The sequence below is a fragment of the Miscanthus floridulus genome, chromosome 15 (assembly GCF_019320115.1).
Source record: "Miscanthus floridulus cultivar M001 chromosome 15, ASM1932011v1, whole genome shotgun sequence".
NCBI lineage: Eukaryota > Viridiplantae > Streptophyta > Magnoliopsida > Poales > Poaceae > Miscanthus > Miscanthus floridulus.
The window spans coordinates 33,028,653-33,099,616 of NC_089594.1; the positions used below are offsets into that span (position 1 = coordinate 33,028,653).

The following is a 70,964-nucleotide window of genomic DNA, read 5'->3' on the forward strand; positions in this document are numbered from 1 at the left end:
AATAAGAAAACAAAGTATGGCTGCATAGAGGAGATATGGGAACTAGACTATGGACCTTATTTTAAGGTCCATTTGTTTTGGTGCCAGTGGGTGAAGGTGACCAAAGGTGGGGTAACAGTGGACCATTGGTACAGAATGACAACAGTGGAGCTCAACAATCTTGGGTATAGAGACGAACCATTCATCTTAGCCAAGGATATGAATCAGGTGTTCTATGTGAAGGACATATCTACCAAACCAAAGAAAGGGAAAAACAACAACGACTCAGACAATGAGCCAAAGCGCCACATAGTTCTTTCAGGGAAAGAAACATCATGGAAATCGAGGATAAGTCTGACATGTCAGAAGATTATGAAAAGAATGATCGAATTCCGTCCTTCACATTGAACAGTGGCCCAAGCATCCTACAAAATAATATGGATACCCCATGGTTACAGCGCGATCATAACCAAGGGACATACATCAAGAAGAAGTTCATTGATGTTCCCACTTGATTTGGTGATGTATTAGACCTATTATATCATAATTGTAACTTCAGATTTTTCTGTCGTGTTTTCATATTTTCTATGGTTTAAATGAATTTTCTGCTTAACGGTGGATTTCCTATGGAGAATGTGTGTTGAAAAAACAAATGGTCAACATTAATAAGATGTGAAAACTAATTTTCCTATCGAAAAGCAATAGTTTTAATGATTTTAATTAAGTAGTATATTTTTGCATGGTCAAAACTATGATTATTATTTACACTATGTTAACTATTTATACAGTAAAACAAAAGAGTTTAGGTTACAGATTTTTCTTGAGTACAATAATGCAAAACCAGGTCTAGGATTTTTTTTTGTATTTTTTTGGCTAATATTTTATTTACTAGGTAATTAACAACTCTTTGCATATTTATATAAAAGAAATATATAAAAAAGGAAAAAATTTTGGAAACAGGCGGGAAGCCAAACTGCAGCCCATCTTTATTGCTGGGTGGATCAACCACCTGGGACTAAAGATGGGCTACGTTTTTGCGGCCCGCCAAAATCACCTTAACTCCTGGGCCGTGGCTACACACGGGACTAAAGGTTAAACCGTTAGTCTCGGTAGTAACCATCACCCGAGGCTAAAGGACCATTAGTCCTGGGCCATGGCTTCACCCGAGACTAAAGGTCCCCCCTATATACCGCCTCCTCTTCTTCTACCTCTCTAGCATCTCATTTTTTCCCGAGAGCCACCACGCCACCGTCACTCCTCATCGCCTCTAGCACTGCCTCCACACATGCGCACCTCTCTCACCGTCTCCGCTAGTGGCCCGGCTCGCACCTCTCTCGTCTATGCACGACACCCAGATTCGGATCCGCCACCGTCGTCCTCGCCCTCGCCAGAATTCGATCTGGATCTAGTGCCATCATCGATCCTCATCCTCATCATCGCTGGTTCCACGCGCACGCCTTGTCATCACATCTAGCACCGTCTTGTCACATGTGCCATCGTCGATCCTCATCCCTCATCCCTTGTCCTCTCCGAAGCACGTCGTCCTCGTCATCACCTCCATCATCGCCTCGTCACACGTGTGCTCTTTGTCCCCGGCTCCACATGCACCGGCGCACCTTGTCTCTCCAGCCAGCTGGCGGCCCTTGTGTGCGCCTCACCGCTCGTCCCTCGTCCTCACCGGCTGGAGCGCGTCATCCTCGTCATCGCCTCCATCACCGCCATCACGCGCGCACTCTTCATCCCCGGCTCCACATGCACGCGCGCCTCGCCACGCGCTTGTCCCCCTCGCTAGAGCGCGTCGTCCCCGTCATCATCTCTAGTGTCACCTCGTTATCATGTTGTCCTCGTCCTCGTCCTCACTAGAACCGCACCACCGTAATCCTCGACACGCGCCGTCTAGAGAACGATCGACTCTCGCCACCACTCTGTACATGTGTGCAAGCTAGTGTGTGCATTATGTGTGTGTTTGTGATGTATGTGTGCATATTATTTTTTTTGGCCTAGAAAAAATAGAAAAATTGCAGTAGTGTACCTATAATACATATATAGAAAAAATGTTGAGTGTATATATACAGTATTATAATATAGAAAATTAAACAATATTAGTTGTAAAAATAATATTGAAGAAATATATTTGAATCTTCATAATTGAAACAATTATATTTGAATGTTGATATATCAACATTATTAGTGTGACATGCATTTTGATATATTTATATACACGTACCAATGTTGATATATATCCGCAAATCCTCAGCTCCACTCCAACCCTAACCCGGCCAGCGAGCTCCGCTCCAAACCCTTATTATATCCTGATCGAGGTCCGCACATGCAAACCCTAACTAGATCAAGCTCAGCGTAAATAATAACCCCTAAAGTCTATAGTTATTTAAGTTTAAGCCACTGACTCGATCCATTTGCATATGCATGACTACTATGTGGTTTTCATTTATATATAGTTGTGGTAATTAAGAGATGGCCGAGCCGCAAGATGACTACAGGCCAGAATGAGGCCATGATAAACATTATCAATGCCGGCACACAATATGGCCCCAACCAGAATGAGGCCGACCTGACGGATTTCGATGATGGCTCTCAATACTTACTAAATTTTGAAGACGAGCAAGAACTTCTTGTGCAAGAAAATGCTAGCGAGGTATATTTGTTAATAATCTTGCATCTCTTATATATATGAAATTGAACATAATTCCATTAATTCATATATATATATATATATTAATTACTGAATCTTTGTATTTCTACATACGTAGCCCTCTGGATCGACGTCGATGAAAAGTAGTAAAAGTGTACGAGGCCCAACAAAACCATTGGAGGGCCGGTACATAATCATAGAAGTCGATCTCAATATCGGTGAACCGCTCCTGCCAGCAAAGAATGCAAAGAAATTCATAAACCACTATGGGGTTCTTGTTAGGGACAAGGCTCTCGATCAGTGCCCTGTGAATGGAAAAAGAAGAAGGATAATCGTAACATCATGTTTTGTCTCTAAGCGAGACAAGGACCTTCTTTGGCTTTCAGTCACCTGTACATTTCTAGCTACCTAGGAGGTGAAGGTTTAAAAGAACTAGTTAAAAGTTGGGCTCTTAAGAAGATGGCCACACAATTCTAGACCTGGAAGAAGAAGTTGTACAATGAATTTGTTAAGAAGAATCTCACTCCAGATTTCAATGCTAATAGCCCGTACAAAAAGTTGAGGGACTGACTGGCCTAAATTTATGAGATACAAGACCTCGGAAGAGGGTGAGGCATAGGTGAGAAGGAACCAACTAGAATGCGCGAAGGTATATCATCAACAGGATCAGGTGGCTATAGGAGTAGCCATTCCTAGGTGGTAAAGAATGGAAGGAGGCCTGCATTGCGAAAGGGATCCACCCATTTTCAATCAAATGGCCCAAACTGCTCCAAGAATTGGTTTTTTCGTGCATGGGGGATCATTGTACCCAAAGACTAGGGAGCCAGTTATTGGTGGGGAAATCAAAACAACAGCACAAAGACTTTTTGATATTGTAGATGCTTCTGCCAGTGGTTCCTTTATGCCCAACAGAGAGAAGGATGAGCTGACATACACCCTCTAGACTCCTGAACACCCTGGGTGAACGCGAGGCAAAGGGTTGATTTTGTGACGGCATGGCTTCCTTGAGGACGTCGCTACCTATAGAAGCCACCAGCAAAGGAAGGACGAGGAGGCAGAGCGGATCCGCAGGTTAGAGGAGGCGGTGCTTCGATCATAGGAGCGAGAACTAAACATGGATGTGAGAATGCAAGAGGAAATCAGACGGCAAGTGGCACTACAGTTGATTAGCCAAAGGTAGCCAACATCAGAGCATGGAGTCAATGTTAGCCCCCCTCAGGTAAGAAGCAGCTTTGCTTCCACTGAGCTCCCAAATCAAGATGACGCATTACAACACTTCCCCGTGGATGACATCACTGTGCCTTTGATGCCTTGTGAGCTGCATATTCCCATGGGGAATAGCACAGTCGTGGTGATGCAAGTTATTGTTTCTCCTGTGGTCCCTGACAAGACACCAAGAAGCCATGGGAATCCAATTCCACCTGGATATTATAGCGTCTTGGTGGATAGAGTTATCAAATACTATAGGGAAGTGGCTCTTGACTTTCTTGGAGGTGATGGGGAGAAGACCCTAGGACAAGCAGAGCATTTATTCGTTTTATGGCACAAGCCCTACATCATTATTCTCGGTGCGGAGGCTAGGGTACCGTCACCTCCTCCTCAACTACCTCATGATAGGTGTGGAAGAAAGTGAACAAAATAGTTTTTCAATAATCATTCTCAATTATTGGCTTCTCGTGTAATAACCATTTACTCCCAATCATTTTTGTACTCATAGGTCTCCCAACCTAAGTCCAGTTCTTCCATCCCATGATGATCATCAGAGTGCTCTGGACGATGATGATGCGTTCCTTGGCATGGATGCATCTCCATCTCCATCTCCTCCAAGGCAGGTCTCCCCATCCTTCGCCTCCCGCACCGTAGAGGCATAAAAGGCCCCTGCCCCCTGGTGAAGCCCCGTTGAAGAAGAAAGCCAGTCATCATAAAACAAAGTCCCCGGAGAAGCTGCCTTACGAGAAGTCTAAAAGGAATCAAAAGTGGAGGCATAAAAAGATTTGGATAACTGGCGGCAAAGTGTAGTAGAATCAATAGCAAAGAAGAAGGAACTTATGAAAAAACCCGCCAAAGCCACACTACATAGCTCGATAAGAACTAAGGAAAAAAGTCATTGAAGTGGACAAAAAGCAGCATGAGGCACATAAGCCCTTGCCATTATCAGACTATGAACGCTCTCTTGACAAGTCATATAAGGCGTCGCTGAAAGCGAAGAGAGCAGGGAAAGATGTTGCATAGCTCGGGCAGCAATCTAAGTAATCTATTGACTCGCTAGTTGTTGAGGATGATTGTGCAAACGTACAAAGCAGGTCCAATCGATAGGGAGGCACTCCAAGACTTCATGGACACAATAGGTCTCACACCTCAACAAATCATTGGGGGAGGATCGATACCAATAGCCAACTTTGATATTTACCGGACCTATGTGTATGGCAGGAAGTCTTGTCAACTCTAAGTCCTGGTCATCACTGGGTACACAAATGTTCTTGTTAAACAAGTGGTACTTAAATGAGTGTGTGAAGGAAGAGGCATGGCTTCTTGCTAGAGTTAGACTAGAGCATTACTTCAATGGTTGTGACATTGAACATATTGAGTTCAATGAATTACACCAACTATTAAACTGGGACGCTCTCGACAAATCTCTCCTCAGCTGCTGGTGTCTGTAAGTAATTCTTTCTACAATTGAAGTAACTTGCATGTTAGTTTGTTGTCTATATATAGTTATCCTCACACTATATATATTCTTTTATACTATATATATATATATATATATATATATATATATATATATATATATATATATGAGATGCTGAAACTAATGAAAAAAGGGATGACCGATGTTGGTTTCATGGATCTGAATCGCACATTCAAGGACACGGTTACTCCATATGATAGATGGCGACCTCAAGTGGAGAAGAATCTATTTAGGTTCTTAGATAAGCAACATGACAAGACACTGATACTCTTCCCTTACAACTTCAAGTGAGTGTTAATGTCTTGTGCACATTTTATTTTGCTTACTCCATGTTGACTCTAGTTAATGAGTTATGACTACGTATAAACATGTAGCTTTCACTGGATACTGTTGGTCATCGATATGCCCAGTAGTCTTGTAAAAATCTTTGACTCAGCGACCAAACCTCGAGAAGATTACCAAGAAATGATAGATATTCTCTAGTGGTAATTTTAGTCTCGTACACTGTATACTCTCTTATGCCATTTTATTGATATAACTCTATTTATTTATTTTGTTGGGCAGTGCTTGGTCTACACAATTGGAAAGTGCCTCTAGATATAGTCCAACATCCGGTAAGTACTAGCTAGGTCACCACATCTTTATTTAGTTCAATTCATTATTACCATGTTTCATTAGTTGATGATGATCAAATCTTTTTCTCGTAAAGTAGTGTCTACAGTAGGGATTGGGGAACAACTTATGTGGATGCTACATTTGTGAGTTCCTCATGCAGTACTCAATGAGAACAAGTGAAGAGATCCTCGAAGTACATAAAAAACATACACAATTTATTTATTATCATTGTGTTGATATATAATGATATATATATATATATATATATATATATATATATATATATATATATATATATATATATATATTCATACTTTTCCTTTCATTCGAATTGAAGCTTAAATGGAGGAAGGAAAAGGTCCTACGAGCTGACCAGATCAAAGAAATTCAATAGGCATTGTCAGGATTTCTTATGGATGAGGTCATAGATCCCAAAGGCGTGTACTACTATGACAGAAAAGAAATATTACCTAGTAGCCATACGACTGAAGATTAGGGTTTAATGAAATCCCAGGGACATGAGTACAAGCTTTTTGTGACTTTATTATGTACATATATATAGTTCCATACATTTTAGTGTGTTATTTATGTATAATGCTCCAAGGGAACCTTATATGTACGTATATATGGACATATATTAGCAGCTTAGAATTCGTATATGAAAAGCCAATTGAAACCAAAAAGAATTGAATTGAAAAGAAATCATAAAATGAAAAGAAAGAAATAGAAAAAAAGAATTGTTAGTACCGGTTGGAAACACCAACCGGGACTAAATGTGTCAGCCCCTGGGGCAAGGTCTGAGGGACCATTTAGTCCCGGTCGGTAATAGCAACCGGGACTAAAGGGGGTTTCCCAACCGGGACTGATGCTTTGTCCAGCACTAGTAGTTTGTGATCAACTGCAACTTTGGGAGGGCATGCTACAAATTAAAGGTGTTAGGCAGTAAAGTCTAGGAGCCGCCACCGTCACCGCCACCACCAGATTTCCAGTACCCATCCAAGTTGCCCACGGTGAGCATAGACTCCGGCAGCTTGCATGGCCAGCCACTCCAGGCACGCCTAGTCCTACCATAGCAGGCTACTGTCACCGGCAGGGCAGAACCCGTGGAGCTGGCCAATGTTGATAGCTTGCTAGATGCCCACTGACATAGAGGCACCAGCACCGAGCCGAGGCCCGCCAGATGCCCGCCAGCTCGCCGCCCTCTAGCGTGTCGAGCGTGTTGAGGATGAGACCCGATGAGGCTTCCACAACCACTATTGTGAGCGACAGCAGCTTGTGCATGATGAAGTCATGGCTGCCTTTGCATGGGGGTAGCCTCGATCACAGAGGGGCACTGGGTAGGCGGTGAGGTATGCTCGTTGTCCTACCTCTTTAATTCAGGGCTTGGAGAGCCTAGGCGAAAGCCGTGCACATAATTTGTATGTGCTATCGACGATGACACCTTTGAACGCCACTAACCTCCCTGGAGGCGTCGTTGTAGCCTCTCCATCCTGCAACCGTTGGGTCCCTCTAGGTGAAAACCTAGCTTTGGTTCTCCAGGGCGATGGTGGTAACATCATCGATGTTGCATCCTACCTATAGGCGTCGCCATGGAGGGTCATCAATCTTAGCCCTATCACAACTATTCTGTAGGGCCCTTTTTGTTGGCACTTCCTATACGGGAGCACAAGCTAGTTTGTTGGTTGATATCTGCTGCAAGTGTCTTTATTCTGACATTCTCCTAGGTTCCTTGATTGTATCCTCTCATCATATATATGATGGGTTAGTGGGACCCTGATCACCTCTCTTTGGAGCTCCTCAGTTCTCCAATCGTCGGTCCTCCAACCGTGGAGGCTTTGTCCCCTCTAGGGGCGTAGGTGCACTACTACTAGAATTGATAATCACCGCCGACCTCTTTCACCGCATGTTTGCTAAAAACCGGCAGTGATACTCATCACCGCCGGTTCGTATTATGAAATCATTAATGAAATGATTTTCACCGTCGATTTGTGTTACGAACCGTTGGTGAAAAGAGGGATGGCTATCACCGCCGGCTAGTAACATGAACTGGCGATGACAGCCTATCATTACCGATGGTTTGTGTCACCATCTGGCGGTGATGGCGACCCATTTTTCACCGTCGCTTTGTGTTAAGAACCGGCGGTAAACATAACTTTCACCAACGGTTGGACTTATGCTGCAGCACAATAAAATGCATAACTTTTTAAAACAAAGTCAGATGAAAGGAAACTTTACATCAAAGTTATACAACTCGACGAGATCTACAACTTTGTAGTTGATGACTTTTCATTTGAAATCATTTACGATCATAGAATTCCATTTGAAGCTCTCGTATTTTAAAATTCAATTTCTCGATTTGTACAAACTGCCTCAGATTAAAAAATGATCAGAAGAAAAATTGTAGATTTCGATGTGATCTATAGCTTTGTAGTTGACGACTTTTTCAATTAAAATCATTTAGGATCTCAAATTTGTATATGAAGTTCTAAAATTTTGAAATTTCAATTTTTCAAATGACCTCGGATGGAGAATCAACCAAAACCAAAGTTGTAGACTCGATGTGAACTACAACTTTGTAGTTGTTGACTTTTTCATTTGAGGTCCCAAAAGTATGGCTGAAGTTCCCACACTTTTAAATTCAAATTGTTCAAACGATCTCGGATGGCTAGACGACCAACATCAAAGTTGTAGATCTCGATTAGAACAACAACTTTGTAGATGATGACTTTGTCTGTTGAAGTCGTCTAGGGTCCTAAATATTCATTTCAAAATCCTGAGAAGTGAATAATAGAGAAATGAATATGCCATATAGATAGGAGCGACTTAGGGGTGGAGTGGTTAGAGCAGCTACGCACGAGGACAGAAGCCTTACGTTCGAATCTCACCACCGACCGTGTGGCTAGATGGTGGGGTCTTCCCGTTGATTAAATCAAAATTTTCAGCTATTTTTTGATCCCAATTTTGGAATTTCTAGAAATCCTAATCACTGCAGGCTAGTAACACAAACTGGTGGTGATAGATTATCATCATCGCCGGTTCACAACCAGCGGTAATGAACATTCTTCATCACCAACAACTTTCATTGCCGAGAGCCAAAACCAGCGGTGATGAGGGGTCTGGAGCCGGCGGTGATGGACATTCTGTAGCAGTGGTGGAAGACGATTGGATCCCGGATGGACTCCATAGAAGACATACATCACGGTTGTCGCCTGTCAATCTTGACTCAGTGCCTTACAAGTCGCCGGTGGAATGGAGCTCATCGGAGTTTTGTCCCTTGGTGGCGCAAAATTCTGCGCTCATCGACATGCCTCCCTAGTGGGAGTTGTAGCTTGTTAATTAGCTCTCTCTGTGGTTGTTGGTAATGGTTGTTTGTCTATGTATGTGATGTTGTTGGTGTTGATGTTGGTTGCCATCTCTTTTCGCTCTCTCTTTGTACTGTGTTGGATATTGTTCTACTGCTATCCCCATCAGTAGCATAAATAATATTCTCGCTGGTCATTTTATTCAAAATCCAAATGATGGTCGAAGTTGATAGCACTGCACGAGGTTAACGACTTCCACCACCATGTCGTCGTTTCATGCCAAAATATCGTCCAGAACAGTGAGTACATATATGCGCTATATGTCGGCCTTCGTGTAAGTAGTTAATTAATTAATTAACTGCAAAAGAGTAAAGGGAAAATTCTTTAATTAATTTACACCCTTTTCATCCTCTTTATTAACCGTACCTTTACACATGTAAAGAAAACTATCTACACTGGAATGATTAAAGTTACAAGACTGCAGTTAGTGGGCATAGAATAAGACTTCCAACAATTATCTCGTACCCAAGCATGATGTTGCACCTTGGCCCTCATGCTTGGCCTCTCGTGCTGCACACACGCACTTGCCTAGCGCACACACTTTCAGGTACGTCTATGGATTCAACCTAGCAGAATTCAAAGGGATCTCCAGAAATGCCATTTTGAGAATTCTTATCTTAAGCGACCACCTCTAGGAATAAAGCAATTTCTAGAGGTGATCCTCTAAATAGTTGTTGCGCAAAAAGTTTGTAAATATTTTATATTATAAGATGAAGATAAATTTTGTATTAAAAGTATAGGTCTCAATGAGATCTAAAACTCTTTATTACTGTTAGGTTTTAGTTTAAGGTCATTTAGGAGGGCCAAGCCACCACCTCATGCAATATTTTTTTTCTGTCCTCATGTACCGTCAGAGATAAACTGATCAGGAAAAGTCAATCTTTCCTTACGGAAAACCGTCACCTAATATTTCTTGACAATCATAATCGTCAAGAAAGATCTAACGTGTCAATTGGCAAACTTCCCGTCAGGGACGGTCCTGACGGCTACTGACCCATTAGAGATAATTTGAAACATTGCAGTCAGTCGCTCAACCGTCAGCAAAGTTTTAAACTTCCATTGCCAGGCACTGAACCCATCAGGGACAGTTTGAACCTTCCTATCGGTGGCAAATACTGTTAGATGATCTCTATCCAGGCCAATTGGGCCCTTGGATCTGCGTCCCGATCGGGGGCGTCCAACCCTACATGGTTGGTGGGGCCCTGTCACACTACGCTATAAAAGAAAGGTGGGGGCCGGCAGCTCAGATTACGAAGTTCACCTGAGCTACAGTCGCCCCACCGACACAACCCTAATCCGATCTAAGAGAGGGTGCGTAGCCAGTGACGGGAAGCACTGCCACCGGCCAACGCCGCCACTGCACCGCCGCCCTTCGACACAGCACCGCCACCGGGTCTTCACCAAGCACCGCGATGGTGTGCCCGTCTTCCTCGAAGGTGGCCGATGGTTTGCACCCCCTTCACCCCTCTCTCTCTCACTCTATCTATTAATCCTGTACTAGTAGATGTTCTAGGACTCACTGTTTATTCCAAAAGCATGTAGACACGCTAGATCTATGGCTAGTGATCCTATTTTAGGTCTATCAATGGTATCAGTCGCCTAACTAGACGTAGATCTAGCCTATCGGAACCATCTGTCAAGATGTAGATCATGTCAGGGGTAAGAAACATATTAGATCTGTTCGGATCTGAGAAGAGAAGAGGGTCACCGAACCCTAACCCTAATCGATGAAGGAAAGAAGTAAGAAACCACTCGGGGAAGATGAATAGTAAAGGAAACCCTAACCCTAATCTTGATACTAACCCCATCCCCAACTATAAATCGAATAGATTTGAGAAGAAAAGAAAGAAAAATCCAATCAGAGAAGAAAAGGGGAAGGGGAAGAGGCCTACTTCACCGTTGCACCACGCTGCCGCCTCGCCGGCGCGCGAGAAGAAGGGTCAAGCCGTCGCTGCACGTTGAGCGGGCATGTGCTCTGGCTAAGGGCGCCGCGGCCAGGCCGCTCGACGGTGCCGTCATCGCCTCGCCTCACTCGGTGTCATCGCTGCGCTGAGAGAGGAGATGGAGGGAGTCAAAATGAGATAGGGTTTTGGGGGAGCCTGCCGCGCCGGGGTTTTGTTCGACCGACGTGCACGCTTGACCGTCCGATGCAGACGAACTGCTGACAATGAACAGGCCAATATTCGGCCCAAGCGAGCGATCGGCACGCGGCTTTGCCGACCCAGGCCCAGGTCACGGCCTGGGAAGGCGCAGCGCACGCGAGAGCCGAACAGGCGCGGGCTGATTTTTGTAGCGGCGCCGCGACAGTGCACAGCGCGCCAAGAATTTCAGTCCAACCAGCGGAATAATTTTTTCAGAGAGTAGATTAGTACAGTAAATGCTTCTAAAAAGTAGATAAATAATTTTTCATGTTTGCGCTGCAGTGTAATAGTTTATTATCTTATAATTAAATTCAAACCAACGGAAGAATTTAATTTAAAGAGTAGTCATTTTTAGTCAATAAATTATAATATTATTATTTTTCTGACCAACGTTGATAATAACAATATTATAATATTTATTCATAAGTTTTCCATGCATTAATTCTATTTCTGCCCAACGGTGATGTAGAATTAGTGTATAAGAATGTTGTATGTTTTAATTTTGACCAATGTTAAATTAAAGCATGCAATTATGATGTCATAATTTTCTCACTATCTCTGATCGTGTTTTTCAGGACTCAACCCAATGGCATTTATCTCACACATACCACCTCTTGAAGGGGGCAACTATAGGGTATGGCGAGAGAAGTATGAGTTAGCACTTGCACTGTCTAAAAATGACCTAGCACTTACCTCCTTGTGTCCTACTGAGTCAGTAGACCCGGTGAGGGAAGAAAATGAGTTTGATGCTGATTTCACTACTCGGCAGCGAGATCATGCAGAAGTGCGGATGAAATATGATCTCGAACGTAAGAAATGGGACATTTCAAACCGCAAGTGCTTGATGGTGGCTAAGTCCATAATTTTAGATGCTATAAGGGGGTCTATCCCAGACTGTGATACCACCATAGAGTATCTTAAGAAGGTGGAGAGTCACTTCATTGGCTCTTCAAAGGCTTATGCTAGTACATTGATCAAGAAATTGTTCAATCAAAAATATACTGGTGGCGGTATCAGAGAGCACATATTGAAGATGAGCAAAACGGCTTTGAAGCTGAAGCCAATGGATTTGGGGCTCAAGGATGAGTTCATGATTCATTTATTTTTTGCTTCCTTGCCAAAGGAATATGAAACCTTTGTTGTTAACTACAACATGCAGCCCGACAAGTGAGACATAGAGAAGCTCATCATAATGTGTGTTCAGGAAGGGGAAAGGCTGAAGTCCTTATATGGTGACTCTGCTAACCTTGTGAAGGACAAGAAAAAGAACTTCAATAAAAATGCCAAACCTCAAGGGAAAGCCCCTCACAATGACCACCATCCGAAGAACAACAATACTCAAGTTGAAAAGGATCAGTGCAAATGGTGCAAGAAGCATGGACACTACCAGAGGACTGTCCAGACTTCCTAAAGGACCTGTTGAAGAGAGGTGAGGGTTTCATTACATTCATAGATGAATCCTTGTATTTAAGTTATGCAAAATCTACTTGGTGGATTGATTTAGGGGTAACTATTCATGTTGTAAATTTATTACAAGGATTCTGTATGAGGAGAACCCTACAAAGAGGAGAAAGAAGCATTAATATAGCAAATGGAGTTGAAGCTCAAGTTGAAGCCATTGGAGATCTTCCTCTAGAATTAGTTGATGGTTGTCTACTTAAGCTTTCAGATGTTCTATTTGTACCCTCTTTGCAAAGAAACTTAATAAGTGTTTCACGTTTAGATGACGATGTATATGATTGCCATTTTGGTAATGGCAAATGCCAGATTGTTTATAATAATAAATATGTTTGTCTTGCCTTCTGACAAGACAAGCTTTATTTATTATCACTTTTTGAGAATGTGAATGATGTAAGTATTGAGAATGTGAATGCTTCCTCATCTATGAATGCAATAAATAAGCAGAAGAGAATGCATAATGTATCTTCAAAATTATGGCACTATCGTTTAGGCCATATTTCGAGGGAGAGAATAGAGCGATTGATTAAGAAATCAATTCTTCCGCCCTTAGAATTTTTAGATTTAGAACAATGCATAGATTGCATAAAAGGATAGTGTCGGGGACCTAATACCGGGGTACCCCAGAAGGTGGAACCAATAACCACCGAACGTGAAAAACTTTTGGATGCATAAGGGCGCCGTTTCATCCCTTGTTCGAGTGACAGGAGTTTGGTTCCGCCTCGCCTGATGCCTTTGTGAGATAACTCTGCCTCACTCGAGGGCTCAGGGTTAATCTCCGTCTCGCCCGACACCTTTGGGACAGGCTCGGTCTCGCCCGAGGGCCGAGGGATAAACTCCGTCTCGCCCGACGCCTTTAGGGCGGGCTCGGTCTTGCCCGAGGGCTGAGGGATAGATTCTGCCTCGCCCGACCCCGGAGGGGCGAGGTCGGTCTCACCCAAGAGATATGAATTAGTCTCCATTTCGCCCAACGGCAAGGAATGAGTCTCACCCTGCTACATATCTAAAGATTGGATTCATCTTACCTAACAACTTCTCTCCATTCCCTCAAGATGATAAGTACGGGGCAAGACAAGACATTTGAGTCAACCATGGCTCCAAGGACCATACCCTGCGCCCTGGCAGGAAAAGTACTGCCAGGGGATGATAGGATAGGTGCTTTAGACCCTTCCGGACACCGCAGAGCTCGAAAGGTTGTACAGGTGCGTGCTCCTCGCCCTGTAGAGTTGTAGGCACCGCCTTCAGCCCTGGGACACGGAACCCGACAAAGATATACAACAAGCGCTACGCTCCAGAAAAGGACTTAATATCTCCACGCACGACGGACATTCCGTCACCACGCTATGGACCCGAGGGAGCGGCACCCGCTTCCCGACCCCTTAGGTCTGCCAAGTCAGAAGGCCTTGACCACGTCGTCGCTTCGGACCCCGACCCCTCGTCCCTCCGACGAAGACTCATAGGAACCAGAAGGCGTGCGGAGCAAGGCTGGGAGAGGCCAACAAGTCAAAACCACTGTACTACAGCCCACACCCTGCGCAGGGCAGCATTCTGTAATCAACCTAACATTCTACAGAGACGTCAACAATATTGTAGGCGCTTATCTTCCTTCGTACTCATCAAAATGAAGAACAAAGCTAGGTAGATGTGAGCCACAAGACTAAGTGGAGTATACATCCTAAACCCTCGCCCTTGTAAAAGCCACTCCCTTCCTCTATAAAAGGGGATGCGCTTCCTCCATCAAACGAATGGACTCTTGAGACCGAACAATATGACACACAAATACACATAGTCAAGTTGTTTCGAACCTCTTGACCTCCCTTCTTCCCTTCCATCAGAGACTTGGGACCAGTCCCTCTCTCGATCGTTTGTACCCCTTACTACAAACCGTTCACGGTGCTAATAACACGAGCAGCAACAAACTGGACGTAGGGACTTTTGGCCCGAACCAGTATAAATCTTGTGTCCTTTAGCGCACCATCCGAGCCTAACACGCATTACTATAAATTTACTTGCCGGTGCTTGTACGAAACACCGACAGTTGGCGCACCAGGTAGGGGGGCTTGTGCGTTCCAAATCAGGCCTCAGATGGCCACCCATGCAATCACCTGGGCCCCGGGTGCACATGTGCATTTCGGCGACCTAGATTTCATCATCACACTAGGAGGAGAGTTGGCGCTGATTCACTCAGCCGCCCCATCTCTCCCTTCCATCAACCTCAGCCGTCTTAGGCTTGAGGGCCCGCCGAGCAACTCCCTGGGAGTCCAGTCACCAAGGGAGGCCTCTCACAACGCCACCCTATGTCCGGAAGGGTCCGTACAGAGTGCCCCAATGGCATTTCCGTTCGGTCTCTGCAATGCTGCGGCGACCGCTGGTCGCCTTCGGGCGCTACGTATGGTTCAGTCACCCATGGACATCGAGTTCGCGGGGGCAATTGAGCATGATACGGAGACCCTCTACGAGCTCCTAAACGAGGAGCCAGGATCGTTCTCTAGCTTGGATTCTAGTAGGGGGAGCCACCACCCTTCCCGGGAATGCTTCATGACACAGACCCCCGAAGGTCACGTCGAAAGCGCCTCCAGGGAAGAGGTCACCCCTACAAACAACCCTGACAGCAGATCCAGGGAAGAGATGATAGCCCCATCTCGCCTAAGGATGGAGCAGCTGAGGGCTTGTCAGCAAGAGATCGATGAGGCCGGGCAAGGGCTCGTCCAGGAGTATGCGGACATCAATCGCGAGATTGAATGCCGTAAAGACGGGGGGCGCACGCGCGCCACGGCCCGCGTCGTACACCAAAGGATCCTCACCGACGATGGGGCCCTTCCTCACTTTGCCCGAGCCAGCCAGAACATCGCCGCAGCAACCGCCTTGCTGCATGGCCTTCCGGAGGCCACGACGTCCGAGGATCGCCATGCTCGCCGAGAAATTCGCACGTTGCTCGAGCGTGAAGCGGCGCAGCAGGCAGAAAGTTCGTTGTCTCGACGACGTGAACCTGACACCAGCCAGCGCACGCCCTCAGTGCATCCCACCAAGGACGTGTTCGTTCACCAAACACCACCAGCCGATGGGCAGCCCTCCGTCATCCCAGTACATCAACGCCTCGGCCATGGCCGCGATGTACGCAGCATCATCGACGCTCGAAGACGTGCCCACGGCGACGATGGAGAAGCAGCACGCCACGGCTATCATCCCCGATGTGGCGGACGCTACGACAGCAACGAGGACCGAAGCCCGAGCCCCGGCCTGCTAGGCCCTCAGGCCTTTGGCCGACACATCCTCAACGCTACGTTCCCCCTAAGGTATCGACCGCCTACCAATATCCCTAAATATTTTGGCGAAACAAATCCCGGGCTTTGGCTCGAAGACTATCAGCTTGCATGTCAGGCCGATGGTGCGAGTGATGACAATTTCATTATTCGCAATCTCCCGCTATTCTTGGCCGATTCGGCGCGAGCATGGCTGGAGCACCTACCGTCCAATGCTATTCAGAGTTGGGCGGATCTAACAGAGATCCTCGTGGGCAACTTCCAGGGCACGTACAAACGCCCTGGAAACCCATGGGACCTCAAAAACTACCGTCAGAAGGCCGATGAAACCCTTCGTGGGTACATTTGGCGCTTCTCTCGATAGTGCAATGAGCTCTCTAACGTCGCCAACGCCGACGTGATAGGAGCCTTTCTGTCCGGAACAACCTGCGAATCCCTGGTCCACAAGTTAGGACATAGGGGCCCGCAAACTACCAAGGAACTCCTGGACATCGCCACCAGTCGCGCCTCTAGAGAGGAGGCGGTCGGAGCCATCTTTGATCGCTCCGACGAAAAGATGAGGCGGGACAAGGACGTCGGCGAAGGCGCCTCCAACCGTCCCGCCAAAAAAAAAAGAAGCAACAGCGCGACAACTCGCTCGTGGCCGCTGCCGACCGCAAAGGTGGTCGGAAGCCCGTGGAAGGCACTCCGAACCACTTCGAGAAAATGCTCGAGGGGCCATGCCCAAACCATGCCTTCCCGGCCAAGCATCTATACAAGGATTGCGGCCTCATGTGCAAATACTTGGCCGGGGGCCTCAACAAAGGGGAGCAGGGGAAGGAACCTGTTCCCGTCACAGACGACGTAGAGAAGGACGATGCCTTCCCAACACCGACCGGCACCCTCATGATCTTCGGAGGATCAATGGCCTATGACTCCAGATGCCGCCAGAAGGTCGTGCGTCGTGAGGTCTATACCGCCGGACCAGCCACGCCAGCCTTCCTCCGGTGGTCGGAATCCGCCATAACCTTCGATCGGACCGACCATCTGGATGCCGTCCCACACCCGGGAAGGTACCCACTTGTCGTTGATCCGATCGTTGGTCCAAAGTGGCTCACCAAAGTACTGATGGATGGGGGCAGCGTCCTCAACATCATGTACGCCAAAACGCTCAATGAGATGGGCATCGACCGAACGAACCTCCGTCCCATCCGAGCACCTTTCCTTGGCATCGTGCCTAGTAGGCAAGCTGTACCACTAGGGTAGATCGACCTGCCCGTCACTTTTGGGGATTAGTCCAATTACCGGACTGAGACCCTCACCTTCGATGTAGTGGGGTTCCTAGGGACTTTCCACGCCATCCTGGGGCGACCATGCTATGCGAAGTTCATGGCCGTTCCCAATTATACGTACCTGAAGCTGAAGATGTCGGGCCCCCGCGGGGTCATCACCATTGGCACCTCCTTCCAGCGTGCTTACGAGTGCGAGGTCGAATGATGTGGACATGCATCCCCAGTCATCGCCTCTGAAGAGCTCGCCACCCTTAGGGAGAAGGTCATCGAAGAAGCACCCGACGCAAAGAAATCAACCGGGTTGTTCGAATCGGCAGAAGGCTCTAGGGAGGTCCTCTTGGATCCCAGCAGCTCCGAGGGCAAAAAAGTCCGTATCGGGACCACGCTCTCCTCCGAATATGAAAGCACGCTCGTCGACTTCCTCCACGCCAACAAAGACATCTTTGTGTGGAAACCCTCGGATATGCTGGGCATCCCGAGGGAGGTCGCCGAGCATACTCTCCAGATCCTCCCGGGCTCCAAGCCGGTGAAACAACGTCTGTGCCGCTTCGACAAGGAGAAACGCAGGGCCATCAGCGAGGAGATTGCCAAACTACTAGCCACAGGATTCAATAAGGAAGTATACCACCCAGAGTGGTTAGCAAATCCTATTCTTGTCCGAAAAAAGAGCAGGAAATGGAGAATGTGTGTCGATTATACTGGCCTCAACAAAGCGTGTCCAATGGATCCATTTCCTTTGCCACGAATAGACCAAATAGTCGATTCCACCTGGGGGTGCGAAACCCTCTGCTTCCTTGACGCATACTCTGGCTACCATCAAATCATGATGAAAGAGTCTGACCAGCTCGTGACATCTTTTATCACCCCCTTCGGATCATTTTGCTACGTTTCAATGCCATTCGGTCTGAAGAACGCTGGGGCAACGTACCAGCGCTGTATGCTCAATTACTTTGGAGACCTCATCGGGTGAACCATTGAGGCCTATGTCGATGACATTGTAGTCAAAACCAAACGAGCTAACCACCTGGTCACCGACCTTGAGCAAACCTTTGTGAAACTCTGGGCAAACAGCATCAAACTCAATCCCGAAAAATGTGTTTTCGAGGTCCCGAGAGGCATGCTGCTCGGCTTCATCATCTCTGAGCGTGGCATCAAAGCCAACCCGGAGAAGATATCAGACATCACAAGGATGGGCCTGATCCAAAACATAAAGGGGGTTCAGCGGATCATAGGGTGCCTCGCCGCCCTCAGCTAATTCATTTCACGCCTCGGCGAATGAGGACTCCCCCTTTATCGACTCCTAAAGAAAGCTGACCGCTTCGAGTGGACGGCCGAGGCTCAGGAGGCGCTTGACATGGTTAAGCGATTTCTAACTAAACCACCGGTCTTAGTTCCTCCATGCAACGGAGAATCCCTCCTACTCTATATATCGGCCACCACCAAAGTGGTTAGCTCCGCCTTAGTAGTAGAGCGAGAGGAAGAGGGGCATGCCTTCAAGGTGCAGCGCCCTGTGTATTTCATCAGCGAGGTGTTATCCGACTCCAAGACCCGCTACTCCCAAATCCATAAACTTCTCTACGCCATCCTCATCACCAAAAGGAAGCTACGCCACTACTTTGAGTCACACCCTGTGACAGTAGTGACGTCGTTCCCCCTCGGCGAGGTCGTCCATAGCCATGACGTTACGGGAAGAACCATAAAGTGGGCACTCGAGCTGATGGATCAGGGCATTTCCTATGCTCCCCGAACAGCGATCAAATCTCAGGTACTAGCTGACTTCATCGCGGAGTGGACCGAGGTCTAGATGCCACCAGCAGCCGTCGATCAAGAAAACTGGATAATGTACTTCGATGGATCGCTGATGAAGAAGGGCGCCAGAGTAGGACTAGTCTTTGTATCTCCCCTCGGGGTCCACATGAGGTACATGGTTCGGCTCCATTTCCCCTCATCAAACAATACTGCAGAATACAAAGCGCTCATCAACGGCCTACGAATCGCCATCGAGCTAGGCATCCGATGCCTCGACGTTAGGGGCGACTCTTAGCTGGTCATGAACCAGGTCATGAAAGAGTCATGCTGCCATGACACCAAGATGGAGGCATACTGCCAAGAAGTTCGATGGCTAGAGGACAAATTCGACGGCCTCGAACTCAATCACATCCAAGGCGCCTCAATGAAGCTGCCGACACACTTGCGAAAGCAGCATCCGGCCGAGAGCCAATCCCAACTGGCGTCTTTGCTAGTGATCAACACACACCCTCGGTGCGCTACGTGGGGTCGGAATGAGCAGATGATGGCCCATCTAGTCTGACTCCAGGGGCCGATCCTCCAACTGCTCCTCCCGACCCTGAGGTCATGGAGCTTGAAGAGGACCCAGCAGTGGACTCCGACCCTCCCGATGATTGGAGAACGCTTTACCTCGACTACCTCCTCCATGACATACTACCGGCAGACAAGACAGAAGCCCGACGGCTTGCACGACGCGCCAAATCCTTCATTCTTGTAGAGGGCAAACTCTACAAATGAAGTCACATCGGAATTTTGCAACTCTGTATCCCTGGCAAACAGGGAAAACTCCTGCTGGGCAACATCCATGGTGGAGTATGTGGTCATCATGCCACACCAAGAACCTTGGTTGGGAATGCATTTCGACAAGGTTTCTACTGGCCCACCGCAGTAGCCGATGCCGAGCAAATTGTACGCACCTATGAAGGGTGCTAGTACTACGCTCGGCAAACACACCTCCTGGCCTAGACTCTCCAGATGATCCCCATCACGTGGCCCTTCGTGGTCTGGGGGCTCGACCTGGTTGGGCCACTCAAAAAGGCGCCTGGGGGCTTGCTCGGCTATGTACCAGCAGGCGTTGCGATGGTACCACAGCCGACGGGTGCGGGGTTGAGCCTTCAACGTCGGAGACCTCGTCCTCCATCTTGTGCAGAGCAACAAGGACTGCCACAAACTCTCCCCGCCCTGGGAAGGGCCCTACGTCGTCGCGGAAGTACTTCGCCCAGGCGCCTACCGGTTGAAAACCATCAACGGCGAGGTCTTCACCAACGCCTAGAACATCGAGCAGCTACATCATTTCTATCCTTAAAATAAGCTTACACTTCTTCCTTATCAGATTTTGTCATAACAAAACCCCGATCCTTAGTGACTTCTGACCCCTGCAAATCACGAGGGGTTAGACCTCACTCGGGGGCTGGCGTGTGATCGTAACATATGACATATGTAATACAAGTATTACGCTTGCAAAAAACCTCCTGTGTTATATTTACAAACATTCTCTAAGTTTTCCATTCGCCTCATAAACGAGTCCCAAGGGCTAAGATTTTGGGAACCAATTTTGAATACAACTGGTAGGACTACGAGACACCCACGCCCCAGCGGCTGCAACCTCTTTGCTCACTAGTTCAATCAAAATTAGTTCACCCACGTTCCTAGCTTCTTATGACTTAGACCATGAGAAGGGTTGGAAAGCACTAAAATCATTCCTACAGAAAGGAGAAAGATAAAAAATTACTTGCCATAAGCAAAGGATGTAATTTTGTTCATTTTTTGCACAAATTCATCACTTACAAAGCAATTTCATTACAAAAAGGAACAATATACTTATAAATTTAGAGGACTATTTACTCGGGGGCTTCCCCACAAAGTTATTTCATTACAGTCTTTGCTTAGCTCTACTACAAGTACTACTACGGTCGCCGTGCCACGCTCTCCATCGGCGACCCTTGGGGCGTGTACACAGGCTAGCTCGTCTACTACGGTTGCCGTGCCATGCTCTCCATCGGCGACATCCCGATATCCCACCGCTTCGCTAGATCCTCGAAGGCGCCACCATCTACAACGCCTCCACCGGAGCGTCCGGGGACTACACCATCATCGTTAGCCGCAACCCCGACAGCGACGCCTCTGCCGGAGCATCTGGGGACTACGTCATTGTCGTCAGCCGCAACCTCGACAGCGACGCCATCGCCAGGGCATCCAGGGACTATGCCATCATCCCCAGCCATAACCCTAACAACGGCGTATGGGTAGGAAACACCTCCCACCAAAGCAGGAGCACAGTGGACGACGGCGCAGTCGACGATGTACGACGCCCACCGGTGCCTCTTCTCCTTCGGCAGCAGCGACTCCTCAGCAAGGGCAGCATGCACCATCTCATCTACGTTGGATAACCTCTGGCTTGACATCACGCACCAAACTCCTGAGCAAATTTGTGAGTTTTCTCTCTCTCTCTCTGGCATTACTCTTCCTCACTCAGGAACTGCCGCAACGCACGGATGCATTCGGCGGAAAGGAAGAAGAAGGAGAGATAGCGGCTCAGAGCTAGAAGAGGAGGTGGGATGAGAACTCCTCTCCCCCTCCCTATTTAAAGAGGAGGCGCTGTAGCTAAGGAAAGGCGAAAGGTTGGACGAAAAAGCCTCTCCCTTTCCCTCTTTAAATACGGAATCAATGCTGATTGATATCTGAGGGGACGCGCCGGAACTGACGGGACGCACCCCGATTGACGAGGCGTCCCTCTTTGGTCAAACTGAGCACTGCCTAGGTATGGCCCGCCACTGACCCACTCCGGACGTGTCAATTAAGGTGCCCACATAGGCAGACAGCCCTTCACCTCCCCATGCAGGACCACGGACGATCCGACGACGGGACCTTTCGGATCTCCTAGGCCGGCCATTCGGCCCAGAAGACACGATGAATGAACGTCCAAAGAAAGATAAGCATCTCCGCCTTCTTACTTTACGCGTTAAAATTCATTCTTGAGCTTTCGACCCCATCAAAAAGCAGGAACACAAACATCACTCGGGGGCTGCCGAGGATGTCTACCAATCTAGACATCCTCCTCACCCGACCCCCTCCATACGCTTGAAACTAAGGATGCGAAACACGGGCATAGAACTTTGAGTAAAACTGGACGAACTAGCAGACCCTATGCCTCGGTAGCTACGGTGTTTCTATTCACTAGAAAAATCATGCTCAACGCCCCTCACGTCTCTAGCTTCGATGTCTGCCTTCTCAGGAAGGGTTTAGAGGGGTTCGCATATAGAATCTCCCCCAAAGGAGAAGCTGTCAGGTTGCCCAAGCTAATTAAACAGCTCGGACCGCCACCGAGATACAAAAAACAAAGAATAGCGATTCTTATGTAGGTTACTCCAACCTCATCACGAACATCAGGGTCCGAACCCCGCACGGACACATTTGGTAGGAGCCTTTCGTCACTCATACCGCCAAGGTAACATTACCGACCCCGCCTTCATTTCGATTATATTATACGTAGGCAAAACATCCCAACGCTTTGTGTTGCATCACGAAACGTCCGTCGCCTCATTCGATATAGGCGACCACAGGCCGAGGTTCGAAGGTCGGCCCGCGAAGGGCTCAAGGCCGCCTCATGTCGAACAGAGCCAGGGAGAGATAACCAAGACAAGCCCCAGCGGCCCTGCCCAACCCCGCTCAGAAGCGGACAGGGACATCTTGACCTTTTCTCGTTCGATTCTAACCCCGAGCCAAACCCATAGAATCTCCATCGAGGAGAGGCCATCGGGCCGCTGGAGCCTATCGAACGGCTCGGGCATCTGCCGGGAGATGGGCTAAGAAGTTGTGGAGTGCCACCAGAGGGCTCTGCCGACCCCATCAGCAAATGATGGACCTGGATTCCACACGAACGTACCCGTTAGTGAGCTCATTGAGCGCGATACTCGAGCCGTCGAGGCAAGTGTCGTTCACTTAGCCCCTCCGATTGCGAAAACCAAGGACGGGGTAACACGCAAATAACGACCGACCCCTATCAGACCCTAACAAGGCTCGGGGGCTCGAGCCAATCAATACAGGGACATAGGTTCAAAGGCCCCACCTTGCCGAGCCCATAGAATCCCCAATTGGGGATTTTTGTTGGAAGACAGGGCGGGGAATATTGCGATGTCATTCATGGACTTCATCGACCCTGTCACCAAAACCACAGTTCCAACCTCCAGTAACCCCCGACCCCAGCAAATGCAGGGGGTCGGACCTTACTCGGGGGCTGGTTAAGGTACGGCTACCTCCTTTCTTTCTTTCGAAACAATCTCCTCGCATCATGACCAGCGGCATAATTCAGGGGAACAGATTGGTAAGATCATAAAAAATCAAACAAAACAAAATTACGACGCAAAATCATGAAACCGCGTCTAGACTCAAAAAATACCGACACTTGTCCACATATTACATATAAGTTGTTCTCAAAATTGTTCAACTAATTACTCCCACGGAGGGAGAACCATCTCTTTTAGATTGTCTGCTAGGTTTTTCACAAGGGAAGCAACCATTCCCTCCAGCTCTTCATCCTCGTAGGTGGACGGGAAGCCTTCGCTCATCACCTTCAGGTTGATTTCCTACTCGTAATGAGCGTGGGCGACGGTGAAGGCCTGGGTAATCCCGGTGTGAAAGGCACTCTCCTCAAGCTGGCCCACCCGAGCCATGATACCTACGACATGAGCCGCGAGTGAGCTGGTCTCCACCGGCTTTGTCACATTCAGGGCATTAAGGACCACCCCGACCGCAGCTTGCAGAAGATCGTGCTCATCGCTCTCAACCTGAAGGGCCCTTCGTGCATAGGCAGCCTCTTTTTCCAGCTTGACGGAGACGTTTTCAGCGATCAACCTTTGGTTCACCGCGTCACCGAGCTCTGCCCGGAGAGAGCGGACCACCCCGATGTCCTCGTCCACCTTCTGCTGGAGGGGCCGTGGCCCTACTCTCAGCCTTCTGCCAGAGGTCCCGCTCCATCTCTAGCTCCTTCAGGACTTCGCTGGCCTTCTCATTGGCCGCGGCATTCCTCTGCAGCAGCTCGTCTCGCTCTTTTTGGAGCCTGGCAATCTCCTCCCCATCCAGCTTAGACCTTGCCGACAGATCCTCAAACATCCCGTGGGCCTCCTCCATGTCTTGACGCACCTGGGCCTCCCGCTCCTGGGTGGTAGCAAGCTGGGTGGACATGTCTGCTCGCAACCGGGCCTCCTCGGAGAGGCGATCCCACTCCGCCTTCTGCTCGCGGAGGAATTGGGATTTATTCCGGCTACGAGCAACAAGAATCTAAAGAGGAAGAGGACTGGTATCAGAAATGCGAAAACACAAAAACATGTGAAGAAAGAAGAAAGCCCAGAAAATACCTAAGTAGTAGGGATAACGATCTCACGGAGGGCTCCTCTGGCCTGGTCCAGGGTGTTCAGCATGGTCGAGATCCTGATGTCAAGACCCTCCCGCTCCATGCTCTCGAAATGATCATCGAGCAAGAAAAGAGCCGACATCGGGTCCTGAGCAGCCATCCACTGGAGCGACGGCTCCCCCCGCGTAGGGGAGCGGCTTCCTCCCGACAAAGGGGCCGAGGGCGGCTCCCTCCTGACCCTGTGCGGCACAACCGCCGCACTCGAGGACCCTCCGGCTGGACCCTCCTCCATCTGGGCCGCTTCGAGCGCCACGGGCAGATCCACCTGGGCCCCTGGTGGCGCGGATTGCACTACGCCCTCGGGCGTCACCACGATCGCACCCGGCTGATCCTGGCTTGGCGCGGTCACGACCACCTCCACCGGTGGTATGCGGCCCTCGGCCGGCTGTTCCATGTCTGCCATGGAGGAGGCCACTCCCTCAGTAACCTCTGCGGGTGTGGGAGCCACCACGAGCGCCGTCGGGTCGGCCAACGTGGCCCCGACGTCGACACCACTCCTGCCCGAAACGGGGGTGACTCCAGGCGATGCCGTCTGTCCCGCTTGAATGGCGAGACTCTTCTTGGGTGCCAGCCCCAGGGGGTGACCCGTCCGCAAGAACCTGCACAAAGGTAATAACCATTAAGTCAAAATAGAAATGGAAAAAGGATAAAAATAGGGGAATCAGCAGCTTATGTTGACGTCCTCGGCCGGCGGAAGCGTTTTGGGGACGGATCCCCAGATCCCTGCCCTGACTCATCTAGGCGGGACCATTTTGAGCCTGCCCCCTGCTCTGGGGCAGGGGGTTCATCTCGTCGGGCGCGGCACCGGAGCCGCTCCCCTCCATCGTCTCACGGGGCGCGGCACCGGAGCCGCTCCCCTCCATCGTCTTGTCGGGCGCGGCACCGGAGCCGCCTCCCTCCATCGTCTCATCGAGCACGACACCAGAGCCACTCCCCTCCATTGTCGCCTTGGGGTTGGCGGCAGTAAGCCCGCCCTCCCCCATCCACCGGTCCTTGGCCGGCATGCCGTGCGAAGCGGTAGACTCGCCGGCCTCCATCGACCTCATCGATTCACTTCCCTCCGCATGGAAAGGGAAGGGCCCCTGCACGGATGGGTGGCCACTTGTCAGCGTGTCCTCGTCCTCTAGGATGCCCCAATCCATGCCGATGGCTACCTCGTCGTCGTCGTCATCATCATCGTCATCGTCGTCATCCTCACTGCTCACGTCCTCTCCCTGATCCCGTGCCTCCTACTTCAGTCGTTTCGCCTTCTTCATCTCCTCCCTTGCTTTCTTGTCCCGCTCGGCCACGAGTCGATTTGCCGCCGCCATGACCTTGTCCTTTGGCAGCGGAACCGGACTGTCCTTGAAGACTAGCCCCCTCGGCTGGTCCCAATGCCACAAAGCAAGTGTTAAAAAAATGGAGATCCAGGAAAAAGAAAAGAGCACGGGAGAAGAGGGCTTACAAATTCAAAGAATCCAGGCTTCGGCCGCATTGGGGGGTGTCCGGGCACCGGATACACAATGTTGAGGACCCTGCCCGTGGAATCCTTCGTCGGCTCCGTCACCTCCTTAATGCGCTCCGCCACTTCCGAGAAAGGGAGCGCCTCGTCAACAAGCACCGTCCCCTCGAACAATATCCCGGGCATCATCCAATGTAGGGGAAGCACACGCGCCATCAGTGGCGCCACCCTCCTCATGTGGTAGGCACTGATAATCCCCATCCCCTTTACACCCTGATCCTTCAGGGCTTGGAGGGCGGAAAGAAGGTCGGAGATGTGTTTCTTATCTTTGGACTGGACGCCCCAGCCCCACGACTCCAGAACGTCCACAATAAGACATCTAGTGTACTTCAGTAGGGTGGCACTCACATCATCCCTAACATAAAACCACTGCGAGTGCCATCCCTTGTTGGATGTCGCCAGATGCATGTATGGGTAACCCCTCGACCGGGTATGGCACAGATGAATGCTGGCACATCCCATCGGCGCATTCACACCTTTCCCCCTAATCTTCCTCTTCGACAAACTAATGTTAAAGAAATACCACCACAGATCAAAATGGGGATCGATCCCCAGGAAACCCTCACATAGGGCAACAAATGCTGCCATGTGTTGAATCCCATTGGGAGTTAGATGCTGTAGCTCTACCTCATAGTAATCCAGCAGCCCCCAAAGGAATCTATGCGTGGGTACCCCGAATCCCCGCTCATGGAAGATGGCAAAAGAGATGACATACCCTTCAGGCGGCACCGGCTCACCCTCGTCGCCAGGTAGCAGCCACTCCTAGATGGCGAACAGTGGGCGAAGAAGGCTACGGTGGATGAGGCCCTCTAGACACCGGGAGGTGATGCTAGATCTGCCCCACAACTCCATTAAAGCAATAGGGGAGGAGGGCAGGCGCGAGCTTGACGGCGGCTGCAACACGAATGCAAGCCGGTCGACGGTGGCGATGTGGGCGCAGGAGGCTGGGATGATTGGCGGCGGATGTTTCAGAACGCAAAGGTAGGGGAGCAAAATACGGAACCTTGGGGGCGAACCCCGTGGTTTTATAGGGGGCGACGGACGCAAGAAGGGCAACCGTCTGCCTTGATCTCCAGGCCTGCCACGCGTGCCACCGCGTCACGTCACGGGACATGCGCCCGCAGTCCCTATCCTCTCACCCCAAAAATCTCGGCGGACGGTTCGCCTTCCCCAGGCGAATCCGGACTCTCTACCCACCTGGGAAACACAAGCCATGAAGGCCTTTTCTTTTCTCTTTGGCCCACCTAGGGCCCAGAAGCTCAGCGGCTGGCCCAACTATGGAAGGATCCGCAAACAATTCAAAATCAAGGGTAGAAGCACCAGTTAGGTCAGCCCTGAATCAGTTCCCAGCGAACGGGATGCCACGACCCACTCGGAAAAACATCTAGTTGACAAAAAACTAAGTCCTTTAGCCTTACCCGCGAAGGGACCGATACAACCCCCTAGGTGACTCTACTTGAATCACCCGAGGGCTCAGGGGCTACACCCATCGGGTGCGCTCGCGCGCACCCTCTGGCAAAGTAACTTCGACGAAGTCAAAAAACACCCTCCAGGCGGTTCTCCTTGAATCACCTAGAGGCTTGGGGGCTACTATCGGGGACCTAATACCGGGGTACCCCAGAAGGTGGAACCAATAACCACCAAACATGAAAAACTTCTGAATGCATAAGGGCACCATTTCATCCCTTGTTCGAGTGATAGGAGTTTGGTTCTGCCTCGCCCGACGCCTTTGTGAGATAACTCTGCCTCGCCCGAGGGCTTAGGGTTAATCTCCGTCGCGCCCGACGCCTTTGGGACAGGCTCGGTCTCGCCCGAGGGCCAAGGGATAAACTCCGTCTCGCCCGACGCCTTTAGGGCGGGCTCGGTCTCGCCCGAGGGCTAAGGGATAGATTCTGCCTCGCCCGACCCTAGAGGGGCGAGGTCGGTCTTGCCCAAGAGATAGGAATTGGTCTCCGTTTCGCCCGACGGCAAGGAACGAGTCTAACCCTGCTACATATCTAAAGATTGGATTCATCTTACCTAACAACTTCTCTCCATTCCCTCAAGATGATAAGTACGGGGCAAGACAAGACGTTTGAGTCAACCATGGCTCCAAGGACCATACCCTGTGCCCTGGTAGGAAAAGTACTGCCAGGGGATGACAGGACAGGTGCTTTAGACCCTTTTGGGCACCGCAGAGCTCGAAAGGTTGTACAGGTGCGTGCTCCTCGCCCTGTAGAGTTGTAGGCGCCACCTTCAGCCCTGGGACACGGAACCCGACAAAGATATACGACAACCGCTACGCTCCAGAAAAGGACTTAATATCTCCACGCACGACGGACATTCCGTCACCACGCTATGGACCCAAGGGAGCGGCACCCGCTTCTCGACCCCTTAGGTCCACCAAGTCAAAAGGCCTTGACCACGTCGTCGCTCCGGACCCCGACCCCTTGTCCCTCCGATGAAGACTCAAAGGAACCAGAAGGCATGCAGAGCAAGGCTGGGAGAGGCCAATAAGTCAAAACCACTGTACTACAGCCCACACCCTGCGTAGGGCAGCATTCTGTAATCAACCTGACATTCTACAGAGACGTCAACAGTATTGTAGGCGCTTATCTTCCTTCGTACTCATCAAAATGAAGAACAAAGCCAGGTAGACGTGAGCCACAAGACTAAGTGGAGTATACATCCTAAACCCTCGCCCTTGTAAAAGCCACCCCTTCCTCTATAAAAGGGGATACGCTTCCTTCATCAAACGGACGGACTCTTGAGACCAAACAATACGACACACAGATACACACAGTCAAGTTGTTTCAAACCTCTTGACCTCCCTTCTTCCCTTCCATCAGAGACTTGGGACCAGTCCCTCTCTCGATCATTTGTATCCCTTACTACAAATCGTTCATGGTGCTAATAACACGAGCAGCAACAAACTGGACGTAGGGACTTTCGGCCCGAACCAGTATAAATCTTGTGTCCTTTAGCGCACCATCCGAGCCTAACGTGTATTACTATAAATTTACTTGCCGGTGCTTGTACGAAACATCGACAGACAGTATGTTAAGAAAATAAAGAAAGATGTCAAACGAAGCGCATGAATTTTAGAAATAGTTTACACAGACATATGTGGTCCTTTTCCTATGAAGAGTGTGGATGGTTATGATTCATTTATAACATTCACAGATGACTACTCACGTTTTGGCTATATTTATCCAATTAAGAAAAGATCGAAAGCATTGGATAAATTTAAAATATTCAATGCTGAAGTAGAAAATCAGCACAACTTAAATATTAAGGTAGTAAGGTCCAACGGTGGGGTAGAGTACTACAGTCGACACACCCCATATGGCCAAGTTCCTAGACCATTTGCAAGGTACTTACAGGAAAATGGCATAGTAGCCTAGTATTCTACACTGGGCAAGACTCAGTAGAATGGAGTAGCTGAAAGATGCAACCATACCTTAATGGATATGGTGAGAAGCATGATAAGTTACTCTACCCTACCGATAAGTTTATGGATGGAGGCGTTAAAAACCACCATTCATATACTTAATCGAGTGACAAGTAAGTCGGTGCCCAAAACACCGTATGAGTTGTGGATAGGAAAGGAACCCTCACTAAACTATTTACGTATGTGGGGTTGTCCAGCTGAGGCAAAAGTATTTAACCCAAACATAGGGAAGCTGGACTCCAAGACAGTCAGCTGCCATTTCATTGGCTATCCAGAAAAGTCAAAAGGTTATCACTTCTATTGTCGTGACAGACAAACAAAGTTTGTAGAAATAAGACATGTTGTCTTCTTAGAGGATGATATGATCAGGGGGAGCATGGTAGCGTGAGAAATTAGTTTTGAAGAGAAGTGGGTATACGTGCCCACTCCTATGGTTCAGAAGCCATTCTTCACGCTACCTGTTGTAGCTGTACCAATAGTGCAAGACATTGCAGTAACAACACCTGTTGTTAGTTCTCCTGTGGCAACAATGAATGAACATGAGGAACCTGTCCTTTAGGATCCCCTAGAACCCATTGTCACACATGACGAAGGGCAACAATAGCCTCATGTAGAACAAGCGTCATCTAACGAGGCCCTTAGAAGGTCACAAAGAGTTAGGAGATCAGCCATTCCTGATGATTATGAAGTTTATGAATGTGAGGAATTTCAAATAGAGGGTGATCCCACCTCATTTGAAGAAGCCATGAGAAGCGTTCACTCATCCAAGTGGCTTGAAGCCATGGAAGATGAAATGAAATCAATGAAAACCAACGGAGTTTGGAACTTAGAAACAATTACTAAAGGAGCCAAGATAGTAGGTTGTAAATGGGTCTACAAAACTAAACATGACTCCAAAGAGAATATAGAAAGGTTTAAAGCGTGACTTGTGGCGAAAGGTTTCACGCAAAAAGAAGGCATAGATTACAATGAGACATTTTCTCAGTGTCATGTAAGGATTTCTTTAGAATCATAATGGCGCTTGTAGCACATTATGACTTAGAATTACATCAGATGGATGTAAAGACGGCGTTCCTAAACGGGGATTTGGAGAAAAACATTTACATAGCACAACTGAAAGGTTTTGTTGTGGAAGGAAAAGAACGTATGGGATGCCACCTAAATAAATCCATTTACGGATTAAAACCAGCTTCAAGACAGTGGTATTTGAAGTTTGATAGTACAATAAGAAAGTTTGGGTTTCAAGAAAATGTAGAGGACAATTACGTTTATGCAAAGTTCAAGAATGAAAAATACATTTTCCTAGTCTTGTATGTGGATGACATCTTGCTCGCTAGCGGTGATGTTAATCTACTACTAGAAACAAAGAAGTTATTGTCCTCAAAGTTTGATATGAAGGATCTCGGTGAAGCTTCGTTCATCCTTGAAATAGAGATCCACCGAGATAGAGAAAAGGGGGTTTTAGGATTATCACAAAAGGCATACTTAGAAAAAGTTCTAAAGAAATACAGTATGCAAAATTGTAAGTCATCACCTGCTCCCATAGTCAAGGGCGACAGATATGGGGAATTTCAATGTCCCAGAAACAAATATGAGATCGATCAAATAAAAACGGTTCCATATAGTTCAGCTGTCGGAAGTTTATAGTATGCTCAAGTGTGTACTCACCCTGACTTAGCATTTGTTACCGGATTGCTTCACAGATATCAGAGTAATCCAGGAACAGAACACTAGAAATTAGTAAAGAAAGTTTTGCGTTACCTGCAAGGTATGAAGGGTTTCATGTTAATGTATAGAAGATCTGATTCCCTACATATAGAGGGGTATACAGATTCTGATTATGTGGGAGATGAAAGAAAGTCCACATCAGGATACATATTCACTCTCGTAGAAGGAGCTATATCATGGAAAAGCTCAAAGCAAACTGTCACTACATCGTCCACAATGTATGCCGAGTTTGTAGCATGTTATGAGGCCACAGGGCAGGTAAATTGGCTAAAGAAATTCATGTTCGGGTTGAAAGTGATAGACGACATACATAAACCACTTAAGTTATATTGAGATAATAATCCAGCAGTATGTTATGCTCACAATAATAAGTCAAGTGGTGCTGCCAAACACATTGACATAAAGTATTATGTTGTGAAAGATAAAGTCCGGGATCATATAATTAGTCTTGAGCATATAAGAACAGAGAAAATGCTCGTGGATCCGTTTACAAAAGGCTTACCACCCAGCGTGTTCAAAGAATACTTAACCGACATAGGTTTAAGGGAAAGCCTATGATTCCTGGACAATAAGGGCCTAGTTAAGAATCTGTTTCAAAACAGAGATGTGCATTATAGGTGTTTAATCTAATGGCAACTGACCGTGACGATGAGACACGCTCTATGCACTGATCTGTAATGGAATGGGAACAAGATAAAGTAAGTAAGTTGAGTTTAAGTAATAAGGTGAGATCAAAGGGGAGAATGTTAGATGATCTCTATACAATTAGCCCAACGGCCAATTAGGCCCTTGGATCCGCGCCCTGATCGGGGGCGCCCAACCCTACATAGTTGGTGGGCCCCCATCACACTGCGCTATAAAAGAAAGGTGGGAGCCGACGGCTCATATTACGAAGTTTACCTGAGCTATAGTCTCCCCACCGACACAACCCTAATCCGATCTAAGAGAGGGTGCGCAGCCAGTGACGGGAAGCACCGCCACCGGCCAACGCCGCCACTGCACCGCCGCCCTTCGACACAGCACCGCCACCGGGTCTTCACCAAGCACCGTGATGGCGAGCCCGTCTTCCTCGAAGGCGGCCGATGGTTTGCACCCCCTTCACCTCTCTCTCTCACACTCTATCTAATAATCTTGTACTAGTAGATATTCTAGGACTCACTGTTTATTCCAAAAACAAGTAGACACGCTAGATCTATGGCTAGTGGTCCTGTTTTAGGTCTATCAAATCCATCAGGGAAAAACAGGTTTTTCCGCCTACCATTAGGGTTGTGCAATTTCTGACGGTATGACCCCTTCAGGGAACATCTTTCATGACAATTTGCATTTCTAGAAACACGGGTTATTTAGCCATTGAAACTGTTGTTCGTAGCAACTAATCAACCATTAAAAGCAATATTAACCGTTCATACAAACTAAAGTAATAAATATTATATTCAACAATCTTGGAACATCATTCAAGTTGTTGACAAATACAAAGCTATATAGAAGTTACTGCCTCCTAGTTAGCCTTCTAATTACGTACCTAGCAGCCAGCACAATTTTAAGTGCTGATTATTAAGAGGCATTTTTTATGTCATTATGTACCTCCCAACACAATTACATGCAGCTAGCTGATATTCGACAACCAAAAAATCATCATTCCTTGATCCTAGAGTTGGTAATTTGTAGGTAGCTAGCTGCTATTTGATGGCAGTATGCAGCCAACACGCGTGCAGTGAATAGGCTCATTTCATTATCTATAGTCCCCTACTACCAAAACAACATAAATAAGACCATTCATGAGCATGTATAGACCAAATAAATTTTGGAAATAATTCACTATATAAGAAAGGAACATACATATCACAATAAACATATATTCAAAGTATTAAAGTGTGTCAGGAAGATATATATATATATATATATATATATATATATATATATATATATATATATATATATATATATATATATATATATATATATATATATATATATATATATATGACAACTTAATTTCAGAATTTTAAAAAAGTTGCACACAACATTGGTACACGTGGACTTGCTAGTTGTGGAGTATAAACCCTTTTTAGTATTTAGTTGCTTGCAGTTCACGTAGATAGCGTGAAAAGGGTTTAAGATGTTAATCTTATCATGTCATTTTCTTTTTCCTGATGTAAGTGTGATGGTATCTCTATTTGTACTTTGTTAACAATAAGTTGCAACACCAAAATAGAATTGCCTCTCCTCTATATATAGGCTCGTCCCTCCCCTCCTTCTCCCACACAGCCTCTCCTCGCATCTCCTCGATCACCTAGCATAGCAGGCTAGCACTGGCAGCCTCCCTCAACACTCGCAAGCGCTTGCCTGCTAGCTGCGTTGTTAAATTCACAACGATGAGGAGGCAGAGCTCGCTCGCTCGCTCATACTCCTCAGGGGCACCGGTACCGGCATCGCCACCGCACAACGGAGGAGCTAATGGCAAGCACTTGGCTCCGCCCATGGAGGTGTCGGCGGAGGCCGCCGGGAACGCCTGTGCTGCCGAGTGGCTGGACGACGACGGCCGTCCTCGCCGCAAGGGCACGTTCTGGACGGCCAGCGCGCACATCATCACCGCCGTCATCGGCTCCGGCGTGCTCTCCCTGGCCTGGGCCATCGCGCAGCTCGGCTGGGTGGCCGGCCCCGCCGCCATGCTCCTCTTCGCCTTCGTCACCTACTACACCGCCACGCTGCTCGCCGAGTGCTACCGGACCGGCGACCCCGACACGGGCAAGCGCAACTACACGTACATGGACGCCGTGCGCTCCAACCTCGGCGGCAAGAAGGTCGTGTTCTGCGGCGTCATCCAGTACGCGAACCTCGTCGGCGTCGCCATTGGCTACACCATCGCGTCGTCCATCAGCATGAAGGCCATCAGGAGAGCTGGCTGCTTCCACAACCATGGTCATGGTGATCCCTGCAAGAGCTCCAGCACCCCGTACATGATCCTCTTCGGCGTCGTGCAGATTCTCTTCTCCCAGATACCGGACTTCGATGAGATTTGGTGGCTCTCCATTGTCGCCGCCGTCATGTCCTTCACTTATTCTTCCATTGGACTGTCCCTCGGAATCGCACAGACCATCTGTAAGTTATTGATTCTTCAATCGGATATTCGGATTGGTTAGATACTTATATTGGGGTTTAGTCCCGTTCTTATTGGGGTTTAGTCCCACATCGTGTAGCGATGGTGAGGGAGCACAACATATAAGGTGGAAGAAGCCCCCACCTATCAGGCTAGTCTTTTGGGTTGAGAAGGCCCAAGGCTTTATATGTTGTAGCTCCGGTGGACATGGGACCTGTGGGAGCGCAGGCTCGTGGTAACGAGCCGGGCCGGCTGTAAGCCAGCTCCAAAATCGTGAACTCGGTGGTCACCACCGGTTCCAACAATTGGTATCAGAGACGTCCATGGTGAAAAAAGCTAAACCCAATAAAAAAAATCTCGAGCAGCACACATATAGCGGGGGCACCCCGATGTGTGACTAAGGGGGAGATTATTGGGGTTTAGTCCCACATCGTGTAGCGATGGTGAGGGAGCACAACATATAAGGTGGAAGAAGCCCCCACCTATCAGGCTAGTCTTTTGGGTTGAGAAGGCCCAAGGCTTTATATGTTGTAGCTCCGGTGGACATGGGACCTGTGGGAGCGCAGGCTCGTGGTAACGAGCCGGGCCGGCTGTAAGCCAGCTCCAAGATCGAGAACTCGGTGGTCACCATCGGTTCCAACAATTGGTACCAGAGCCCATGGTCAGAAAAAAGCTAAACCCAATAAAAAAAATCTCGAGCAGCACACATATAGCGGGGGCACCCCGATGTGTGACTAAGGGGGAGATTATTGGGGTTTAGTCCCACATCGTGTAGCGATGGTGAGGGAGCACAACATATAAGGTGGAAGAAGCCCCCACCTATCAGGCTAGTCTTTTGGGTTGAGAATGCCCAAAAGCCTTATATGTTGTCAGCTTCGGTGGACCTGGGACCTGTGGGAGCGCAGGCTCGTAACGAGCTGGGCCGGCTGCAAGCCAGCTCCAAGATCGTGAACTCGGTGGTCACCACCGGTTCCAACAACTTATGCATGCAGTGACTACGATTGATGGATTCTTATTTAGCTACTGCTCGTTCTGAATCGATGGAATGAATTATTGCAGCCAATGGTGGGTTCAAGGGCAGTCTCACCAGCATCACCTTCGGCGCTGGCGTGACCTCCACGCAGAAGATCTGGCACACCCTGCAGGCCTTCGGCGACATCGCCTTCGCCTACTCCTTCTCCAACATCCTCATCGAAATCCAAGTATCAAGCCTCGATCCTATGATGTGCTCTGTTTTCTTCATCCAGAGATATTGTTCTGTTTCTAACCAAGATCGCTTATTTCTTCCAGGACACGATCAAGGCACCACCGCCGTCGGAGTCGAAGGTGATGCAGAAAGCGACGCGTCTCAGCGTGGCGACGACAACCATATTCTACATGCTGTGCGGGTGCATGGGGTACGCGGCGTTCGGCGACGGCGCCCCGGATAACCTCCTCACCGGCTTCGGTTTCTACGAGCCCTTTTGGCTGCTCGACGTGGCCAACATCGCCATCGTCGTGCACCTCGTGGGAGCCTACCAGGTGTTCTGCCAGCCCATCTTCGCCTTCGTCGAGCGCCGCGCCGCCGCGGCCTGGCCAGACAGCGCCTTCATCTCACGGGAGCTCCGCGTGGGCCCCTTCGCGCTCAGCGTGTTCCGGCTCACGTGGCGGTCGTCGTTCGTGTGCGTCACCACCGTCGTGGCCATGCTGCTGCCGTTCTTCGGTGACGTGGCGGGGCTTCTCGGCGCCGTCTCGTTCTGGCCACTCACCGTCTACTTCCCCGTCGAGATGTACATCAAGCAACGCCGCGTGCCTCGTGGCAGCCCCAGGTGGATCAGCCTCCAGACGCTTAGCTTCACCTGCCTCCTCGTCTCAGTTGCCGCCGCCGCCGGTTCCATCGCCGACGTCGTGGATGCGCTCAAGGTGTACCGGCCATTCAGCGGCTAACTTGCAAGAACGTGGAGGGATCTGTGTAAAACGCAGGACCGTGAACAACTCTTGAAACAATCGATCACTAGGCAAGCAAAGCAAGGCGACCTAGTGTTGAGCATCTCCGAGGGAAAACTAATAACACCTTAAAACTGATATATTTGCGTGGTTACCAGTAAAACATCGGTCCAACAGCTCCCCAAGCCTGCCCCCAAGATTGACTCGCACAGCCGCACTGAAAAAAACAAGCCAGCGCCTGCATCTCTGCAAAAGGAAGACGCGCCCCCACCACGCTCGTCCGCGCCATTTTGCCGAGCTTTTGGCGTGCTCTGTAGGTATACCCGACGTCAAAGTTGCCTCCTATCTTCTTCCACCCAGTCGTCAAACGATTGGAAATCAGGTCGGCAGGAGCTGCTGATTCTCTTCATGGGCATGAGCATGTCCATCAACACGCAGATGTGGCAGCCCTTGTCCGTCGGCGTGCAGACGCGGCTTCCCCTGTCCGTTGACGCTTCGGTGAGGCCACTGCCACCAGTGCAGACGCCTCTGGCTCAGTCCGCCGGCAAGCATACCGTCCAGGGCTCTAGGCGATGAGCGGACGGAAAAATTCTTGATCCAACTAACTAATGACGTGGTGAGCTTAAATTATTTTTGGGTGCAAAGATTAGGGAGTGTTGGAGTTGTTCCAAATTCACTCCAGGATATAGGCCAGGCTTCTGACGGAGCGAAGCGTATGCAGGTGGAGCATGTTGATGATGATACAGGTGTGCATGTTCATGGGCCTCAGATCATGTTCCAGAAAAAGAGCTGCAACGTATGCGCATGCAGGTGGAGCATGTTGATGATGATACAGGTGTGCAGGTGGAGCCTGTTGATGAGCATGGTGACCATGATAATGATGTTGCTGAGGATGATGCTCATGATGATGTTCAGCAAACTCCTCCTATTTTGCAGTTAGAGGAGGATTTACCTATTGCTCAACGCAAGTCAAAAAGGACAATTGCACCTCCTAAGCGTCTTATTGAAGAGTGTAATTTGTCTTATTATGCTTTGAGTTGTGCTGAACAGGTAGAGAATGTTCATGAGCCAGCAACCTATAAAGAAGCTATTCGTTGTGGTGATACTGAGAATTGGATTTCTGCTATGCATGAGGAGATGCAGTCTCTTGAGAAGAACAGTACATGGGAGATTGTACCTTTGCCTAAGAATAAGAAGACCATCAGCTGCAAATGGATCTTTAAGAGAAAGGAGGGTTTATCTCCAAGCGAGCCTTCAAAGTATAAGGCAAGGTTAGTTGCTAAAGGCTACAGTCAAATTCCAGGTGTTGACTACAATGATGTGTTCTCTCCAGTGGTAAAACACAGTTCAATTCGTACTTTCCTTAGTATTGTTGCTTCACATGATCTTGAGCTTGAGCAGTTAGATGTGAAGACTGCGTTTTTGCATGGAGAGCTTGAGGAGGACATATACATGGACCAACCAGAAGGGTTCATAGTGCTTGGCAAGGAAAAATATGTGTGCAAGTTGAAGAGATCCTTGTATGGTTTGAAACAGTCCCCTCGTCAGTGGAACAAGAGGTTTGATTCATTTATGTTAGCACACAGTTTTAAAAGATCTAAGTATGATAGCTGTGTTTACATCAAGCATGTTAATGGATCACCTATATATTTGCTGTTATATGTTGATGATATGCTGATTGCTGCCAAGAGCAAGATTGAAATCACTAAGTTAAAGAAGCTATTGAGTAGTGGTTTTGATATGAAAGATCTTGGTAGTGCTAAGAAAATTCTTGGTATGGAAATTAGTAGAGACAGAAAATCTGGTTTGCTATTTCTTAGTCAACAAAATTATATCAAGAAAGTTCTTCAGCGTTTCAACATGCAAAATGCTAAGGTTGTTAGTACCCCTATTGCACCTCACTTTAAGTTGTCAGCTACTCAGTGTCCTAGTACAGATGCAGAGATTGAATACATGTCAAGGGTTCCTTATTCTAGTGCTGTTGGGTCTTTGATGTATGCCATGGTTTGCTCTCGTCCAGATTTGTCATATGCTATGAGTCTTGTTAGTAGATATATGTCTAATCCTGGCAAAGAACATTGGAGGACAGTTCAGTGGATTTTCAGGTACCTCAGAGGCACAGCAGATTCCTGTTTAAAGTTTGGAAGAACTGATAAGGGTCTTATTGGCTATGTGGATTCTGATTATGCTGCTGATCTAGACAGGCGAAGATCACTTACAGGTTATGTGTTTACTGTTGGCAGTTGTGCTGTGAGTTGGAGGGCTACTTTACAGTCAGTTGTTGCTTTGTCTACTACTGAAGCAGAATATATGGCTATTTGTGAAGCGTGCAAAGAATTAATTTGGCTGAAAGGTTTGTACGCTGAGCTTTGTGGAGTTGAATCTTGCATAAGTTTGCACTGTGACAGTCAAAGTGCAATTTACCTCACTAAAGATCAGATGTTCCATGAGAGAACTAAGCACATAGATATCAAGTATCATTTTGTGCGTGATGTGATTGAAGAAGGTAAGCTGAAGGTATGCAAAATTAGTACTCATGATAATCCTGCTGATATGATGACAAAGCCTGTTCCTGTTGCTAAGTTTGAGCTGTGCTCAAGCTTAGTTGGTTTAATTGGATAGTCCAAGAGACTATTGTTGGCACCAGTGGTTTTCTATCTTTGTTATGTTCAGGATGAAGGGTTGATTTATGATACAAGATGAATTTGTCTCAAGGTGGAGTTTGTTGGAGTTGTTCCAAATTCACTCCAGGATATAGGCCAGGCTTCTGACGGAGCGAAGCGGAGGCCCGTCGCCGGAGGCTTGGGCCGGAGCGTAGCAGAGTCTGAAGCCGGCCCATCGGGTCTCGCCCCTGTGTTCGGGGGGGTGCGGGGGGCGGAGCCCCCCGCGGTACGGTACGGTATATATACCCTTGCTAGGGTTTCGTGGAGACTTGATTCTCTTGTAAGCCGCCATAGGCGTATAACCCAAAACTCTTGAGATAGTGAGATTGTTGCTGGCTGGTGCCCGTGGTTTTTCCCCTTCACATCGGAGGGGTTTTCCACGTTAAATCGTGTGTCTCCTCTGTGGTTTGATTCTTTACTTCATATTCCTATACGTCGTTCATAACAGGGAGTTGTTGTGGAGGAAACTAATTTTAGAGGCTGAAGAGAGGCCCCAATAAAGAGTTTTCAGGGTTAATTTTTTAGGAAGCTCTTGGATTGGTTCAATTAGGCTGGAACCAGCTCTAAACAATTTGGTCTATCTCTACAACTATAACAAATGGATTGTCAACGTCTGTCTATCTGGCAGGACCAAAACCCCTCAACACAAGTCCACCCGGCAGCACAAAAAACTTCCTATATAATCGCTTCCCTACCAGCGCAATTAAAGGAAAGAAACCCAGAATGAAAGGCAATGCCGTGCTTGAGGAGGAAAAAAAAGAATTAATATGATTGACTGATTGAGTACGGAAAAAAAAAATTAGACCATAATTGGGAAGGCAATGTCGTGATTTTTCCGTTGCAACGCACGGGCACAGTCCTAGTTCCTAATAAAATAAGAAAAACAAAAGATAAAATCGGCAAATAACTTTCCCCAACCATAACTGCACAAGTTGTGAAAATCAACCCCAAATAAGCAACTCCCACATCAAGAAATCAAGCAAATCAAGCACACGTGACGCGTCAGAAAGGGAGTCATTTACCGGTTCAAACGGAGGAAGAATGCAGTGCAGTCATGTCGGGGTCAGGGATGGGTGGACGATGGCTTTTGCCCAAAAAAGAACCATTGGGCAGCGTTGGATTGATAATAAGCAACTGGATGTGAAAACATCTGACTGCTTGTGTCCTAAATTGCAGTGTGCAGTGTCCTTTGCAATTCAAAAAAAGTTATAGCTAGTGCATCAGAGGTCTGTCATGTGCCTCGATCAGGGGCAAGTACTGACCTATAGCAGCCACTAATACTGCCCAAGGAAGCCTCCCAAGTGTGTAGCAGCAAGGATAAATGGAGAGGCATCCCAGAACATGGGCAGCTGCTGCAACACTAGAAAGGGATATTCCCAAACCTCACATTTAAGGCCTGTTCGGTTAAGCTGAAACCTGGCCAGAAATAATTTCAGTTGACAACGTCTATTCAAATGAGAATACGAATCCAACCAGAAATATTTCCAGAGACCCGTTCCCCTTCAACCGAACGGCCCCTTACTGGATTCTTGCCGGCTCCAACCAGGCACGGTTCATCAGCTAGCCCTAACAGCTAACTCGTCAAACGAAGGTATGATTAGCACTAGTTCATTTATGTTCTCGTGTCCTAGTTTTAGACCTTAAGATCCTATGAATCTACCAATGGCACAAGAGCCTTTGTGTAAGCTCAAGTTTTTTCTTTAAACTCTGTGTAAGCTCAAGTTAGGACTAGCAGTTCTCTTGTTTATACCTAGGCCCAGTTTAGATGCGAAATTTTTTGCAAAATGCAACTGTAGCGCTTTTCGTTGTTATTTGGCAATTAGTGTCCAATCATAGTCTAATTAGACTTAAAAGATTCGTCTTGTGGATTTCGTCTAAACTGTGTAATTAGTTTTATTTTTTATTTATATTTAATGCTTCATGCATGTGTCCAAAGATTCGATGTGACGGGGAATCTTGAAAAATTTGGCAAAATGAAGTGGAACTAAACAGGGCCCTAATTCATGTTATGAAGCACAATAGTGCCTATCTTGGGTTTTCAGTGGTGTGTCACATCATCACGCATGAGGGGATTTAAAAGAAGTACTTCAAATTCCCAAGATCCAAAACCCTAGATCCCCAAATCCACAAAATTTCCCCAGTTTTATCCAAACCCGAGCCCAAAAGGATGGCAGCAGACTACCATAGCCTTTCTTGATTTCCAGTCATCACGGCCCAGCTCGGCCTGAAATCTTCAATGGCCCGATTTTCTATTCATTTTTCCTATGCCGGCCGGCTTTTCCGTCTCTTTGCTTTTTTCGTCCACTCTTGCTTACCCGCTTGCACGGCCGAGTGGCCGAGCTTAGCCTGCCTGGAGCATTCGATCCAAGGCCCACCGGAGAAAAAAATAACACAAACAAGCACTGTGGGCAGAAGCGTTCGAACCTTGGGCCTCAACAACAAGGGCAATTTGCCTTACCACTGAGGTACAAACAGTATTTATTTATATTTTTTAGATAATAAATTCATTAATCTGGCCTCTCAATATTTATTTATATAGTCCACAAAATGACCTGCCTAAGGAAATTTAAAATTAATGCTGTGGTTTGAATGATACTTTTCCTCTTCGTCTCTCATGATCAACATAATAGATAAAAGTAAAACATATAGACACAAGATAGGAAGACTATTTTTTATTTCTCTGAATATCGATGATTATAACATAGAACTCCCACGTATATATACTCCTGCTAAGATATAAGAGTTTGGTAAGAGCCCACATAACAAACGTACTAGGATTATGATTTCTCCTTCTTCTTTCCTTCTATAATAGAGTCTATATATTTTACAACACTCCCCCTACTCCCCTAGGCCATTACCCTGATATGCACATACATGCAGCCTATTCGTTTGGCTGTGGCTTGTCGTAAACGATCGTAAATTTCTAGCCGGAACAGTATTTTTCTCTCACACAAACCAGCCAGCAGTACTTCTTCACGAACCAGCAACGATACGAACCAGCCAACCGAACAGGCTGATGATATGTGGGGCCATGACTTCCCAAGGTGGACACCTCATTTCTGTGCATGAAGTGTTTTGCCTGTTAGGAAGAACCACCGGACTCTATGCCAAAACATGTGTTCGTGCAGATTGATAAGGGCCTGTTTGGATCCACCAGCTAAATTTTAAATTTATCTGCTAGGGATCTAAACGGCCAAGCTAAAAGACCAGCTAAAGTTTAGCTGAGTCTATAAGCCGGAGGATCCCAACACACTCACTAAAGTTTAGTTATGAGAACTTTTAGTTGGTTAAAGTTTAGCTTTGAATCCAAACAAAACCTAAGTCTAAAGCTATGTATTTCATAATGGTCCGGGTGATCCGCTGTCTGAGAGTGCACTACAGAGTCTAGAAAATACATAATTTTATAATATATGATCTTTTCAAAATAGAGATTAAAATGTTAATGATGCTCATGATGTCAATGCTTATGCTTATGCATTAGTCACGACCGGATCATGACACTATGTTAGCCCATTAGTCATATTGTAGTCTATATAGGGACGGAGGCTATATAAACTAGCCACCCTCATCCATAGGAGGCTAGGCATGAGATTTGTTAAAATTCAGCTGTCTGAATTTTAGTTTTATTTCTTGGGATGGTTATTGTATGTGTTTTATATTAAAATTATAGATTTCGTTTACTGTAATTTTTATAGGCGCAATTTGTAATTTTTGGTACCAAGAATAAAAAATATATTAGACAAAATCATAAATCCGGCAAAATCTAATTTGCATTGTATTGACACAAAGACAATTAACAATTATTTTAATAGGAAGACAAGGACAAAAAATTAATGTGTTATGATACAAAGACAATAACAAATCACAAAAATAATAATTTATTTGTACTAGTCGGTGGCACAAGAGTATTGTCTGAAATTATCTTAGAATTCAGGCACCTAAAAAGTACCTTAAAATTAATGTTACTTTATTTCTTATATTATATTATAGGTAGTCCATATGTGTACGGATACATTTAGCTATGGACTGCATCTCTATTTACTATTTCTGTACCAAAAGTGGGCTAACGAATAGTGTCATGTCGCCCGTAAACCCACTAGCCAGCCGTCGGATCAAGCCAAGGCACAATATGAAGCATCCGATCTGAGGCGTAGCGGGTCTGTCACCCGTTAATCTGTCAACCCGGACGGTCGCGAACCCGCTCGGGAGCGACTCGGCCTCTCCGCGGCGCGTTTCTCTGCTCCGCCGCCCTCGCACCTCCCTCCTCCTTACGGCGCGGGCGCCGCATGCGCGGCGTTCCCCGCCATCCCTGCGCGCGTGGGGGCCCCGGCGGGCCCGGCCGCTCCGGTCCCGGCCATCCCGGCGCGGGCGGGGGCCCCAGTTGCCCCTACGACCCCGGAGCGGCGGGCGGTACGGGTGTGGCGGCTACGGCCACCCCGGAGTGGGCGGCGGGCGCAGACACGGCGCGGCTGCGGCCACCCCGGTGCGGTCGTGCCTTCGCAGAGGCTCGCTTACGAGGCGTCCCTTGCGCCGCGGTGGTGACACGGGCTCGCACCACCTGCTGCGCGTGGCTCCGCTGCTCGACCGGCCGCCGCCATTTGCCCTGCCGAGGATGCTCGCCAGCCGTCTACAATCCAGCCTCAAGAAAATCTGAGGTCAGGACCGGTGACGGCGTTCAACCAAATTTTGGCTTCAAGCTCGATATGGACAACGCCCACAATGTGTTCGATAAAATGCCAGAAGGAGGAGAGAGCCCGCGGCGCGAGTGCGATGAACCAGCGAAGCGGCGCGCCGCGGGTCTGTTCCACTGGCGCGTGCCAGCGCAAGGCCTCTCGCCCGCCATTCTGCGTCATCCGTGGCTCTCACCTGTCTCCCGCTTCCGCCTACACCGCCCGGCGGCCACTGGCCTTGAGGAGAGGTCGTGCTTCTCCCCAGCTCCCCTTGCAGTGTAGCGCTGCTCCTAGCCCCTCTGCAGCGACGGCGAGCTGCTAGCAGCAATGCGCCTCTTCTTCCACCAGCATTCCGTCGCGCTTCCACAATCCAACAAATTCTTGCTGGGGCTTGCACTTCCCCTGCTGCTGGCCATCAGAATCACAACCAGGTACTCCTAATACTATCTCCAGGTGCCCTCTCCTATGATCCCGCCACCAACTCCTTGGCTTCCCTCTCAACTTGCAGTATCTGCAATACACCATAGCCATACTATAAATCAGAATTCTCTGAATTTCTGAACTTATCTCAAATCTCAACCATTCCAGAAAAGTTTAATACAGAGGAAGCCTAATCCAGTCACCATCTCAAATGACATGTTGCAGATAGCATTAGTCCACTATATCCTATGTACTTACAATTTCTTTAAAGTTTAAACCGAAGTCTCAGGAACCATGGCAAATTTTATCCTACCACGGAAATTTGTCCGGACACCAAAAATTTATCATCAGTCAGCTTTAGTCACCAGCCAAAATTGCTCTGCCCCACGGACCAACAGTTGACGGTCATTTAGGCTATCTCCAGCAAGAAAGACCCAAATCAAAGACCCATACCAGGATTTAGGTGACGCACAGTGAAAGGGTACTGCAACCACAGCCTCCCCTCTCCAACAGCAAACGCAAAAAATCTCCCTCTCCTCCGGTGCCGCAGTCCGACCGAGCTGTTTGGGATGGGGGATAGAAGATTCTATACCACTCCTTTGTTTCGATGGACTAGTTTGCCATCTCCTTGCTTTCCCAAGCTGTTGGTGGCTTGGTGCTTTGGTGGTGGAGCATGCGGATGGAGGCCAGGATGCAACCAGCAGCAAGCCTGATTGCCGCAGTCTGTCCTGGAGCTCCCTTGACTCCACGGCGCCCACAGGACGGGAGGGAGAAGCAGCTGCCGTGACGAACTGGATCTCAGTTCGCCGCACCGCAAAGCAGCCACGGAAGGACGCGAGGTGCAGCTAATCCGTCGGATCTCCTGCGATGCTAGGCCGGCCCAGACGCACCTCGCTGCAGGAGTGGGCGGCGTGGCGGAGGAGACGGAGAAGCGGAGGTGGCGACTCCGCGGCGCCGCGCGATTCGACACCCGCACGCCTTCGGCTAGGGGGAGTGCCTAGCCGGGATGCAGGTCGCCGTCGCCGGCTGCTGGGACCGGTGGAGCCGGCCGGGCGGCGTTCCTTGCGGGGGAGCAGGACGGGATCCTGGCTGACGCGAGCGAGCGCGGACGAGCGGGGCCGGCGGCGTGGCCTGTGCGGGAGCGGGCCACCTCGGACGCGAGCGGTGCCGACGCGAGCGAGCGCGGACGATTTGCGTAGCGAGGAGAGAGGCGATGCTTTTTTGCGTATCGATCGGTGCGGCAGGCAAAATGGGTCACGGGTTTGGGTGAGCCGTTGGAGGATGTTTTCAGCTACGCAAAACACTGTTGGGGACGTATTCTGGGTCTGCGTCTCGGCGTTGGAGATAGTCTTAGGGCCTATGGATGAGGTGTCAAGCAACCATTGCATGCACATAGATTGAAATTTTAAGATAATCAAGCTTCAAATGCTAATGTCTGCTTAACATATTTCTATTTGCAATTTATTTTTACCATGATATTCCTTGGGATTTTATCTACAAAACAAGATCCCACATGGCTGTACTTCTTTGAAGAAAAAAAAATGACATGTGGACCCTACATGTCATACTTAACTGTCATCGAAACAAGCTTTACCACACCAGATTTTGGCATTGGTTGAATTTTGGCTCTATCATAACAAATATCAATGACTAATATTATTTCCAGTGCAGTCCATGCTCTACAAGCCTTGCATTTTACAATCACAACATGATATTATTAATTCTTGGCATTACCCTCTGGTCTCAATAACTTTGTTACAATATGAACACGTAATGTTATTAATTTTTGGCATTACCCTCTGGTCTCATTAACTTTATTACAAAATTCTATCTTGCAGGTAACTAATTTTGGGTAACAATCAGCGTAATTACACAATCTGTGCCAGCAGCACAATAGGGCAACCATACCAAGAGGTTCTGTCCCAATCTGCTCCTCAAGATCAGATTGACATCCATTGGCTGGTTCTCTCCTTGTCTGCTGCATTGTACTGATGTTCTGTGCAGGTTTCTCAAATAATTTAATCATGTGCTTTGCTATATTCGTACATTTATGTTTAATAATATTGAGTTTTGCTCCCTGATTCGGTTTGCTTACTGATGAATATTTTCTAGAGACAAATCATAATGACCTGAGCATAGCCAGTGAGTACAACAAATTTACTCTCTCCTAGACCAAAGGGAAATTACACCAGGAATCCTGTGAAAACTTTGCCGGCTATATTATCAATCTAGAATTCAGGGGCAATCAGGCACATCTAGGATGAAAACATTTTACGAAAATAAATGAATTATGCAAATTCTTTTTTTGTTGTAAAACTATATCAATTTATCGATTACTTGCCATGGTTTGCTGTTTTGACTTTGTTCATAAAATACTTTTCTATTTTGAGATGATTTGTCCTATGACTTAAGATGGCTTTGAGAAAATCTACAAGTGATGAATTTATGAAATATGCTTTCGTCACCTTCTTTAGGCTTTTTCCATCATCCAGAATTCTATATGCAATAATATATTCTATTCCTAAACTATGTTTATCAAACCATAAGAACTATAGCTGGATAATATAAAGGTTATTTTTCATCATCTCTGCACTTAGATTCATCCACAACAGTAAAATCACCACCGGCTACCTCAAAGATGGCGCGACAACCATTTTCAAAAGAATTTGTAGCTCAATGCTACTCCAAGCATTCTTAAATCCTAATGTTAATCAATAACTATACGCTTTTTAACCTGGGCCAAAGACTTAGGTCCAAACATCATCAGAGACCATATCAACTGACCATGGTGCACATTCAGGTGAATAAATCATCTGGAGAGAACTTTAGGTCACTAATCACTATGGCTCGCACTAAATTCTATACTGGCCCAAATCTGCTGCAGGCGTGGCAAAGCCATGCCTAGGTTTCTAGTTATATACTACTCCCACAATATTTCATGAACTACTTTATAGCAACATTGTGGTTGCTCTAAGCTCTCCCTTGACGACCACCTGAAATTCTGCGCATCCACAGAGATTTGAGCTTAATTGGGTTGCTTACTCTAGAGCTCAAGCAGCTAGCTAGCCACACATGCTTTCTCCCGGTCCCTGTATTGTAGTCTATATGGTTTCTGGAATTACTTTTTCTTTTGGCTTGGCATATGTTAGCACTTGACATAAAGTCATCAACGTCTTTAATTTGACTTGGATTTATATATGCGCTTCATGTAATGTAAGGTTACCGCCACTAGTGAAAATAGATTTGATAGCTAGTAAAAATGCATTTGCGCGCGGTAAAAAACATGAACACAGTACAGATCATTGCTTACATCCAGTACAAAAACGTCACTGTACTAACGCTGTGTTGTCTATCTCGAAAGTTTGATGGCGAGCTATTCGAATGCCGACATGCGAGGCATGCACGGTCCTCCGCGACCGAGGGAGACGATCTTCTTCTGGTCGTGAACAGCAAAAGGTGGCACGATCGACTGACGGAACGACGACCCCAAGCAAATAAAGCAACCGTGTGACAGACAGGATGGACACGCACTAGCCCTAATCCAACACGGATTGAGAAACGTGCATCCCCAACTGAAAGAGGTATGGAGGATTGCGAATTACAGGTTGGAGGAGCAAGCACAGCTGATGAGCACGGGACACGCTGGTCGATCATGCGTTTAGTACGAGCATTATGGGGGCCAAAGACGTGCCAAACTGCCAACTAGGAGTAGTATCACTAACGCTGCTAATCAGGCTCAAGTTTAATGCATCAGTTCCTCTCCACTCTCTGCTGCAGCTATGTGCGCGGCCCGAGAGGAGCCGCAGGGGCACGTGCGCATCCTCCAGTGACCGCCGTGAAAGCAAAATGCAACGCGTGAGTGCGTGACGGACCGATGGACCCCCATTGAGCTCCACTTCCATTCATCACAAAAATACTTTCAAATATATATATATATATATATATATATATATATATATATATATATATATATATATATATATATATATATTATAAGGGATCAATTAAAATTATACTAGATCCACACATAATTTCTATCCCTGGGAAAGGGCGCCGCGGCCGCTGTCGGGAGGGGATGGGGAAGGGCACCGCCACGGTCGAGGATGATAGCGCCATGGTCGTGGGGAGCAGGGCCATCGTCGGTCGAGGGGGAGCAAGACAGCGCTGCCATCAATCGAGGGGAGCGAGGCCGCTGCCGATCGTGGTGGATAGGCGCGGTTGCGAGGCTTCAACGTGAGGGAGGCTTCAACGCAGGCGGAGGCACGGTACAGAGACTCCTGACCATCAGATCGCGTTGAAGCCTCCAGGGAAGGTATAGCAACCATAGATTTCAATATTGTTGTATTTTCTGGGTGTACGTTTTGGAGTGTACGAAGGAAAAGTCATGACTGTGGGGGATAGAAATTGTGTGCAGATCTAGTATAATTTTAATTGATCCCTTATAGTATAGATGTGTGAAAATTGATTTCACACATCTTTCTTTCATAGTTAGAATTTGTGTGTACCCGGAAAAATTACTTAATATGACCCGTAGCGTTGGCACGAGCAATATACTAGTTCCAGTAATAAAAATGGGATTTACATATTACGATTTAATGCAGCATGAACTGGTGATGACGAGCACGGAACAAGCTGGCCTGGTGATGAGTTGAGCACGAGATGGCTAGCATCGCTCGAAAGAAACGTGTCACCTCCCTCCATCCTCTAATACAGTGCATTCTAACATTTAAAATTTGTTCTTAAATATAATGCATTATAGAGGGCAAAAACCAATTTTACATTAAATACTTTTCATTTATCAACCAATCACCATTAATTACGTTGATGATAGTGTCTAATTAGGAAATAACATGAGGGTACATGCGTCTTTTATATTCTCTCTTAATTTATCTTAAAATTCCTATAATACACTGTATTACAGAACAGAGGGAGTATCACTAACACTGCTAATTAGGCTCCAGTTCGGTGCGAGATTCGGCGGTGGCCCTTTCTTCACCTGGCGTTGGCACGACGAGATCCTCTGCGGCTCCAGATGCCGCACCATCGACTCACTACTATAGATTGACTTATCACTATCGCCACTTTCACTTCGTAGCAATAGAAGCGACTGTGTTTTATTTCCACCGACGGTTGGACCGATAGCGAGGCCTCCTGAGGAAGTAAACCGTCAATTTAAACTTCTACCACTGACAGGTTACAATAGATGCGGCAGTGGTATTTTCTCGGTCGTATGAAAAGCCAAGCCGATTAGGATACGTGTTATGACAGCTGGCCCTCCACGACTGTTTGGTCTTCCGGTGGCAAAGTCAACGTGAGTTATTTTCGAACTACCCACAACATAGTTGCATTACCATTACTTGCACTTCTCCATCTTCAAGGTTGGCCTATTTAACCAGGGTTTGGATGCACCTCTTGGGTTCAATCCACACACTCTTGAATCCACACACTCGTGAGCAACTGTATCTTCCTCATCGCGAAGAAGTGCTTTGTCTCCATCTTGCACCTCTCACGGCCTGGCCGTGAGAGGTGCAAGATGGAGATAAAGCATGTCATAGGTATGCTAGTGTTTGGAGAAGGCCTTCAAGATTAGGTGCTTTAGATTCCATAATCTTATTGGTTGTGAGAGGTGCAAGATGAAGATAAAGCACATCACAGGGATGCTAGTGTTTGGAGAAGGCCTTCAAGATTAGGTGTTTTAGATTCCATAATCTTGTTGCCTTTAAGGATCGAGATGCAGATTTGCATCCCTCGATCCTCAAAGGTAGCAAGATTATGGAATATAAAGCACCTCACTGAGATACTGGTGCAAGTTTTGGGAGGTGCTCCTTCTCCATCCTTTGCGAGGTGCTGCCGTTGAACAGGAGCTAGACCTTGATGATTGCAGATCTTCTTGCAGATCTTGTTAATAGAAGATCTACAATCATCTGGTGCTCTCCTGTTCAGGGGCTCCATACTCGATTGGGGGTGCTTCAAGTTTACGAGGTGCTCGTTCTTCAAGATTGGGTGCTTTATATTCCATTTTGTAGCTCTCACAGTCAAGAAGCAGATCACATCCCTTGGCTGTGAGGGTTGTAAGATGGAAGGTAGATAACCTCATTGAGGGTGAAGTTTTGCGATATGCTGCGTCGTTCTTTAGATTCCTTAATCTTTATACCTCGGAGGATCTATTGCTTTGTATGTGCAAACCACCGTATGATACGGATCTATTATCATGTAGACCTCAATGGAAAATACGTAAAGAAGTACTACCGAAGTATTTAATTTGGGTCGATACTTGATAGACGAGTCTCATCGGCTCAAAATAAATAAAAGACATATGATCAAAAGTGACATTCAAACAGTAGATTATTTACTTATAACTTATAAGACCCTAGATATAATCTATGGTCGTAAGAAAACATTGTTTACAACATCTTGTGCATGGATGGTCACTGCGATGGCCTCGACAACATCAGTGAAGTCTCCAATTAGGTCCTCTTGATCTTCCAGCCGATCAGTGTCCGGAAAACTAGGTTTCAGGTGATGGAGCTCGTGCCCTAAACGCAGTTGTGCTGCAGCAAGAGCGACACCGGCACCATAGCCGACGCCATAAGTTGCCACTTCTCTGGCATGATCCTGGATATCCTATAGGCGATCTTCAAGAGAAACACCCCTAGCATTGACTGCTGCAACTGCGCCAAATGCTGCACGTTGGAGGGTCTTGTGGCGATTCTCCAGGTCGATCTCCTGGTGATGAGCCTCCTCGATCTCGCGATAAGAAGCAGCCAATTGTTCCTCAAGATCTAATGAAAATAAAGGGTTACTAGATAAAGTCGTGAATATAAAAGCAAAGACTCTTCAAAGAAATTTTACCTACTGCCGTAGCATGAGCTTCATCAGCCCTCATCTGAGCAACATTGGTCTCTTCTTCAGGTGTAGAGAGGACTATTTTAACAGCATCGAGACATTGCTCAAGTCGACCTACCTCAAGTGTTACTTCAAAATATAGGTTTTTGGCTCCCTCCTTTCACAGATAAGATTCTAGATGTCCTGACCCTACTCAGAGGATGAAGATGAAGATGAAGATACCATGGACCCAGCAAGATGTACAGTCCATTGTTGTCCAACCTCCGCCGGAGTAAGCCGATGTACTGCAACATGAGAGGTAGCCCTGCATATTCAAATGATTAATGCAAGGCAACCACAGAGATAAGAAATCATTCCCTCTCACCCTTGGCGATGAAGAGGGACACAAAGGTGTGGAGGTGGATTCGTGGCTTCTAGAGTTTCCTCCCATGGATGCTTGCCGTGAGCTATTGTTTAGAAGAAGACAGAAGAAAAGATATGTGTCACAGCACAACAAATGAACACAAGCAGTATTCCTTTTACTCTGTCTTGCCTCTAAATTTTTATAGCCCTAGGGGACAGTGGGTTCACCAAAAATTTGGGGGCATATGTTCACACTGAAATTTATTTCAAAATTTGGGGGCATGTGTTCACACCGAAATCTAGGAAGATGCACAGGAAACCCAAAACTCAGGGAAGCGTGCGTGAGTGTTGAATGTCGTCCCAACTTCCAACACCATCCCCACTAGTCCAACAGCCATCGTATACCTCGTCTCCCCTGATGCGTGCTCGCTAGATCACGCATCTTAACTACACTGAGTCTAGGTGCTTCTTCAAGGCTGGCGTATTTGAGTGCGTGAGTGTTGAATGTCCCAATTTCGATTCCAATACCGCCCTGACCACTTATTACGCTGGGAACCGTCGTATACCTCATCTTCCCTGATGCGTGCTCCCTAGATCATGCATATTAATTGCACTAAGTCTAGGTACATCTTCAAGGCTGACCTATTTAAGCTAGGTCTGGGTGCACTGAGTCTCTTGCCCCTCCCCTCCCTCTAAATCCCTTAGCATTAGACTAAGAGAGTGGCCACTCCTTTCGTCCATCATGGTTCATGGCGTACTTTGGCGGCTCCACTGTTGCTGGGAGAAGGCTTTCAAGATCGGGTTCTGCAATGGCCTGCTAGTGGCCGTTCGTCTTGGGTGTTAGAGGAAGTTCCACGAAGAGATAGGGAAGAATAATATCATCTTTGGTGGCCCGAGTCACCGATGACATGGCGACTAGGCTCGTTGATGGTCGGCTTGCTGGAGACTTCTAGGTCAGAATATCTATAGGAAATCCTAGAGGGCGGAGGAGGGTGCCTTGCTGTTGCTGAGAAACCTTTTGAGCCCACAGATCTCGACCTAGGATCTCTCGACGCCATGGCATGTGTTCCTCCCCAATGTTGATGAAGACGGCGTGGGCAAGGCTCCTCATGGGGCTCATCATCCTCTTGGATGTTAGAGGGAGTTTCACAAGGTGGTTCTTCCCTAGGCTTCTTTTATGTGTCATCCCTACTCATGGAGAAGATTCGAAGGCACGGTGAAGGTTAGTTATGCCTTTGTCCAACTTCTATGCTTCATGAGATGTCCATCGCTTAGTGCGGGGATAAACCTACGGTCATCGCTAAAATTTGGCTTATGCCGATGCTTATGCTGATTTGTTGTGAGAGAAAAACATTATTCGTTCACTGAAATGTACTGCTGAAGTAGTGCTGAAGAACAGGGCCAAGATTTTTGTCATAATAACTGTAGTTGTTGATAGATTCTTTTTACTGTACACCTGGTGAATGAAAAGTGTAATAGAGTTAATCGAAAAAGAATGTCTTTTGTTGATTTTGAACACTGTTACCTCATTGTGATGCTGGTGTGGTGTTGCTTTGTATGTACAAACCGCCGTATGGTACACCTTTGTAATCGCGTCCATTGTTATCGTAGAGATCAGTACCTTTATTATGCAACATCAGCCGAGGAACTTTGTCATGTTAGCGTCCATTGTTATTGTTAAAAAGTATGCTATGTGTTCAGTAAGCTACTAAGACCCAGCTAAATTAGTATCAACATTGTACAATTATGTCACCGTTGGATATAAGCATCGTTGAAAAAATTGTATCACCGCCGCTATTCACTATTAGGTGCTAACATCTTCTTGCTGTAACCTGCAAAAAATAATGTTCATAATATTTTATTCCTTTCCAATGTTCAATTTCCATATGACACGCCCGTCGTTAGGTGCTACGTACCATCTTCTTTAAGACCCAACCACCACCGTCGGTAGCCTTCACTGCCGATATCGTCAAAATTTGCAAGCCAGAGCAAGACTCCCGTGTGTTTTTAGAATTTTTGGTGCTTTTGTAGTTAGCTTACAAAGACCGCTACCCACCTAGCCACCACCATGTCTGTCTCCTCAAGTGCTGCTATTCCTCAACTGCTCATCGGCTTGTGAGCCGCCACTCACCGCCGATAAGCTAGTGCTCCATGCTGGTACGCCTCGCTGGCATGCCCGCACAGATCCACCGGTGACCAGGCTGGTACTCATCACCTTCGTGGCCACTTGAGCTCACTGCCGCAAGATCTAAAGGCAAGGGTAATGCTTTGTCGCACTTCCCTTATCCATGTTTCTTGGCTATTTATTCCCCTCTTATCTCATATTAGTACGAATTAAGCTTCCATCTGATCATTAAGGAGCTCACGAGCACATCACCGTAGGTGCTCCTACTCTGATTCAGGCGACACCGCCACCGCTTGCATCACCGGCCCCGCTCCACCACATCCTAGTCAAGATGGAGGAGGAGGCCACCAACAAGAGGAACGAAGTAAACATCCTCATAGATGATGTCTTGGTCCTTATCCTCCGCCGCCTCACCGCCCACACCTTATGTAGTTGCAAGTGTGTGTCACTCCTGGTACCGCCTCATCTCTAAATCCTAGCACCATAAGGAGCTGCCCAATTTATCGTCGGATTCATGTATGGTTACTGGAAAGGCAAATGCCAATTCGCCAGCTTCACCGGTGAATACCCCTCCTTTTCCTTCTTGCCCTTCCCCATTTAGGATTTAGTCATATCAGATTGTGATAGAGGCCTCTTCCTCTGCTGGTGTGCGTTGGGCTTCGCTATGTTGTGTGTAATCCGATGGCTAGCAAATCAGTGGTACTGCCGCATAGCAACCTTTGTTATGGTTCAGCTCGCTTGGGGTTCGATCACACAATCTCTTCACACTTCCATGTGGTAGAACTATGGGTAAGGTCGCCTGGGGTGTTAGTGATGGACCAGGGTCCTAGGGGTTCCCCATTGGGGTTACTACTTGGATGGGCCTTGGGCTGGCCCATGATCTACTGGAGGACGCGAGATAAGGTGGCGTGGACTTCAGGCTACTAAGATCAACTTAGTCAGCTTACTAAAATGCTAGATTCTATAATAGGATTAGGACCCTTCCGTTGTAACCGACTAGGACTAGTTGCGCACTCTTACCCTCTCCTCTATAAAAAGAGAGGTACGGTGCACCCCTTGTAACCCTAACAATCATAATTATCAATCCAACGCAAAAGGCTACACGCCGACTGGACATAAAGGCTATTACTCGATCATGAGGGCCCGAACCAATATAAATCATTCATCTCTTTACATTTACTATTGAGCTTTGCGTATGCTGAAGCCCTTTGAACATCGTCCCGGGTAACCCCGTGACGAGTTGCCGGTCATCAAACATCGACAACTACTTCACGATCGAGAGCTCGGTGGACCTCGACAACATGATTTTCTCAGTGAGAACTACCTTCATCTTCGACTCCTAGATCTACAAGGTGAACGATAATGGCAAGCTCCAAAGTCGCCTCATGGAGATCTCGTGCTTCAGTCTTCTCCAACCATCTCTATGACCTCGCTGGATCAACTCACCGAGAAGTTTTCTCACCTCTCAATTTCTGATTTGACTCGAATACGGGAGGCTAGCAAGAACCAAGACTCCCACTCGAACATGAGCAAGTTGAACAAGTTGGAGATCCCATCTGAAGTCCAAGCTGACAAACCAAGCCATTTTCCACTCGGACTCAAGAATACAACTTCAATCTATCACGATACAATCAGCTACCTCATGCAGTCAGAGCATGAGATCCCATTAACATGTGCCCAAAAGGGCCTGATTTTGTTCGTCACACCTGAAGGAGGCATCGTTCATTGGCCGAGTGCTCAACCCAACACTTCTTCTATAGGTCCATCTCACCTAGTGGACATGGTAGAGCTCCTACCATACCAAGATGGCAGCACTCTTCCAACTGATGATGACCATGGTTCTATGAAGGTTCTAGACAGCGTGATGACTGTGGAATCTGGGGATCACTCGGCTCCAAGACATTCTAGGGAAGTCTTCATGGTTGGTCACCCACCTAAAATCCCTATGCCTCAGGCACCAGATATCCAAGACAGAGAATAAACCTTTTCTAACATCTCTCCTGATACCCCGACACCCACCGGAGAGACTAATGAACAGAAGATATCTAGGGAAAGGAAGAACAGAGCTTGATAGGCTTGTCATAACCATGCCCAACACCACAGGGTGAGTCAGAACGGTACTAGGTAGCCTGCCGAGACATTGAGCTACAACGCTTGGCCGTAGAAGCCGAGTACAACCAATGCCAACAACAAGAAGAAAGAGAACGATAATGTCGGGAGCATGACACCTTTAGGGCATATGCTTCATGTAACCTTGATACCAAGTTCATGGAAGTAGCTGGCCATAGGGTTTTCACTACACCCTACATCAATGTCTACGCCTTGGCCAATGAGCTGGCCGCTATAGAAAACCCAACCAATGATCAATGGAGTCTCAAAGTCATCCTAGAATCCACAACCTTACAGATGCAAGTAGCAAGAGGGGCGTCCGCTGCTCCCAATCCTTCTCGAGGGCCGAATCCTCATGCTCCTGCCAATTCTCGATAGGGTAACCCACACCAAGTACCAACTCATTTGCGTCTAGGGCCTCAGGGTAACCAGAACAGGAATCAGGGTGTCGCACAGTCTGCCTATCGTCATCAATGGTACCGCTACAACAATAGGGAGGGCAGAGGAGAGTTTGAGTACAGGGAAGCCGGTTGTTGATGGTAGTTAATAAACATTATAAACCATCAATATAACTTGAATAAGGGCATGAAAGTAATCACCAATGTAGACTTAGGGGATTAAACTAATAAATTCCATGAGTTTTGGTGAATCTGTATTTTTTGTAGGGTTTATTCAGAAAACCATCAAGGTGGACCAAGATGTCAGAGTTAATCGTGCTTATCCACAGCGAAACAGGCACTAGAAGGATCTAGAAGACTCCAGAGGACACCACACTATGGTTGGGCCCGAGTCAGCCCCACCTGCAGGTTGGTTGGCCTATGGGCCCCGCTGTTAGCCTCCTCCTTCAAACGTCGGTTCTCCACCGCCTTAGGGTTTGCATCTACACCGTCCTTTCAAGTTAGTTTGATCTAAGGGCTCAGAATGGATGCTACGGCCTATATATACCAGCCCCTGCCACTCCCTAGCATATCAAACCCTGATCAAGTCAGTCAAGAAGATAGAAACCCTAATCATCCTAAGAGCTCCACCATATTCTAGGGCATTGCTAGCTAGGCTAGGTGAAAGGACCTTGATATCGCCTTGAGGGTGGGTGAATAGGTGCTTCTAAATATTAACAACAAATAAAACTTGCAACGGATTAGTAGAGTGTGCGGCACTGCTGCTCCGTCGTGTGGCACTATCGCACTGCAGCACTGCCTCGCTGAGAATGCGGCACTACCGCACCTGCGCAGAGAGCTTCAACAACAGCTACGCCTAGAACCCAAACTTGGAGATATGCATGGAGATGTCTAGTGGCAAGTCCACTAAGTACCTGCACTCATAAACACACACAACCAAGCAGATCGAGTGGAACACGGATAATGCAATTTCAAACATAAAGGAGACAAGACACAAGATTTATCCGGTGGTTTAGCTCGCCACCAAGGCTTGACTATGTCCACATTGTTGAGGAAGACACTAAGGCTTAGGCTTTGCAACCCTTATCCTTGTTATCAAGTCAAGAGAGTGAACTCTTGAGATGAGGGGTTTCCACTAGATCAATGGGGTAATTAACAGACTGTCCCGCGGCTCACCACAAGCACGGGAGCTCGTCGGGCGACGCCTAACCATCTAGGAGGCTTCACCTCCAAGAGTAACAAATGCGCAACAAAGATTGACGAAGCCCGACAAGTGCTCCAGGATTGGCTTGCTCTTAATTGCTCTCTAACACTTAATCAATCACTAATCACTCACTCTCATAAAGAGAGGGGTTAGAGAGAGCTCACAAATGGCTTGGGAAGGGTTTGGAATGGTTGTAGCATCAGCACAACACCAGGAGACATGGGATGGGTATTTATAGCCACCCCACACAAGCTAACCATTGCAGTTCAAAAACTAGCCATTATGACCTGTACAGGTGTGGCACTATCGTTGAAACTCGTGGCACTGCTGTAAAAATTCGCGGCACTGCCGTAGCTCCGAGAAACAGCACAGGTCAATTCACAGAAAACACCATAACTTTTTTCTCTGAACTCCTTTTTCAGCGATCTTGGACTTTCTAGAAAGCTTGTTTCAAGGGCTATCCAGCCCATCCAAGAGCAAGCCCCAAGATCAACAAGTGCAAGTGTTGTGCTAATGTGTTTCTCTCATATTAGCACTTGGGTTAGGTTAGTTTGAGCACTTGAGACTTGTCTATGATTCGTATTGCATCCCCCTTGATAGTACAACATACCTATACTCAAGATCAAGAGAATATAACCATTTTAACCACATGGGTCTTCAATGTCTTTATATGTCACTTCTTCTCAATCTCACTTCATAAGGGGTTGCAATCATCTTTATGTCATCTATTCGAGCAAACACACCTTGAGCATGTGACTTGGACCATTTCTTTACATATGAGTTCAACTCAATGGCTTCAAGTCACTTTCACTAATGATTTGATCCTCAACACAATATGACTCCTCATAGCTTGATTAGTTCCTCGACTCAATGCAAGTACTCTCTTCTTTAGTTTAGCCATGGTACCTTGGTCCTCAAGCCATCGTTTGCCCTTCACCTTCACTTAGTCCCTCGAAGCCCTTTCCTTGCTATCTTCACCTTATCAAGCCATACTTAAGTCACATCATATTAAGCATCCATTGAAAAGCCATTTCTTCAATAGTATGATCCTTGCTTGAATATCTTCTAGATATGAATGTTGGGATCAATCAAGCTTTAGTTTGATTCACATAAAGACATATATGAATCAATATTAATATGGTCAAGCCAATTCATGATTCCTTATATCCTCTTCATCTTGGCTTAACACTCCTAACACTCACTTCAATATCTATCTTCATACTTCTAACTTGATCAAAGCAATGCAAAGTGATTTTCCAAATCTTTATCCATACAAGCAAACCAACATAGAGACCGACTTATATCCAATATAAGTTGTGTCCTTTGTCATTTAAACATTTGCTTGGTATTTCTTCACTTATGCATTCTTGACTCATTCTTCAATCCTTGATCAAAGCTAATCCACTATCAAACTTTTCTTGTTCATGCAAAGCAAGCCATTATTGAAACCAATCCAAAATCATCAACTCATGTCTCTTTTAATATTTGCCAAATATGCTTGCGTTCTCATGATACTATGATATTCCTCAACATAGAAGCCATTTCATCAACTCCATTTTTATTATTGTCTTTCTCTTGAACTATATTGTTTTTGTGATCTTCCAACACAATAATACACAATTTTGGCCTTGATTTAAACATTATGTGAAATATCATCAGGTTTGCCTTCTTGTTGAACCTTGTTTACACCAAAATTTGGGAAGAAGAATTGCAGGAACTCGAAAAGCCCCCAAGATCGTGTCATCAAGGAGTCGATTAGGTAAAGGTCGGTATCAGCTGATTCGAATGCAGTACTAGAATCGGCTCTCTGCAGATAGGGCCAGTAGATAACGATAAAAGCTGTGGTTGGCATCAGGAAAAAACATGTTGGACTCTACAAAAAAGGAAAGATTAGGGTCCAAGTTATCTTAAGATAGGAATGTTTTCTCTTATACCGAAGATTGTAATGAGTTGTGCTTAAGTAGGATTCATGCGTAGGCTCTGCGCATAAATAGTAGACCCCGGCTATTGTAAAACACACAATCAATCAAATACAAGTCATTTACTTTTTTGGCTCTGGCCAACCCTTAGGAGTAGGAGTAGAGTAGATCTCGACGAGTTCTTCAGCGAGTAGGGCTGCATCGGTCCGGCTAACCTTCGGCTTGTCTATAAGTACCGTCATGGCTTATACTTCTGTTCGTACGGCTGCATCGATCCGGTCGACCTCCACTACGACTCTAGTATAAGCTAGTTATTGACTCTTGTCTAGTTCAAGTATGGCTGCATTGATCCGGGCGACCTCCATTGCTCGAACTAGTTAAGGTCAAGTTATCGACTCTATCTAAGGGTGGCGTCCTTCGGGTAGATTCATTAAGTTACCGATCTTGCTGATGTTTTTTCATCGTTATTAGTTTACAGCAACATCAATCCGCTCGACCGAGATCAAATTAGATCGGCCCTATATCCTTTCAGTCCGTCGTTCACTTTTCTACAACACGATGTTTCTTACTCTGAGCGACGGATTATGCTTCATTGGTTGTTTTTACTTCGATCTTGATTATGCATAGTACGTGGTTAAGGCATGAATAATCTTGAAGAGGTTTGTTGGCTAGTTAAATCTAGTTTATAGTTCACCATTATGGCTGTAATGATCCGATCAATCCCCACTGATGGCATTATAGATTGGAGGATGCTAGTGAGTAGATTTGTTCCTGGTTAGGCGTGACCTTAGCTGTTTGCTATGCCAGCATCGGCTAAATAGCCGATCGCCTATGCGTTAACGCCTACGGTGTGCATCCATGATTATGTTAATCGTGAATAGATCTGTGTACTTTAATGGTTTGATTCATTGTCTTTTTCACAGCTGCATCGATCTGGTCGAACCCCATTGTTAGAGATAGCAGGTTGAGTTGAGGAGTCCATAGGTTTGTTCATGTGAAATAGTTGATTGTTCACACGCTGTAGTCCTTTTCACCTGAATCGGCTATTTTAGCTGATTCATCCGAGCCTTCACATATAGCATGTCTTTCGGAAAGCCTATCGAAGTACGAATGTTTCTGTAGATTCTTTGGTTTTAGTTTGTTACTATCATCATAGCTGCCATCGATCCAATCGAACCTCACTGTTGGTGGTAACAGATTAGATTCAGAGTGTTTGTAGATCCGTTCATATCAGATAGTCAATTCGTTCATGTGCTATATCTTTTCTTGGTTAGATTCATTAGCTCAATGCTTTACACTGGCAATATCTATCTAGCTGATGATCTTATTTACATCTACGAGTACTGTACCTGTCAATATGAAATTAATCGCTACCCACGAGCTTTACAATCCATAACAACCAATTTCTGTGTGGATCAGCTATTCAGTCGCTCTTCCCGTATGGCTGCTCCCGAAGTGGCACACTTGGAACTAGGCACAGACCGGCACATTCCACCTTAAATTACTGATAAACTTTCTCTCCTTATCAATTGTAGGGTCAAATTGACTGGCACATCTTGGGAGGAGTACGTAGGATCGATCATCCCTGCGTTGAAGCCAGGTGGATCCCAGCTCCATCGAGCAGACCCTTCTGGCTTGCTCATGTGACAAGCACTTTTTCATGCCAACACACATTCTGGCATGCCCGGTTGGACACCACAATCATCATGGCGGCTTACAACAACAACGACATCCTTATGGTACCTTATGAAGACCTACCTGATGGAGATAAAGATGTCATCAGCTAAGCTATAGAAGAATTTTAGAACAAGTGTTTGTTGTCCTACACCAAGACACGTGATAATACAATTGTTTAGAAATATCTACTACCAAGAGTTCTATTGCATGGGTAGATAGATGCAAATGAAGCTGAAGACATATGTTTCTTTGTGGAAGCTATAAAGAAATCTGTTCATGATGCCATATCGAACCATAATAAAGTTTTCTTGAACACATTCCACAACACCATAAAAGAGGTGTTTCATGGGTTTCCAATTGATCAGGTTGGACTGGCTTATTACAACATTCTGCATCCATTGATTCAGGGGACTAATCAAGCCGGTACTAGGCATCAAGAAGCAGCACTAGCCAGTAATGATGATGTCTAGGTAGTTCAGAGTTCATCTGAGCAAGTTCAAGGTGCTACTACGAATCAGATACAATATAATCCTAGATCATCAGTGCAGCATGTGCAACAGCCAATTGGGCAAGGTCAGAACTAGATAATTAATTTTGGCACATCAGGCCACATACCATCGTCAGCTCAAAAAATAGCACCATCAATTCAAAGGATCCGTAGAGATATAGATCCTAACATCTATAACCAGAGACTTTAAGTAGCAAACCAACAGATAGAGATTCCACAGGGATATCATTATGGCATAGATTACAACACCCTGCACATGATTCTAAATCAAGGGTATCAAGGTACATGGGATTTCAATCCACAGATGAGTCAGTAGGTGTGGAGAAATCCAAATTCAAATGCTGATGAGTTGTTGCTGAGAGTGATCGAGATGATGAAGAATCAGTTTGGTTTGAAGCCAAAAGGGCAGACCTTCTCGTATAAACGCCCATATCCAGAATGGTATGATTTGGTCGCTCTTCCTATAAATTATAGGCTCCAAGAGTTTGCTAAGTTCACTAGCCAAAATAGCACAAGCACAATAGAACATGTCAGTCAGTATCTTACACAATTGGGTGAAGCATCCATTGAAGAAGCCCATCGAGTTCATTTCTTCTCCTTGTCCCTATTAGGGCCAGCCTTCACCTGGTTCTCATCACTGCCAGTTAACTCCATTACCAATTGGGCTGACCTAGAGAAGAAGTTTCATACATATTTTTACACTAGGATAGGAGAAAAGAAGATTACCGATTTGACAATTATAAGGCAGAGAACTAATAAATCGGGCACCAAGTTTCTTCAGAGGTTCTGAGAGACTAGAAATTTGTGCTTCTCATTAAACTTGGCTGATGAACAGCTAGCTGCTTTGGCCGTTCAAGGAATGTTGCCAACATGGAGAGAGAAGCTGCTAGGACAAGAGTTTGATAACTTGGGTCAATTGGCTCAACGAGTGGCAGTGCTCAATAGCCAATTCCAGAGTATGCGCAGAGATACTCAATTCTAGAAAAGTACCACAATGGCCGAAGCCTATAATCCATATTCAGTTGATGATAGCTATGAAGACGATGAAGAAGAAGAGGTTGCCGCGGCTGAATGGAATTGGGGTAAGAAGATGGTAATGGTGCCAAATCCTTGGGGAAGAGGAGTCGAGGAGAGCTATGATTTTGACGTCATGAAATTGGACAAGCTCTTTGATTTCTTGCTTGAGAAGGGGTAGATCAAGTTGCCTGATAATCATGTTATGTTATCTCTCGATCAGTTGAAGAATAAGTTCTATAAATTTCATAACGCTACATCTCATTCTACTAATGAGTGTAGAGTTTTTCGGCAGCATATACAGAGGGTTATTCAGCAAGGAAGGCTCAAATTCGATACACCTCAGAAAATGAAAGTTGATGATAATCCTTTTCTAGGAGATCAAAACATGGTCAATGCTAGGCTCCTCAAAGGAAAGACTAAGGTCCTGACATCAACTAGATCAAGAGAAACTAGAACAGTTGATCCCGAGATGCAAATATCGATGATGAATATAGAGAAATTAGAAGACGCCACGATAAGCAAAAGAGCCGATATGAGCAGGGAGAAACGTCAAAAGATGGGGCGACAAAGTTGCGTGTTACATGTTGAATTTTGTTGAATAAATGGCAGCGACAGAAGGAAAAAGATTATCAACGTTGGTTAGAAGAGCAAGAATACCAGTGTCAACAGGAAAAAGAGAGGTATGAAAGAAAGCAAGCCAAATCGCATTAGAATTATCCTTTCTTCAAACATTGCTGGAACGAAGGTTTAGGCAATCTTAAGCCAACCGCCAATCTATCCATGCTCAAGATGCGTATCATCATAATAACATGGATCGGCGCTAAAAAATAGAAGTGTTCATGATCGGCTTGGAAAATGAGTTGTTGATCAAAACTGAGCTGATTATGAAGAAGAAAGTAATGAGGAAGAATATGTTTGGCAGGAAGGCCAATGGTGTCCAGGAGGTCTTACAAGAAGCCAGAAAAGAAGGGTGCAACACCTAAGGAATAGAGAGTTGGAACAGGCTCAAGCATCTGGTAGACCTCAAGTGTGGCGTGCTAAGCAAACAACCAATAGAAGGCAACCATCGGCTAATATTCAAATGGCTTTTCTACTGCCATCAGAGTTTATGGCTCTAGCAGATCAAGAAGTTTACTCAGATTTTGATGAATCAGAGTATGAGGAGATAGTTGCCAAGTTGATAGTTATACAACAGGCTATATTTGATAAACTAGTCAAGCATCGGCACTTAAAGGCTTTATATGTAAAAGGTTTTGTTGATGGGAAGCCGATGAACAAGATGTTGGTGTATGGAGGTGCTTCTGTCAATCTTATGCCTTACACCACTTTTCGTAAACTTGGCAAGGGACCAGGAGATTTGATTAAGACCAACATGATGCTCAAGGACTTTGGGGGTAATGCATCTAAGACCCAAGGGGCAATGAACGTTGAACTGACAATTGGGAGTAAGACTCTGCTCACCACATTCTTTGTCAGTGATGGAAAAGGGTCATACAGTTTACTCCTTGGTCATGACTGGATTCATGCAAACTATTGTGTGCCATCAACCATGCATCAGTGTTTGATTTAATGGCATGGAGATGATGTTGAGTTGGTTCGCGCTGATGAGTCTGTCAGTATCGCAAAAGCCAATCCAGTCTTTTGGGAGCTAGAAGACTTTGAATGCTTTTCTGGCAAGTTATGGGAAGGAGGCTTCATTAGAATTAATAATGAAAGCCAACAACCGATCCAAGTAGTCGGCTTTGAAAATTTGTTTTAATGGATAATCCAATAGATGGTACAGATGGCAAGCTAGGATATGACTTCACGTTGGTCGATGAATTAGAAGAGGTAGATATTGGTTCTGGAGATAGGCCGAGGCCAACGTAAGTGCCAAGTTGGATCCTGAGTATAAGCAAGAGTTAGTCAATTTATTAAAGGAATTTAAAGACTATTTTGCTTGGGAATACTATGAGATGCCTAGTCTAGACCGATCGATTGTTGAACATCAATTGCCAATCAAACCTAGATATCGGCCATTTAAACAAGCTCCGAGGAGATTCAACCCAAACATGCTTGATGATATCAAAAAAGAGACTGAAAGGTTACTTGAAGGAAAGTTTATCCGACCATGTTGATATGCAGAGTGGATATCGAATGTTGTCCCTATGTATAAGAAGAATGGAAAGTTAAGAGTTTGCATCAATTTCAGAGACCTAAACAAGGCCACACCCATGGATGGTTATCCGATGCCAATAACCGATATGTTGGTAGACACAGCAGCCGGGCACAAGGTTATTAGCTTCATGGACGGCAATGCAAGATATAACCAAATTTTCATGGCTAAGGAAGACATAGCAAAGACCGCTTTTAGGTGCCCTGGCACAATCGGTTTATTTGAGTGGGTTGTGATGACCTTTGGTCTGAAGAATGCCGATGCAACTTTTCAGAGGGCAATGAATTATATTTTTCATAAGTTGATTGGCAGGATTGTTGAAATCTACATTGATGATGTGATGATAAAATCCAAGGGGTACAAGGAGCATCTAGCTGATTTGTGGGAGACTCTGGAATGCACAAGAAAACATGGTCTAAAGATAAATCCTAATAAGTGTGCCTTTGGAGTATCAGCTGGACAATTCTTGGGTTTTATGGTCCACGAGAGAGGAATCAAAGTTGGTCAAAAAAGCATAAAAGCAATTGATGAGGCAGTGCCCCTGACTACTAAAACAGAGTTACAATCTTTGCTTGGTAAGATTAATTTTATCAGAAGGTTTATTTCAAATTTGTTGGAAAGAGTTATGCCATTTTCTCCCTTGTTGAAGTTGAAAAATGATCAAGAATTTAAGTGGGGTGATGTACAACAAAAGGCGTTTGAGGAGATAAAAGAATATATGAAATGTCCACCTATGTTGGTCCCTCCTCGACAAGGTAAGCCTTTTAAGTTGTACATATCGATCGATGACAAAACAATTGGATCGGCCTTGATGCAAGAGTTTGAAGGAAAAGAGCGAGTTGTTTTCTATCTGAGTAGAAGACTTCTGGATCCATAAACAAGATATTCTCCCACCGAAAAGTTATGCTTATGCTTATATTTCTCTTGCACTAAGTTGCGACACTACTTATTATCGGCCGAGTGTACGGTTGTTTCAAAGGCTGATGTGATCAAGCACATGTTATCAATGCCAATACTGAATGGGAGAGTGGGAAAGTGGATTCTTGCGTTGTCAGAATTTGACTTGAGGTACGAATCGGCTAAAGTAGTCAAAGGGCAAGTAGTAGCCAATTTTGTCACCCAGCATCATATACCAATTGTTGGCTATGTGGAGCCAGTACCATGGATGTTGTTCTTTGATGGGTCATCATGCAAGCAAGGTGGTGGCATTGGTATTGTTATTATTTCACCTCGGGGGGCAAGTTTCGAGTTTGCTCTTCCAACTGAACCAATGATTACCAACAACCAAGCAGAATATGAGGCTATTCTTAAGGGACTTCAACTTCTTTATGAAGTAAAGGCTGAAGCAATTAAAATATTTGGAGATTCATAGTTAATTATTAATTAGTTGATCAGCCTATATAAGTGCAAAGAAGATACTCTGAGGGGATACTATGATGAGTGCCAAAGGTTGCTAAAGGAATTTCCTCATGTCTCTTTTCAACATATTCTGAGAACATAGAATCAAGAGGCTAATTGTTTAGCTCAAAGTGTGTCAGGTTATCGAGTGTTTCAAGAAGTCTTGAGTAGTGAAACCTCGAATGATGATTGGAGAGTTGAAATAGCCGATTACCTTAGGAATCCTTCACAGAAAGTTGCCAGAAAGCTAAGATATAAATTGACTAAGTATGTTTTACTGGATGATTAGCTATATTACAAAACAGTCGATGGGGTGTTGCTCAAATGTGTAAATCAAGAGGAAGCTAAGGTGTTAATGGGTGAAGTGCATGAAGGGATATGTGGAGCTCATAAATCGGCTTATAAGATGAAATGGATTATTCGAAGAACTGGATATTTTTGGCCAACAATATTGGAGGACTGCTTTGAATATTATATGGGGTGCCAGGACTGTCAATGTTTTGGTAATATCCAGAAATCGCCTGCATCGGCTATGAATCCAATAATCAAACCATGGTCGTTTCGAGGCTGGGGAATTGATTTAATTGGTCAGATTTTTCTGCCCTCAAGTAAAGGACATAAGTTCATATAGGTAGCAATGGATTACTTCACTAAGTTGGTTGAGGCGATTCCTTTGAAGATGGTAACCTCAAAGAACATGGTTGATTTTGTCAAGGAGCATATGGTGTATCGTTTTAGGATTTCTCAAACTATCACTACCGATCAAGGGACAATGTTCACATCAGAAGAGTTCCAGGATTTTGCTGCTAGTATGGGAATTAAGCTACTAAATTCTTCTCCTTACTATGCTCAGGCTAATGGCTAGGTAGAGGCATCCAATCAGATTATGATTAAGCTGACCAAGAAAAAGATTGAGGAGTAGCCAAGGAAATGGCATTCAACGCTTAATGAGGCATTATGGGCATATAGGATGGCCTATCATGGATCGATTAAAACATCACCTTATGAACTTGTGTATGGCCATAATGTAGGCCTTCCTTGGGAAGTTCAAACTGGATCGAGGCGTGTTACATTGTAAAATGATTTGTCAGCCGAAGTCTACAAGAATCTTATGATAGATGACTTAGAGGACTTGAGTTGCCATCAGCTACGTGCTCTTGAGAATTTTGAAGCCAATAAACGGAGGGTTGCAAAATATTATAATAAAAAGCTCAAGAGCAAGCAATTTTCTAAAGGAGACTTGGTTTAGAAGGTAATATTGCCGATCGGGTCAAAGGACAAGTTCGGCAAATGGTCACCTAATTAGGAAGGACCTTATCGGATTAAACATTGTGCGCCCAACAATGCTTATATTTTGGAAATGCTAGGAGGAGAAGAAGAATTTGATAAAGCAATCAATGGTAAATATCTAAAGAAATATTATCCTAGCGTTTGGATTAACACTTGACAACCAATTTGTTTGGTCATCGGTTCTAATAGCCGATACCAGAAGGGTATCGTCTCTAGTTCAAAAATAAACCCAAAGGGGTAAAATCTGGTATGATACGTATCATCTATAGAGCAAGAACAGACACATATTGGAACATGGAATAAAAGTGCAAGAAACTAATTAAAACAAAGAAATTATTCGCCAGCTTCTCCTATTACAAACGAAAGGCAAGGGAACACTTTATTCACTATGTCCTCGACCTGGGTAGTGAGGGCTACAGAGTTGGCAGCATCAAAGAAGTCCTCAACTAGGCATTCATGATCCCTAGGGTGTTCGGTGGATGAAAAACCATGGGGAAGAAACTAGAGCTCGTGGCCAGAGCAGGCCTGTGCAGCAGCCAGCGCCATGGTAGCACCATGACAAACGTCATGAAGAACAACCTCCCTAACATGGTTTGGGATGTCATGCAAGCGAACCACCGGTATGGCGCCCCTGGCATTGACAAATCCTACCGCATACTCTGCAGTTGATCGGAGGCTTTCCAATTGAGCCAATAGATCTAAAAGATTCAAAGGGGAGATGATCAGGATCTTGAAGATAAAGTAAGAGGAGACAAAAGGTTGTGGTAGACATCTCACCCGTGATTTAGCCTCAGCCAACCTATCCTCCATCGGATTAGCCTCGAACAGCGATCGACATCGAACCATGGCCAGAGCCGATTCTGTGAGGGAGAGGCAGTCGATGAGATTCTAGACAACCCGATCAATGGAGGTGAGCAGATCATTATTGTTGATCCGTCTCCTTGGATAGCAGGAGAGCTAGTGGCGAGCTGTTGACGAGGATGACGTCAAAGGCTGAGCAGAGTCAGCCCTATGCTCTAGGATGGTAGGGGCATCCTAAGTTGCACCCTCCTGACGACGAAGGCGTTGGCATGATGAAGCAAATCCATTGAGGGCCGCATCAGTAGACCTCTTGCCGTTCTCCATGATCTCAAACCTATGAGAAAGCAGAAATCGCACCAAAGACACAAAAGGTTTGGGACGAAACAGATTGTTTTTCGATCCACAGCCGTGGCCCGTATATATAGCCCGGGAAGGTGAGAGGATAGATTTCGCTAGGGTTATGGAATTGAAGTCAGATATGGAAATGGATCAACACTCTAGAAATTAAGGGGACGGATCACGAAGAGATAACAGATTCGGACTCCTTGCTTCCCATAATCACAAAATATCATGGGATGGATACGAAAGGTTTACATGGACCAGTGATCGACCCACCAAGGCTTCTTTGGATTGAAGGGAGTCTGAATCCCCATAAGGCTGAAGGTCATCATGAACCAAGTTACATCGGCCCATTGATAAATTTGCATCAAGAGAAGGGGAAAGGCCACCTGCTTAAAAGATGCCCAACTGATTTCTCGTTGACTGGGAAACTGTGGGAAAGAAGTCTATGGTTTTCTTGATGGGCATTTGATGAAGCGAACAAGGTGAAGGTGTCCACACATTTTAGCCCTTGCAAACACTAGAACAACTCTGTGATCATGGAGAGAAGACTCAGGTGATATCACAAGAATTCTTCTAACTGCTGTAGCTTATACTCTTGCTCGACAAGGCGCTAAGATGAGCCACACAATCATCCTATGCACAAGAATCTTCTAATCACCCAAGATCCTCATAGCAAGGATTAGACCATGGAGGGTCTGGTAGATCTAGAGGCACTTGAGAAAGCAGACAGAAGAGAAACATAACTGAGTTGTTGAATTGCTCTCACTAGAGTCGGATAGATATTTTATAGTCAGCCTGAAAGATGGATCCAAGCCCGTGAAGCAATGATGCTCTAAAGTTTTGAAGCATGCGCTCATAAGCTAGCAAGGACGGTGACAGACAGTAGACCCCAGATCAAGATTCTCTACCCATGACCACGGACCTATCGGGGGTACAGGCATGATAATTTTGGAATAGAATTACTTTTATCCCAAAATTGGGGGGCATGTGTTTACGCCAAAATTTGGGAAGAAGAATTGTAGGAACTCAAAAATCCCCTAAGATCGTCATCAAGGAATCAATTGCGTAAAGGTTGGTATCAGCTAATTTGAATGCAGCACTGGAATCGGCTCTCTATAGATAGCGCCAGCAGATAACAATAAAAGCTGCGATTGGCGTTAGGAAAAAAACATGTTGGACTCTACAAAAAGGGAACATTAGGGTCCAAGTTATCTTAAGATAGGAATGTTTTCTCTTATGCCGAAGATTGTAAAGAGTCATGCTTAAGTAGGATTCATACGTAGGCTCCGGATATAAATAGTAGACCCCAGCTATTGTAAAACACACAATCAATCAAATACAAGTCATTTACTTTTTTGGCGCTGGTCAACCCTTAGAGTAGGAGTAGAGTAGATCTCGACGAGTTCTTCAGTGAGCAGGGCTGCATCGGTCTGGCCAACCTCGGCTTGTCTATAAGTACCGTCATGGCTTATACTTCTGTTGTACGGACGGCTGCATCAATCCAGTCGACCTCCACTGCGACTCTAGTATAAGCTAGTTATCGATTCTTGTCTAGTTCAAGTACGCTGCATCGATCCGGTTGACCTCCACTGCTCGAACTAGATTAAGGTCAAGTTATCGACTCTATCTAAGGGTGGCGTCCTTGGGGTAGATTCATTAATTTACCGATCTTGCTGATGTTTTTCATCGTTATTAGTTTACAGCAACATCTATCCACCCGATCGAGATCAAATTAGATTGGCCTTATATCCTTTTAGTCCATCGTTTGCTTTACTACAACACGATGTTTCTTACTCTGAGTTATGAATGCTTCATCGGCAATTTTTTACTTCGATCTTGATCGTGCATAGTATGCGGTTAAGGCATGAATAATCTTGAAGAGGTTTGCTGGCTAGTTGAATCTAGTTTATAGTTCACCATTATGGCTGTAATATCCGGTCGATCCCACTGATGGCACTATAGATTGGAGGATGCTAGTTAGTAGATTTGTTCAGTTAGGTGTGACCTTAGCTGTTTGCTATGCCTGCATCGGCTAAATAGTCGATCGCCTATGTGTTAACGCCTGCGGTGTGCGTCCATGATTCTGTTAATCATGAATAGATTTGTGTACTTTAAGGGTTTGATTCGTTGTCTTTTTCATGGCTGTATCGATCAGGTCGAACCCCACTGTTAGAGATAGCAGGTTGAGTTTGAGGAGACCATAGGTTTGTTCATGTGAAATAGTCAATTGTTGACACGCTGTAGTCCTTTTCACTGGAATCGACTATTTTAGCTGATTCATCCAAGCCTTCACGTATAGCATGTCTTTCGGAAAGCCTGTCGAAGTTTGGATGTTTCTACGGATTCCTTGGTTTTAGTTTGTTACTATCATCATAGCTACCATCGATCCGGTCGAACCTCACTGTTGGTGGTAATAGATTAGATTCAGAGCGTTTGTAGATCCATTCGTATCAGATAGTCGATTCATTCATGTGCTATATCTTTTCTTGATTAGATTCATCGGATCAATGCTTTACACTGGCAATATCTATCTAGCTGATGATCTTATTTACATCTATGAGTATTGTACTGTCGATATGAAATTAATCTCTACCCACGAGCTTTACAGTCCATAACAGTCGATTTGTGCGATCGGCTATTCAGCCGCTCTTCTCGTATGGCTGCTCCTGAAGCGGCACACTTGGAACTGTCTAGTCATAGACCGGCATGTTCCACCTTAAATTACTATAAACTTTCTCTCCTTATCAATTGTAGGGTCAAATT

General features: G+C 46.3%; 1 protein-coding gene across 1 annotated transcript; it reads left to right on the top strand.

The window, feature by feature from the left end:
* The first annotated feature begins 33,570 nt into the window (after positions 1-33,570).
* On the top strand, positions 33,571-36,317 carry LOC136509112 (amino acid permease 3-like). The gene is made up of 3 exons (XM_066503920.1): positions 33,571-34,393; positions 35,451-35,593; positions 35,682-36,317. The coding sequence occupies exons 1-3, from the start codon at positions 33,667-33,669 to the stop codon at positions 36,315-36,317; spliced, it is 1,506 nt and encodes a 501-aa protein (XP_066360017.1). The 5' UTR covers positions 33,571-33,666.
* The last annotated feature ends 34,647 nt before the right edge of the window (positions 36,318-70,964 follow it).

Coding starts and splice junctions, on each gene's coding strand:
- LOC136509112 (XM_066503920.1), top strand. CDS start 33,667: ATGAGGAGGCAGAGCTCGCTCGCTCGCTCATACTCCTCAGGGGCACCG. Junction 34,394..35,450: donor CGGAATCGCACAGACCATCT/GTAAGTTATTGA, acceptor GAATTATTGCAG/CCAATGGTGGGTTCAAGGGC. Junction 35,594..35,681: donor ACATCCTCATCGAAATCCAA/GTATCAAGCCTC, acceptor TATTTCTTCCAG/GACACGATCAAGGCACCACC.